General features: G+C 44.1%; 2 protein-coding genes across 4 annotated transcripts; one reads left to right on the top strand and one right to left on the bottom strand.

Annotated features, from left to right (window-relative positions):
• Nucleotides 1-10641: 10641 nt before the first annotated feature.
• On the bottom strand, nucleotides 10642-40091 carry LOC133381821 (zinc finger protein 883-like). 2 transcript variants are annotated; one of them, XM_061621306.1, is made up of 6 exons: nucleotides 39582-40091; nucleotides 31573-31650; nucleotides 30451-30534; nucleotides 29791-29874; nucleotides 28272-28352; nucleotides 10642-17783 (listed from the first exon to the last, which is right to left on the bottom strand). In XM_061621306.1, the coding sequence occupies exons 1-6, from the start codon at nucleotides 39655-39657 to the stop codon at nucleotides 16111-16113; spliced, it is 2076 nt and encodes a 691-aa protein (XP_061477290.1). In that variant the 5' UTR covers nucleotides 39658-40091; the 3' UTR covers nucleotides 10642-16110. The 2 variants fall into 2 exon arrangements, with proteins under 2 accessions (XP_061477290.1, XP_061477291.1); XM_061621307.1 differs by lacking the exons at nucleotides 29791-29874; nucleotides 30451-30534; nucleotides 31573-31650; nucleotides 39582-40091 and adding an exon at nucleotides 23374-23485 and having other exon boundaries at nucleotides 28272-28296.
• On the top strand, nucleotides 40073-56298 carry LOC133381845 (zinc finger protein 664-like). Of its 2 annotated transcripts, XR_009761737.1 has the most exons (3): nucleotides 40073-40318; nucleotides 48422-53199; nucleotides 56012-56298. XR_009761737.1 is itself a non-coding variant. In XM_061621376.1 (2 exons), exons 1-2 carry the CDS (start codon nucleotides 40237-40239, stop codon nucleotides 49840-49842), a joined length of 1503 nt encoding a protein of 500 aa, XP_061477360.1. In that variant the 5' UTR covers nucleotides 40073-40236; the 3' UTR covers nucleotides 49843-56298. The 2 variants fall into 2 exon arrangements, 1 of the variants encoding a protein (XP_061477360.1); XM_061621376.1 differs by having other exon boundaries at nucleotides 48422-56298.
• The last annotated feature ends 15522 nt before the right edge of the window (nucleotides 56299-71820 follow it).

Genomic DNA, 71820 nt, shown 5'->3' on the forward strand with positions numbered 1-71820 from the left:
AGGGACTTCTTCCCGCCTGTTCTTTAAGAAGGAGCCAAACGGGCGTGCAATCTTTCGCTCCTCCTTAACTGCCCCTCAGGTACTGCCCGCCTTCCCCCCTTCTCTCCTGTCTTTTCAGCTGTCTGCGTGTGCGCGGTGAGGGGGGAAGCATCACCCCCTCCTCTTCTGAAGTTTCCGATTCCAGTATGGGGGATAGGGGAGGGGCTGATGGTAAACTGCCTCGCCGCTTTTCTGCTGTGGGCAGCCCTCCCTCTTCTCCCTCTTGCTCTGAGCTTCAAAGAAGGGGAGGCGTGAGAATATCCAGGGAGGATTCTGAAACTTCAAAGCTCTCAGGCTCCTCGTTGCTAGGTGACCCTATCACTGGCATTTCCTCTGTTTCGTCTTCACTCCAAAGGGGGGAAGTTCTTCCCCCTCCCCTCTGCCATCCATATGAATCCTCTTCTCCCAACTCCCCGGGACCCCAGCTCTGCCTCCCGACAGACTTACAAATTGGATACGAGGAGGTCCGTGCACTGCCCTGGTATCACATGAGTTAGTAACTGTGAGTTATGAGAGGATGCACTGGCCCTTCCCTGGAGGAGGGCACAAAGTGGGCAGGAGTGAGCTATTCAAAATGGCTTCATATTCCTTCAATGCTTGAGTTCTCTCTCTCATTCTAGCTTCATCCTTTCTTGAAAGAAGTCCATCTGTTTTCGAATACATCAGCTGATGGAGAGTACTTGGAAGAGAATGGGGTGCTGGCCATTGACTTTGATATCGTGAATTGGGTGCTGTTTCCCAATGGCTCTCGTGCTAGAGTGAAAATTGGGCGTGTAGAAAAACAGGAATCCTCAGATCCAAAGTTCACCATTGACCCAAAAGCAATTGAGTGGCCCTTGCCATTTAACAAGGTAGGGGAAATTATGTGTCTCGTTTTATCTACCCTTTCTGTGTAATAATTTGATGACATTGACTGCCATCCTATGCACACTTAAGTGGAGCAAAGTTCCACTGAGCAAAGTGGAGCCTGCTCTTGAGTAAATATGAAAAGGATTGCACTGTGAATAGGAGAGTTTAGCTACCCCCAACCTGTTCCGGGGTTATGGAGTAGAAAAATATTTGCCAACCTAGTGCCCTCCAGATGTTTTGGACTCCCATCTGCAACAGCCAGCATGGGGTGAAAATATCTGATGGGCACCATGTTGAGGAAGGTCTTCACTGACCAGTTCTGTAAAGCAAGAGGATAGCAGAAAAAACACTTTAGCTCAAACTTTGGATAAGAGCAGGGGCTGGCAAGACTTAATCACCCACCTAGTATTAATTAATTTATTAATCAATCAACAGTCCTTTACAAACGTCTCATAACAATTTTGCAAGCATCCCATCAAAAGAGATAAAAATAATTTTAAAAACTGTACAAAAACACCTTCAACTGACTGAAGGTTTGAAAACAATACAACTTAAACACCCAAGGCAGAGACCATCCAGCAGGATGAGCTTGTAGAAACAAAAAGTGTCTCCAGTTGTTTCCGGAAATTACAAATAGTGGGTGTCCATTCTTACCCTAAACTAGGGCTCTTGGGTTCACTTGGGGTCATGGGAAGTAAGGATCCCACTGACTCCTTCCCCAACTCTATGGTCCACTTCCATTGAAGCAAATACTTCTAACGCTCTCTCCTTCATGCTCCTTCTTCTCTTTCTGCTTAGACCGTGCCTCGTTCCAGGTGCACAGAGAGCTGCCGCCCTGGACACTCCAAGAAGATTCAGGAAGGGAAGCCGGTTTGTTGCTATGCGTGTGCTGCATGCGCGGAAGGGACCATCTCCACCCAGGAAGGTAGGCGACCTCAGAGAAGGGCCTTCTCTGGGAGGATGGGGCAAAACTTCAGGCCTGCTGAGCATGATATTTGTCATGAGAGGCTCTCTTGCAGCTCAAACAACCATCTTGATTAGTGGGGGTGATGCTTTTTTTGGTCATGGCACCCCATGAATGGAATGCCCTCCCCAGGGATGGCTCATCTGCTGCCAACTACAACATCCTTCCAGCACCAAGAGAAGACCTCTTTATTTGCCCACCTTCTCAAGCATGTAGATTTATTTATTTATTAGATTTATGTCCCATCCTTCCTCCCAGTAGGAGCTCAGGGCAGCAAACAAAAGCACTGAAAATGTTCTAAAACATCATAAAAACGGACTTTAAATTTTATTACAACAAAACATCCTTAAAAACATATTAAAACAAAACATCTTTAAAAACATATTTTTTAAACAAAGCTTTAGAAACATGTTAAAAAGCAATACCAACAGAGACGAAGACTGGGATAAGGTCTCCACTTAAAAGGCTTGTTGAAAGAGGAAGGTCTTCAATAGGCACCAAAAAGATAACAGAGATGGCACCTGTCTAATATTTAAAGCAGTCTTTCCCAACCAGTGTGCCTCCAGATGTTCTTGGACCACAATTCCCATCTTTGCTGACCATTGGCAATGCTGGCTGATGGGTGTTGTGGTCCCAACAACATCTGGAGGCACACTGGTTGGGAAAGGCTGATTTAAGGGGAGGGAATTCTAAAGGGTAGGTGCAACTACACTAAAGATCTGCTTTCTATGTTGTGTGGAACAGACCTCCTGATAAGATGGTATCTGCAGGAGGCCCTCACCTGCAAAGCGCCGTAAGCGGCTGGGTATGTAAGGAGTAAGATGGTCTTTCAGGCCTGGTCTCAAGTAGGATAGGGCTTTGTACACCAAAATTCAAACCGAACTGGCAGGTAACAGGTAGCCAGTGCAATTCTTTCAGCAGCAAGGTGACATGCAAGCTGCAGCAATGACAGCCCCTTATCCATCCCACCACCATGTCCAGGCAGTGGTCCAGGGCTTGTATGGCCTCTCCTGATGTTACAGAGATATAGAGCTGGGTATCATCAGCGTACTGCTGACACCTTGCACCAAATCTCCTGATGACCGCTCCCAAGGGCTTCATATAGATGTTGAATCTGCTTCTGATCCACTCTACAGAATTTTATTTTGTGATTCTTATATTGTTGTTTTATCAATTGGGCTTGTATATCACCTGGAGAGTTTCAGGCTAAACATCTTTCAAAGACTAATGATAAAGAAATAACTCATAAGAAAGATTAACATATCCAAGAGGATATAAGCAGGGCCCTCCTGGATGAGATCAAGCATCCTGTTCTTCAAATGGCCACCAGTGGGATGCCTATGGGAAGCCCACAAAGACATGAGCATGACATCAGTCTCCCCACTTGTGATCTGCAGCAAGGTTAGAGGCAGTATTGGAGGCAATCTTGGTGGGTCAGGAGACAGTGAATGAGATAAGTATTGATTAAACAAACCTGTGGCCTCCTTGAACAATGAATGAACAAGTTTTCCTATCACTGCTATTACTTAAAATGTAACAATGTTGGAGTTAACACATCTGTCACTCTTATTTATTAATGTACCACCTGTCATCCAAACGGAGCCCAGGGTGACAGATTTGAACATCACGGGAAGCTGCCTTTACACTAACCCATTGACCCATTTAACCAACCTCTGTCTGCTCTGACTGGAAGAGGCTCTCAAACCTCTTGGAGAGAAAGCTTTTCTAGCCCTGCTCCCCGCAATCCATTTTTGGAGATAAGGCCATGGACTGAAACTTGTTCTCAATCAGTGGATTCCTGCCTCTCTCCTTCCTAACAAACCATTGCCGTTTTTTGACCTCTCCCACTTTTAGCCCAAATGTAAAAGAATACAGACTCCTATAGGTTTAAGACTGATACTGAAGTCATTATCTTTATAGATGGAGACCATTGCACCAAATGTCTGGAAGATCAGCATCCAAACAAGGACCAAGATCAGTGTATCCCCAGGATTATCACCTTCCTATCGTATGAAGAATCTTTGGGGATCATCATGGCTTCCTTTGCTCTGTTCATGTCCTTAACCACAGGCTTTGTTTTAGGAATATTCATTAAATACCTAGAAACCCCAATAGTTAAAGCCAACAACCGGGACCTCTCCTACATCCTCCTCATCTCCCTCCTGTTCTCCTTTCTGTCTTCCTTCCTCTTCATTGGCCGGCCAAGGAAATTGACCTGCCTTGTCAGACAAACGGCCTTCAGCATCATCTTCTCAGTTGCCATCTCTTCTGTGTTGGCAAAAACCATCACTGTGGTGCTGGCCTTCCTGGCCACAAAACCAGGGAACAAAGTGAGGAAATGGCTGGGGAAGAGTCTGGCCAACTCCATTGTCATTTCCTGTTCCAGTCTCCAAGTTGTCATCTGCACCATCTGGCTGGGGACCTCTCCCCCATTCCCAGACTCTGACATGCACTCACAGCCTGGACATATCATCCTGCAATGCAATGAAGGTTCTGTCGCCATGTTTTATGGTGCCCTTGGCTACATGGGCTTCCTGGCTACCATCTGCTTCACGGTGGCTTTCCTAGCCAGGAAGCTGCCTGGGGCCTTCAATGAAGCCAAGCTGATCACCTTCAGCATGCTGGTCTTCTGCAGCGTTTGGGTCTCCTTTGTGCCCACCTACCTGAGCACGAAGGGGAAATACATGGTCGCCGTGCAGGTCTTCTCCATCTTGGCCTCCAGTGCTGGGCTTCTGGGCTGCATCTTCATTCCCAAGTGCTACATTATTCTCCTGAGGCCTGATCTGAACACAAAGGGGCACCTGACGAGAAAAACTAAAGATAGCATCTGATTCTTAAAATAACCTCTTGTATCTTGATCACAGATGTCTAGCATAATAATCATAAAACTAATGTTTTGGGGATGCTGTTCTTATGTATTGTAACACACTGTATTGTAAGCCCTCATCCCCTCACAGAGCTACAATTCCCAGAGTTTCCTGGAAGGAGGAATTGACTGGTAAATCTCTTTGCGAATGGTAGGTCTGCGAGGGAACAGGAAGTTCTCCTAAGAACTCTCACTACTCCTAGCAAACTATAGTTCTCAGGATTGTTTGATGGAAGTCATGTCCATTTAAAGTGGTATGATACTCCTATAAAGGTAAAGTGTAGATGAGGCTTTACAGGAACAAAATGAGCAGGAGTTTTGTTCCACCCCCTTGGAGAGATGTCCTGAGACCCTGTGTACAGCCAGAGCTTCAGGGCTGGGGTTGGAGGTTGGCAACCCAGAACAAAAAAGACATTGAAGAACACCATATAATAGACAATCTCTGAATTGGGTTCAAGATTGAAACATTGCCTGTTGAACTATTGTAATGGGATTTGTGTTCTCTGCACGCTAGTGGTGATGCGAACTGTTTAATTTTTATCATTATTATTCTGATAGCTTTCTGCAGTAAGCTTTTGATCTGGGAAGGAAGAATATGCCAATCTCTGTTCTCCCAATGTCTCACCAAAAGTTTGAGTTCTGCAAGAAGCATTTGCCACATTCCAAGCATTTATATGTTTTTTCTCCTGTGTAAATTCAGTGATGTGATGTTAGGGTTCCCCTCTCACTGAATCTTCTTCCACATTCTGAGCATTTATATGGTTTCTCCACTGTGCAAGTTCTCTGATGTAAAGTTAATAATTTGTTTTCAGTAAAGTTTATTCCACACTTTGAGCATTTCAATAGTTTGTCCCTAATGTGTGCTTTGTGATGTTGAGTAAGGCAGCTCCTTTCAGTGAAGCTCATTCCTCACTTTGAGCACTTCAACTGCTTCTCCCTGCTGTCCAGTCTTTGATGCTTAAGGTAGCTCCTCAGACTGAAACTCTTGGGCAGCTATAGTGAATGCACCAGGGGAGCAGGAGACCTGACCTCCTCTCTGAGATATTGGACTGTCCTATAAATCTGTCAACATGCAAACAATATTTGGGTTCGTCTTTCGCAGTCCAATCCACTCCCTGTGTACCTTGGAAGAATATGGTAACATGTGCCTCTGAGCATATGGGGAGTGGTGGCAACATTTTTGTATGTTTGTTGGTGTTCTTCTTACTTTGCTTCTTTCCTGTGTTACTAATGTTTCTACAGAGAATCCAACCTAGAAAATTATATTGCTGTTATTATTCATCTTAGAAATCTGTGTCAAATTTATTTTTATTAATTTCAAAGCCTTTTTATTGTTCAATGTTATATCATGATGAAGGCAGCCTTTTGTGTTTCAAACTGTTTTATTTCGATTTTGGTTCTATCTTTGTTGTATTTTTATTTTGGGTGGATCTGAAACTGAGGTTTGATGTAAAATCAGACTGATTACAATATGGTGCTACTTAAGCAAAGATTCTAGCTGTTGGAAAAAACGAACTTGGCCTGCCTAAGCTGGAATCATAGAATAGTATGGCGACCCTATGAATCAGCGACCCCCAACAGCATCTGTGGTGAACCACCTTTATCAGATCTTGCAAGTTCAGGTCTGTGGGTTCTAGTCATCTAGAATCTATCTATTATCTAGTCATAGAATCATAGAATAGTAGAGTTGTAAGAGGGCTATAAGGCCATTAAATCCACCCCCCTGCTCAATGCAGGAATCCAAATCAAAGCATTCCCGACAGATGGCTGTCCAGCTGCCTCTTGAATGCCTCCAGTGTCGGAGAGCCCACTACCTCTCATGGTAATTGGTTTCATTGTCGTATGGCTCTAACAGTTAGGAAGTTTTTCCTGATGTCCAGTCGAAATCTAGCTTCCTGAAACTTGAGCCTATTATTCCGTGTCCTGCATTCTGGGACAACCGAGAAGAGATCCCGGCCCTCCTCTGTGTGACAACCTTTCATGTACTTGAAGAGTGCTATCCTATCTCCCTTCAGTCTTCTCGTCCCCAGGCTAAACATGCCCAGTTCTTTCAGTCTCTCCTCATAGGGCTTTGTTTCCAGTCCCCTGATCATCTTTGTTGCCCTCCTCTGAACCTGTTCCAATTTGTCTGCATCTTTCTTGAAGTGCAGAGACCAGAACTGGACGCAGCACTCAAGATGAGGCCTAACCAGTGCTGAATAGAGGGGAACTAATACTTCATTCGATTTGGAAACTATACTTCTGTTAATGCAGCCTAATATAGCATTTGCCTTTTTTGCAGCCACATCACACTGTTGGCTCATATTCAGCTTGTGATCAATGACAATTCCAAGATCCTTCTCACATGCCGTATTGCTGAGCCAAGTATCCTCCGTGTTACAAATGTGCATTTGGTTTCTTTTTCCGAAGTGTAGAACTTTGCATTTATCCCTGTTGAATTTCATTCTATTGTTTTCAGCCCAATGCTCCAGCCTATCAAGGTCCCTTTGAATTTTGTTTCTGTCTTCCACGGTATTAGCTATGCCCCACAATTTTGTATCATCTGCAAATGTGATGGTTTTCAAAGTGTTCTAATTTGCTATACCTTCTGCAGTTGTTGCTTCTACACTATCATATTTTATTTCTGATATAACATTTTCTTTTTGTTCTTTTGCTATCATTATCTGTTGTTGTTGTTGTTACGTGCCTCCAAGTCGATCATGACTTATGGCGACCCTATGAATCAGCGACCTCCAAGAGCATCTGTCGTGAACCACCCTGCTCAGATCTTGTAAGTTCAGCTCTGTGGCTTCCTTGATGGAATCAATCCATCTCTTCTTTGACCTTCCTACTCTTACTTTCATTTCTTTCAGTAGAGATTGTTGCAATTTCTCCCATGGAACAGAGGGTTGTTCCTCTGCTTCTTCCTCCTTCATCTCTTGTGTTTTTACTTGTTTTCATGATCCCATTCTTTCCAAATGTCATGTAATTTTCACTTCCTCTCCTTCACACTCCATGCACTTTTAGATTAATTGCTTAATTGCACATATCTTTGTAATTTTAATTTTAAATTCATTACATTGCCAGAGTTCATTAAATTACCAAAGTTCTTAAGTGTTTGCATTCATTAATTATTAGTGGGAAATTAAGCTCATTCAGAGTTCAAATTCATATGATTAGTTTAACTTGAAATCAACAATACAAATTCATCAAGGTAATTTCATTCATTTAGTTAAAGTCTTTCCTGGAGTTACAGTATCTTGTTGTAGAATTACTTATACATTTGAACAGCATCTCCAGCAGCCTGCACGGATTGCCTAATGTTATTATATTATTTCAAACCATTCATTTCAGGGTAAAGGAAACATCAAAACAATGTAAAAGAATAAGTCAATTCTATCTCATCTGTAGACTTTAAAAAAAAAACAGAATTGATGTGAATGAATACTGATCATTTTCATTTGAGTGATTTCCGTTCCTGGACACAAACAAACATGTAAATTGCTGCAATTTTCATATCCACGTCTGCCAGGATCAGGCCTCTCTGTCATTCTGATTGGGGAAGGGGAGACTCTGTCATTGAGATTTTCCTTTGCATCTGAAGGCTTGGCTGGACTTCTGCCTGATGACTCCTGCCCCTGCAGTTGAGGACACATCCTCAAAATACCCAGCTGATCACTGCATTATGCTGGAGGGGTCGTTCTGCAGATAAAATCCTATTAGGGGGTCCATTCTGCACAATGCTGGAATTGAGGCTTCAGTGCTCAATCTCTTGCCTTTTGGAACTCCCTCCCACTGCATATCAGACAGGCAACTTCTCTGTTGTCTTTGGGGCATCTGCCTGGAAGACAGTCCTCTTTCAACAAACCATCTAAAGTATTTAAAATGGTACGACAAATTTTTGAAAATTATGTATGCAATTGTGTCAGCTGTTTTTATAGATGTAACTGTTTTATATATGTTTTATTTATTTATTATTTATTTTGTTTCATTTTTAAACCGCCCATAGCGAGTGGCTCTCTGGGCGGTGTACAAGAAGATTAACATTCAAAGTATCACAATAAAATCAACAATAAACAAAAACAGCAAACAGAAAAATTTAAAATTATAACATTAAACGCTAAAATGCTTAAAATGCCTGGGAGCATAGCCAGGTCTTAACCTGGCGCCAAAAAGATAGAAGCGTCGGCGCCAGGCGTACTTCTACGGGGAGGCTGTTCCACAGTTCGGGGGCCACTACAGAAAATGTTAGTTTCAGGATGTCTCATGGGAAGAAATTAGAAGAAGACTGAAGTTACTTGCTTGCTTCCAAAAGTTACAGTGAGGGGCAGCAACTTGGATGGCTTTAAAAGACGATTAAATCAATTTGTGGTGACAAGGCTATCAGATGGCTACCTTCTCCCTCCCCAGCTGAGGGCAAGATGCCCCTCGATACCAGTTGCTGGGAATCACATGCCAGCTTTTCCACCTACTTTGCCCCCCTCACCTCTGCTCTAAGTGACATTTTTGGGGGGACTCCCTTTACCCGGAATATGAATGCTTTTTAGTTTGCTGTTCTTGTTAGTTTGATTTTTTTTGGTAAATTGTATTGTTTTTATTTGCATTTTGTATTTGTGTGTAAGCCTCCTTGGGGGCCTGTTTGGGCGAAAGGCAGCCTAGAAATAAAACTTCAGTAACTAAGTAAGGACAGTGCTTTTGCGCTCAGGTCCTGCTTGTGTGGGCCTCCCATCATGGGCACCTGGTTGGCCACTGTGAGAACAGGATGCTGGACTAGATGACCCCTCTTGGCCTGGTCCAATTCCATCAGGGCTCTTCTGATGCCAATAAAGATCAGGCAAACTCACCTTTTCCCCTCCCTGAATCATGTCAGACTATTGAGTAAACACGTTTTTTCTCCTGCTCTGCACCTGTGCCCATAAAGTTTCAAGGAACTCGCTTCCCTTTATAATTATCAGAATCATAGTGATTTATTCTCATTCTCCCCAAAGTTCAAGGGATCTCCCATATTGCCTCTGAGAGCAATTACCTAAACATCGCAATCGAGGGCAGCATGATGTTATTTGCAAAGTTTGGGGTATAAATATCTCAAGTGCCACAGAGTCCTTGGGCAGGTGAAGGGGGCAGGAATATGCATGTGTACAGCTTAATTAATACACTTTTAATAAGAACAGAGGAAACTGTCTTTCACTGAGTCAGGCCATTGGGCCATCAAGCTGAGTCCTGTCTGCTGCTGCTCTCCAGCCAGGGGACCTTCCCAGACTCACCTGAGAAGCCAACAGGGACTGAACCTGGGACCTTCTGCATGCAAAGCAGGCATTCTCTCCTGAACGACAGCCCTTCCCCTCAGTCCCCCTTTAGCCCTGAAGCCAGAGCTGGACCCCCCTTTATTTGTAAACTGCTGCAGCCTCTGCCTAGCAAGAGTTCTTTGCTGGCAAAGGAATTGAGAGGTGCAGCCACAAGGAGGCTGCAGCAGCAGACCCAGAATGATTGCTCTGCTCCTGTCGCTGCCTCTTGCAACCTATGGGATGCAGCAGAAGGCAAAATGCCCCTTGAATCTCATCAGGGATCGACATGGTGGTTTGCATTTTTATAGGCCGGGAGACCACCTCATTAGCAGACTCATCGCTCCAAAATTTGTTCTGTATCGACATCCCTTCAACTTTTCCAGCACTCCCTTAAACAGGCTTTATTTGTAAGTAATGATGTATGGAGGTATTTCTGCTTCCTGATGACATTTGCATCCTCCTAATTTACCTGGGTCAGCCTCTATTTCCTGGTATCCCTGTAAATAATTATACCCAGTTCACCAACTAAGGCAGCATTTAATTTAGTGGCATCAAATACAGCCAGATAATTTGGGTAGAAATATAATTTTAAGGGAAAGACACAAACATCTTCTTTGTTTTTAAACATTCTGATTTTATTTATTTATTTATTTAACTTGTATACTGCAAAAAAGGCAAATGGTATATTAGGCTGCATTAACAGAAATCACGTGAAGTACTAGTTCCCCTCTATTCAGCACTGGTTAGGTCTCATCTTGAATACTATGTCCAGTTCTGGTCTCCCCACTTCAAGAGGGATAATAATAATAGTAATAATAAACTTTATTTCTACCCCGCCCTTTTCCCAATAGGACTCAGAGCGGCTTACAACTAAAAACAACACCATTAAAACATACAGAAGTATACAATTAAAAAAGAATTAAACTATGAGAAAAATTAAAACCATAAAACATACATTAAAAACAGCAGACAATTTAAAATAATAAGACCATATAATGTAGTCACCAATCCTAGGACACTTAATCCTAGTCGTTCTCGATCCCAAATGCCCGTTGAAATAAAACAGCCTTTACTTGTTGCGCAAAGACGGCAAGGAGAGAGCTAATCGCACGTCACTCGGAAGGGAGTTCCATAGCCTTTGAATTGTGACCAGAAACAAATTGGCAGCCAGTGGAGCTGTTGTAACAGGGGGGTTGTATGATCCCTGTAACCAGCCCCGTTAGCACTCTGGCTGCAGCTCTTTGTACCAATTTAAGTTTCTGAACAGTCTTCAAAGACAGCCCCACGTACAGCGCGTTACAGTAGTCTAAGCGGGATGTAATCAAGGCATGCATCACCCTAGTCAGATCAAACAGGATGCAGACAAACTGGACCTGGTTCAGAGGAGGGCAACAAAGATGATCAGGGGACTGGAAGCAAAGCCCTATGAGGAGAGACTGAAAGAACTGGGCACGTTAAGCCTGGAGAAGAGAACACTGAGGAGAAATATGATAGCACTCTTCAAGTACCAGTACTTCCCGCAATTTGGAAACTAAAAATGACTAAAATACCGTTAGCCTTTTTTTGCAGCCACATAGCACGTTTAGCTAATATTCAGTTTGTGATCAACAACAATCCCATGGTCCTTCTTGCATGTAGTATTGCTGAGCCAAGTATCCCCCATCTTATCTGTGCATTTGGTTTCTTTTTCCTAAGTGTAGAACTTTGCATTTATCCCTGTTGAACGTCATTCTGTTGTTTTCAGCCCAATGCTCCAGCCCTTCAAGGTCCCTTTGAATTTCATTTGTTTTCCAAGGTATTGCCTTTCCATCCCAACTTTGTACCATCTGCAAATTTGATAAGCATTCCCTGTACCTCCTCATCCATGTCATTAATCCACAGTGTGGAAGAGCACTGGGCCCAGGACCGAGCCCTGCAGTAATTGATAAGCACTCTTTGAGTACAATTCTGTAGCCAACTGTGGATTCACCTGATAGCTGTTCCATCCAGCCCCATTTAGCTAGCTTGCTAATCAGAATATTATGCGGCACTTTGTCAAAAGCTTTGCAGAAGTCGAGAAGACTGAGCCAAAGTAGGAATTGAGACCCAACTCTTCTGTTTTGTTTAACCTAACCTAGGCTGCTCTGTTTTACGTTTCCATAGTTGTACAACCTGTTTTCAGTTGTTTCTGTCATTTTATATGATTATGTTGTTGCAACTTGCCGTGGGACCTTATGGTTAGTAATCTAACAAATAAATAAAAACCCAGGAACGGGCAGACTTCAGGCTTGTAGAATGTGCTGTGCTTTTTACTAGAACCCCAAGGTTCCCCAACACAGCCAGGTTCAAAATAATGGCTGGAGAGGTTGGGACACCATAGAAACATCAGAAGACCAGGCCGATCCACACAAAATTCCACCCCTAATTTAGCCGGTGGGGTAGAAGCTCACCTGGTTGTTGCTATTGTAGAAGAACCGGGATTCAGAAATCTTTAATGATCTACTGCAGATCACCCAGGAATCTACCAAGAGATCCTGATCTACCTGCTTCCCATAGCACCGGTGGCCAGCTGGAGACCCTTTTTGATATATCGAAAGAGAATTAGGTCATGTGAAGGAATTTGCTAAGGAAAAAACGTAAGAAGCTGCTGTACACCTGATTCAGCTCTCGGGCATTGGATCTGGAATCTGCATGCAAAGCAGAGCTATAGGCCTTCCCTCCACATATAATAAATACAGTATAATTGATTTTCTCACTCTAACCTTCCAGGACAGAGAGCCAGTGTGGTGTAGTGGATAGAGTGTTGGACGATGACCTGGGTTCAAATCCCCACCCAGCCATGAAGCTCACTGGGTGACCTTGGGCCAGTCACTGCCTCTCAGCCTCAGAGGATAGCAATGGTAAACCACCTCTGAATACCGCTTGCCATGGAAACCCTATTCGTAGGGTAGCCATAAGTTGGGACTGACTTGAAGGCAGTCCATTTCCATTTCATCAGCTGCTTTCCTGATCTCTCCCCACCCCAGGCCCAGTACCCCGCACCCTGAAAGACACTGTCCTGGGATCAGAAAGAAAATAATTATCTGGTCCTCTTCAAAGTACTGCTAAGTTTTTTTGTTTTAGCTAATGGGAGTTAATTATCTTGCATACACACACAGCAAATTTTCAGATACTGTAAATAAATAAAAATAAGCTTAAAAGGCTCACTCTATCCCAGTCCATTCTTGGGGCAGTTTGTCACCAAGAATCTCCTCTCCCTCCCACCCTGATAAAATAAAAGATCCAGTCCAGCCCATGAAGAAACTAGAAGATTTATGTAACTTTAAAGTTTGACAATGAGGACATTGAACTTGTCAAGGATTATCAATACCTCGGCACAGTCATTAACCAAAATGGAGACAACGGTCAAGAAATCAGAAGAAGGCTAGGACTGCGGAGGGCAGCTGTGAGAGAACTAGAAAAGGTCCTCAAATGCAAAGATGCATCACTGAACACTAAAGTCAGAATCATTCAGACCATGGTATTCCTGATCTCTATGTATGGATGTGAAAGTTGGACAGTGAAAAAAGCGGATAAGAAAAAAATCAACTCATTTGATATGTGGCATTGGTGGAGAGCATCGCATATACCATGGACTGTGAAAAAGACAAATTATTAAAATAGGGTTAATGTAGCTACAGAGACAGGAGCAACTGTTCATTTTTCCTTAGCATCCTGGTTTGAATGGTTTGCTCAGTGGCCAGTGGCTGACAAAGAGAATTTGACTAAAATTTTAGAATTAGGCCTTATACCAAAAAGGGAATAATGAACCGTTCTGGCTTGTCTCATTTAAATATAGAACCAATAACTAGGTATTGGTTTCTTTCCAAATTTGCCGTTGTGGCCATACAATATTTAAGGGTTTGTGAAATTTGTCAAGCTTATAAGGAAGGAAAGCCACTAAAAACTGGGTACTTGTTACATCCCTTGTGTGATCAAAACTCAACCTCTGTGTCATACCTTTTATGTCTCTGGGGTGAGTTATTTGGCATTATGCTTCTTCAGGGTTGCTATGTTTTGTGCCTTTAGAGATGCTTAAGGAGGACATTGGAAGATGAGACTGCCCATTCACAGGTTTGAAAAATTCCTGCAAATAAGGTAAGAACTTCTATTTGGACCATGCTCCTAAGAAAATATTAACCAATGTTGTCTCCCCTCTCCTATGACGTTATTAAGGGGGGGGGAGATTCTTTCGTTAAAGACATTCAGCCTGTAGACCACTTACAGTACCCAGTAAGCTGCATGCTGCAATTTTCCTGTAAAGGCCTTTCTTCACATTTGCCTTCGCTTTGTGCATCCATTTCACTTCATTGAGATGCAAGCTGCCCACACCTCTTCCAAGAGTAAAGCCGTCCACGTCTAGATGCAAGCCTGAGATGAGAGCTGTCGGATGCCCATTCCTTCCAGCGGACTGCAAGGTCTCCCCGTTCTTCATCCAAGGGGGTCTGTGTGGCCAGCTACAGAGATTCGTTGTCTGAGAGCTCATCTTTGATTGTGACCAGGCAACAAAGCCAATCCCTGAGACCAAGGATTAAGACCCTCAGGACCTGCACATGGGAGCACAGGAGCTCTACAGACAAAGCGTTGTCCTCGCCAACAATAAAAGGGTCATAATAAATCCTAAAATGCAAATCTGGCTGTACGCAGAATCACGGGCCAGTCTCTGGGGTTAGGCCTCCCAGGGTCCCATAATCTGTTGTTCTTTGAATCACCAAGAACATTGAAAAGCAGCGAAAGGAATTTTCCTCGAGGGACTAACAATCCTTGTGGTTTCCAGTCGTGTGGAGCAGGGGGTAGCCTTGGAAAGGGAAGATTCCAAGATTGAGAAGATTTGGACTCTGAAATGTTGTAATCCTTTGAAGTTGCAAGAGTAAAGTCTATGTTGTTTGGTTTGGGTAAGGGTTAATGACCCGACGATCCGAATGGAAGAGGGTATATAACCTGCAATGTTTACTAAGAACTTGCGTTTTGCTCTGAAGTTATAGATATGCCCGAGGTTAATTAATTTGGCCTTAGTCTAATAAAACCTCCCCCATCAAAAGAAATTATAGTCAGTTTGCATTAGAATGTGCTGTTGAGGCAGTAGACAAGAACACCATGAGCTTGTCCATGGCCTCACACTTTTGGGTACCACATTCAACCATATAGCACTAAGTTCACGAAGTCGAGAACGAGGAGCGGTTTAAGAAACCCACTGATAAATTGGCCAAAAGGTCAGGCCACTGCCCTGCTAATGAGGCATATTTCTGCACCTCTGGTAAGTTATAACCCCTGGTTGGAACTAAGTTTCAAACGGGGGGACTGAGAGCAGAAAATGTAACTTTTCAGAGCTCAGGATCTAAAAGCTCCTGTTTTATTATATTTACAACGTAAAAGTGAAAGCAGCTTTGAAATGCAGCAAAGAGATGGGAAAAGGGGAAGTCACAATGAGAGAATTTTACAGAGGAAGACTGTCTTTAAGATTGGGTTTTGAGAAGAAATATCAGGTCACGGGGATGTTAGGTACTTTCTGTAGCTGGCACATGGGTAGGCAGGGTCAAAATGTGGTAAAGAACCACCCAGAAGGTGTATGATTTTACTTTGTATGGAATTTAATATATGCCTTTGAAAGTGACAAATGTATGACGTGTAATCCCCTTTTAAAGCTCTGCTTGGCATATTTTAGAGAGCCAGTGTGGCGTAGTGGTTAAGGTGTTGGACTGCGACCTGGGAGAACAGGGTTCAAATCCCCACATAGCCATGAAGCTCACTGGGTGACCTTGTGCCAGTCACTGCCTCTCAGCCTCATGAAAACCCTGTTCATAGGGTCGCCATAAGTCAGAATCGACTTGAAGGCAGTACATTGACATTTGGCATATTTTGGGTAGAATTGGTATTTGGTGACCTCTCTCCCCATGCATTGGTCTTTGCTATCTCTCTCTCTCAATAAACTCTGTCCTTTGGAGCACAATAAATTGCAAAAAATTTCCTTCCACAATCCTTTGATGCACAGAAAGAGTTGAACTCTGCTTAAAGCTTTTTCCACATTCAAAGCATTGATAAATCTTTTCCCTTGAATGGATCCTTTGATGTGCCTGAAGTTAGCCATTCTGACGAAAAGTCTCTCAACACTACAAGCATGTATAAGGTTTGTTCCCTGTGTGAGTTCTTTGATGCAAAGTAAGGTGGCCACTCCGACTGAAGCTCTTTCCACACTCTAAACATTTATAAGGTCTGTCCCCTGTGTGAATTCTTTGATGCACCGTAAGGGTGCTACTTGACCTGAATGTCTTTCCACACTCGAAGCATTTATAAGGTTTGTCCCCTGTGTGACTTCTTTGATGCGAAGTAAGATTGCTATTGTTACTGAAGGTCTTTCCACACTCCAAGCATTTATAAGGTTTGTTTCCTCTGTGACTTCTTTGATGCGAAGTAACGTAACTACTCTGACTAAAGCTCTTTCCACACTCTAAGCACTGATAAGGTTTGTCCCCTGTGTGACTTCTTTGATGCACCGTAAGGGTGCTACTACACCTGAAGCTTTTTCCACACTCAAAGCATTTATAAGGTTTGTCTCCTTTGTGAGTTCTTTGATGCTTAGTAAGGTTGCTACTCTGACTGAAGCTCTTTCCACACTCCAAGCACTGATAAGGTTTGTCCCCTGTGTGAGTTCTTTCATGTCGAGTAAAGTCCGTACTCCACCTGAAGCTCTTTCCACACTCAAAGCATTTATAAGGTTTGTCCCCTGTGTGAATTGTTTGATGCGAAGTAAGGTGGCTACTCTGACTAAAGCTCTTTCCACACTCCAAGCATTTATAAGGTTTGTCCCCTGTATGAGTTCTGTGATGTGAAGTAAGGTGGCTACTCAGACTGAAGCTCTTTCCACACTCAAAGCATTTATAAGGTTTATCCCCTGTGTGACATTTTTGATGCGAAGTAAGGCTGCTACTCTGACTGAAGGTCTTTCCACACTCCAAGCATTTATAAGGTTTGTCCCCTGTATGAGTTCTGTGATGTGAAGTAAGGTGGCTACTCCGAATGAAGCTCTTTCCACACTCAAAGCATTTATAAGGTTTATCCCCTGTGTGACAACTTTGATGCGAAATAAGGCTGCTACTCTGACTAAAGCTCTTTCCACACTCCAAGCATTTATAAGGGTTGTCCCCTGTGTGACTTCTTTGATGCAAAGTAAGGTTGCTACTCCGACTGAAGCTCTTTCCACACTGGAAGCATTTATAAGGTTTGTCCCCTGTGTGACATCTTTGATGTGAAGTAAGGTTGCTACTCTGACTGAAGCTCTTTCCACACTCAAAGCATTTATAAGGTTTATCCCCTGTGTGACTTCTTTGATGTGAGGTAAGGTTGCTATTGTCACTGAAGCTCTTTCTACACTCAAAGCATTTATAAGGTTTGTCCCCTGTGTGAATTCTTTGATGCACCTTAAGGGCGCATCTCTCCCTGAAGCTCTTTCCACACTCGAAGCATTTATAAGGTTTGTCTTCTGTGTGAGTTCTTTGATGTGAAGTAAGGTGGCTACTGCAACTGAAGCTTTTTCCACACTCCAAGCATTTATAAGGTTTGTACCCTGTGTGAATATTTTGATGCAAAGTAAAGTGGCTACTCCACCTGAAGGTCTTTCCACACTCCAAGCATTTATAAGGTTTGTCCCCTGTGGGAGTCTCTCTCTCCTCTTGTCTCTTTGCTCCATCTTCACTCCTCAGTTTCTGCTCCTGCACCTGCTCCTCAGATTTTTCCAGTGATACTTCAGATGGTTCTCCCTCAGCCTTGGACCCCCAGATGTATCCTGATGGAATGAAAAGGAATGGTGATAAAATGCTGTGGAGAAATCTTGTGAATATATTATGATTTGTACTTTGAAACATATTTCTGGGAGCTCTGTTGATATCAGAGTTTAACTGTCAAAGCTCGAGGCCTTGTACGGAGTTAGTTTAGCAGTAGGTGCTGGTAATGGGGAATTTTATATATCCATACATGTATGATCATAACTATTAAGAAGGCATATTTCTTTTATAACCATAAGGAGTTGCATATCGAAGAGGCCTATTGATGACCTGAGATTCAGGCTAACAGGGAACCATGAATCTTAATATTTAATTCAGACTTGTACATAAAAATGTGTTGCTATTGGCAACAGGTCACAGCGATCTCCTGTTTCTTTGCCAAATTTGGCCAATGCCAAGACCCAGCTGATGCTTGATTCATTATCCTATTGTTTGGAATCAGGAAGCAAGAGAAAGTTGTGATTGATGAAATTGCTAAAGTTTGATTCCTATGTATAGCAATAATGCCATCTATAGAGGAAAAGTCTTACAGCATAATCAAGGGGTTTAATAAAGAGAAATAGAAAATTTTTACAATATTTTAAAACAATCCAGTGTATTAAATTTACAACTTTATAAGTGTTTTTTCATTAAGAAAAGGGTGCATCTGGGGTGGCCTGCTTGCCTGCCTCTATATTTCTGAGGCTGAAGGATGCTAGTTAATCAGTTAACCAGAGTTATCGAGTTTTCTCTTTTCCTGTATGGCTTCAAGATGGAGCTCAAGTTTCTTAAATAATACCCTCTCTTGAACTAAGTATTTTATAAGTAAGGAACTGGGAATCTGAGAAGGTATAAGGGCATAAGAACCCCTATGGCAAAGGAATAGAACTGGGGGTGCTCATACATTCACAAACACCCTAAGTTCCCAAACTTAACTAATGGAACTTGTCCAAGTATTTCCACATGTACCTGGGTCAGCCTAACTGATCAGAAAACAATGCAACAATGGCATACAGAATGTACTGGGTATGCTTAAAAGCCTATTCATAGTAGTAACTGTCCAACTAGTCCCAAAGAAATTCATTAGTCTTGAGAGACAGTAGGACAATGGAAATATTAAAGAGATGGACAGAATCTTGGAATCACCACTGGAATTAGCTAATGCTTTCTGATTGGTTTGGAATGATGTTGTGTGGGCAAGGACTCATGAGATTGGTGAAATCATTGTCACATGCTGTAACTGTACTCTATAAAACAACTTGCCCACAGTGCCTCAGTGCAGTCTCTCCTGGATGTTTCTGAGGGGCTGGCCCTGCATATGGCCCTGCATATGCTTGTAAAGAATAAAGGCCTACCTTTTTGCTTCAAGCCTGTCTCCTCAAATCTTTTCTTGAATGATCACCAGCAAAAGATCCCAATGGAGAAAGAATTCCCCTACACTAGGTAACAGGTTGGGAAAAGAGATGCAGAGAGAGACAATTGTAACAAAAATCTGCTCTCTTGTTCCTCCATTTAAGTTGGATAGCCCAGTACTTATGCACAGGTGGAATTTACAAACCTAGGATGGATCCTGTCTGACAGGAACCTGGCCCTTTCCACTGCCCAGAGGTCAGCTTGCATCCCCTCCCTCCCTCCCAAAATGTTACTTGCAACATGGAATAGTGCTGGAAGATGAGACACCCCCCCCAGGTCAGATGGCACTCTGTGAGCTACTGGGGAAGAACAATGGGTAAGTACAAGTAGCACTGTGAGGAGAGACTGAAAGAACTGGGCATGTTTAGCCTGGAGAAGACTAAGGGGAGATACGATAGCACTCTTCAAGTATATGAAAGGTTGTCACACAGAGGAGGGTTGGGATCTCTTCTCGATCGTCCCAGAGTGCAGGACATGGAATAATGGGCGCAAGTTGCGAGAAGCCAGATTTTGACTGAAGATCAGGAAAAACTTCCTAACTGTTAGAGCCATACGACAATGGAACCAATTACCAAGAGAGGTAGTGGGCTCTCCAACACTGGAGGCATTCAAGAGGCAGCTGGACAGCCATCTGTTGGGAATGCTTTGATTTGGATTCCTGCATGGAGCAGGGGGTTGGACTTGATGGCCTTATAGGACCCTTTCAACTCTACTATTCTATGATCTCTATAAAAGAGGGATGACAGAATGTCATCAAGGATGGCAGATTCATTCATGGAGGAACCATATAATGAAGAACCAGAAATTTTAGAATGTGAGGTGAAAAGTGTTCTTAAAATACTTAACAAAACTTTGTCAACAAATAGAAAATAAAACAATGGTCCACAGACTGGAAGCATTCAATATACATCCCAATTCCAAAGAAAGGGGATTCCAGGGAATGCAGCAATTTTCAAACTAGTGCCTTAATATCCCATACAAGTAAAGTCATGCTCAAGATTCTACAACAAAGGCTCTTACCATATATGGAGCGAAAAATGCTGGACGTCCAAGCTGGATTTAGAAAGGAAAGAGGCACCAGAGATCATATAGCAAACATAAGATGGATAATGGAACGGAGCAAGGAATTTCAGAAGGAAATCACACTGTGCTGTATAGATTATAGCAAAGCCTTCGACTGTATGGATTATGAAAAACTATGGAATGCTTTAAAAGAAATGGGGGTGCCACAGTATCTGATTGTCCTGATGCACAACCTATACTCTGAACTAGAGGCTACTGCAAGGATAGAATATGGAGAAACGGATTGGTTCCCCATCAGAAAGGGTGTGAGACAGGGGTATATATAATCACCCTATTTATTTAATCTATATGCAGAACATATCATATACAGAAAGCAGGATTGGACCAAGATGAAGGAGGTGTGAAAATTGAAGGGAGAAATATCAATAATTTAAGATATGCAGATGATACCATACTACTAGCAGAAACCTGTAATGATTTGAAAAGAATGCTGATGAAAGTTAAAGAGGAAAGCACAAAAGCAGGACTACAGCTGAACGTCAAAAAGACTAAAGTAATGACAACAGAAGATTTATTTAAAAAGAAAGTGGCACAGCTACTCAATGAGGATGGGAAAATGATAACAGATGACAAAGAAAAGGCAGAAGTGCTCAATTCCTGCTTTGGCTCAGTCTTCTCCCAAAAAAGGGTCTATGACCCTCCTGAGAAATGTGAAGGGGCAGGATTGGAGCTTGAGATTCATAGATAAATGGTCAAGGAATACCTAATCACTTTGAATGAGTTCAAATCGGCAGGGCGCAATAAACTGCATCCTAGAGTATTGAAGGAACTGGCTGAAGAACTCTCAGAACCGCTCTCTATTATCTTTGTGAAATCATGGAGGACCGGTGAAGTGCCGGATGACTTGAAGAGAGCTAATGTTGTCCCTATCTTCAAAAAGGGCAAGAAGGAGGAACTGGGGAACTACAGACCAGTCAGCCCAACTTCAATCCCTGGGAAAATTCTGGAGCAGATTATAAAGCAGTCAATCTGTAAGCACCTTGAAAACAATGCAGTGATTACTAGGAGCCAACATGGATTTATGAAGAACAAATCCTGCCGAACTAATCTCATCTCAGTTTTTGATCTGGTAACCTCCCTTGTAGACTGTGGGAATGCTGTGGACATAATATATCTCGACTTCTGCAAAGCTTTTGACAAAGTGCCCCATGATATTCTGATGAGCAAGCTAGCTAAATGTGGGCTGGATGGAACAACTATCAGATGGATCCACACTTGGCTCAAAGAGTGCTTATCAATGGTTCCTTCTCAAACTGGGCGGAAGTAACAACATGTGAGAAGGATCTTGGAATTGTCGTTGATCAGAAGGTGAATATGAGCCAACAGCGTGATGTGGCTGCAAAAAAGGCAAATGCTATATTAGGCTGCATTAACAGAAGTATAGTTTCCAAATCATGTGAAGTACTAGTTCCCCTTTATTCAGCACTGGTTAGGCCTCATCTTGAATACTGCATCCAGTTCTGGTCTCTGCGCTGTAAGAAGGATGCAGACAAACTGGAACAGGTTCAGAGGAGGGCAACAAAGATGATCAGGGAACTGGAAACAAAGCCTTATGAGAAGAGACTGAAAGAACTGGGCATGTTTAGCCTGGAGAAGAGAAGACTGAGGGGAGATATGACAGCACTCTTCAAATACATGAAAGGTTGTCACACAGAGGAGGGCTGGGATCTCTTCTCGATCGTCCCAGAGTGCAGGACATGGAATAATGGGCGCAAGTTGCAGGAAGCCAGATTTCGACTGGACATCAGGAAAAACTTCCTAACTGTTAGAGCCATACGACAATGGAACCAATGACCTAGAGAGGTAGTGGGCTCTCCAACACTGGAGGCATTCAAGAGACAGCTGGACAGCCATCTGTCGGGAATGCTTTAATTTGGATTCCTGCATTGAGCAGGAGGTTGGACTCGATAGCCTTATAGGACCCTTCCAACTCTACTATTCTATGATTCTATGAAATAAAACAATATCCATATCTTGACGGTTTGGTACATTTTCCCTTTGGAAACCAAAAGACACGAGCTCTAAAACGCCCAGGGGACCTCCCTGAGTACTCTTCTATGATTCTATGATTCTCAATACCTTGGCACAGTCATTAACCAAACTGGAAACAACAGTCAAGAAATCAGAAGTCTTGGACTGGGGAGGGTAGCTATGAGAAAAGATCCTCAAATGCAAAGAAGCATTACGCACACCAAAGTCAGGATCGTTCAGACCATGGTATTCCCAATCTCTATGTATGGATGTGAAAGTTGGACAGTGAAAAAAGGCGGAGAAGAGAAAAATCAACTCATTTCAAATGTGGTGCTGGAGGAGAGCTTTGCAGATACTATGGACCGCAAAAAAAGACAGATAATTGGGTGTTTAGAACAAATGAAACCAGAACTATCAGTAGAAGCTAAAACGATGAAACTGAGGTTATCATACTTTGTGTGATGGAGGGGGGCTGTCCCAGGACACCCTCCACCGTCCCAAAAGCCAATTCCCCACCCAGGGCAATTGACTCTGGCAAAATATCCTTCTCTACCAAGGCTTTGCCCACTTACAACAGCCCCTGCAGGATAGTAGATTTTGGAAGTGGGGCAAGAGCAACTCCTGTTCTGTTCTTTTGTTTATGTTCCAGAAGAGAGATAGAGCGAGGGTCCTCCAGATGGACAGAGTTGTTTACCTTTATCTGTGATGCTCTGACTGACTTCCTTCTGTTGCTAGACTGTGACGTCTTTAGGGAAGCTTACCTGCCGCTCCTCCTTCTGCCCTCTCTCTTCCTTCTTCTCCAACTGTCTGGGAGAGAGGAGACTCCCTTTGTCTCTGCTCTCTCTCCAAGCATGGGGCTGACTCCTACACCTGAGTGTTATGCCTCCAACTTAGCTAGTTAGTAAGAACTAGATATGCCTTTCTATCTACTATGTATTTCTATAAATAAACTTGCTTTTCTTATTTTACTAAATCTCAAGTCTCAGTGATCCTGATGCAGGGTAAAACTCCAGAGTTTTCTGGAGCTGACGGATTACTTTGACTCATCTCAATCTGGTTTTAGGCCAGGTCATGGAACTGAGACTGTATTGGTGGCGTTAGTAGACGATCTTCGGAGAGAGTTAGACAAGGGGAATGTGTCCTTACTAGTTCTCCTCGATCTTTCTGCAGCGTTCGATACGATCGACCATAACATCCTCCTAGACCGCCTCTTCGAGATGGGCTTGCAAGGCACTGTTTTTCAGTGGCTCCGCTCGTTCTTGGAGGGCAGATCACAGAGAGTATTGCTTGGGAATTTTAGTTCTGATCCCTGGCCGTTATCATGTGGAGTTCCACAAGGCTCGGTGCTTTCACCGATGCTATTCAACATTTACATGAAACCGCTAGGAGAGATCATCTGGAGGTTTGGAATTCGATTTCACCAATATGCTGATGATACCCAGCTTTATTTTTCCTTTCCTCCGGATACGAAAGATGCCATCCTCCCATTAAACAATTGTCTAACAGCAGTAAAGACCTGGATGACGCAGAATAAACTTAAACTAAACCCAGATAAAACAGAGGTGCTGGTGGTTGGACATCGAACTGAGTTGGAAACAGGGAATGTTCCGATATTAGACGGAGTTGTACTCCCTTTAAAGACTCAAGTCCGTAGTCTCGGTGTTCTCCTAGACTCGGCCTTGACTCTAGAGGCTCATGTTCTTGCAATCTCTAGAAGCACTTCCACCTGCCTGAAGCTAGTTCGCCAATTGCGCCCTTTTTTGGAGCTTTCTGACTTGACCATGGTTGCCCATGCCTTGGTCACGTCTAAACCAGATTATTGTAACTCACTTTATTTAGGTCTTCCCCTTAGAATACTCCGCCAATTGAAATTGGTTCAGAGAGCAGCTGTTAGGATGCTAACTGGGGCGGACGTCCGAGCTCACACTACTCCGCTTTTAAAACAACTACACTGGCTTCCAATCTCCTATCAAGTTCAGTTTAAAATCCTGGTTTTAACGTTTAAAGCTCTATCGGGCTCAGGTCCTAGTTATCTATCAAATCATTTGTCATTTTATGAACCGGCCCATCCTTTAAGATCTTCTTTAGACCCTGGTCTTAATATTCCCTCCTTTTCCCAAATTCACCAGACGGGCATTAGGAATAAATTGTTCTCAGTGGGGGCACCAACTCTTTGGAATGCTCTTCCGCAGGAAATTCGTTCTTCCCCTTCTCTGTTTAGCTTCTGTCGCCATGTTAAGACCTTTTTATTTCGGTTAGCTTTTGAATTGTAATGTGTGATATACTGTATATTTCTTATAATGTTTTATAACTTGTTTGGTATGTTATACTGTACTATGTTGTTTTATTATGCTATTGTTTGCCGCTTAGAATTCCTTGGAACTGAAGCGGGATATAAACTTTTTAAATAAATAAAAGCCTGCTTTGTTAGGTAAATGCACACACACGCTGGCACACTCGCATTTCAACATCTGCTGTTACTCTGCTGCTGTGCTGCTGCTTTAAACTAAATTACCACACAAACACACAGCAACAAGGGTTATGGGACCCGGCAACTAAATTGAATGCAAGTTGTGGCTGAAACTAAAGGTGCTTGTGTGTAATTTACAAGCAAGACTTTAAGTTAGAAAGGAAAAGCAGTACAAAAAGATAAGAAAGGATGGCTGAAATATCAATACTTGAGAGACGTGTTCCAAGGTTTGAAAAGGATAACTACGAATTGTGGGATTTAAGATTCACTGCACTTCTTGACGGAGAAGATTTGAAAGGAATTCTGACTGATCCAGAACCCTCGGCGGATGATGAGACTGCCACAGCATCATGGAGATGTAAGCATGCAAGAGTAAAGTCTCTGCTTATTTCTGCTCTATCAGATGAGGCACTAAATGTTTGCATAGGATGAACAATGTAAAGGAAATGTGGGACAGACTAGAAGGAGTTTATAACAAGAAGACTAAAAGCCACATAATGTACTTTTACAAGGAATTATTTTCTCTGAAGGAGAATGCTGAGAGAGGCAACCTGAGTAAACCTTGGATTTTACAAGCCTCTGTGCTTAGCTTGAAAGATGTGGGAGGGTTCTAGATGATGAAATGAAGAAGGCACTGCTTTTGAGTTCCCTCAATGATTATCATAAATTAATTTGCTGTGTATTAGAGAATTCTGAACAAGGCCTGAGTCAGATTATATCATATTTAAAAGACCAAGTTTTTAAAGAAAGGCGGGAACTGAAGGCTATGTAGGAGCAAGAGGTAAACCTTACTAGAGGCAGACATGAAAGGGACAAAAGGATGAGTCAGCGCCCGAATCCACAAACAGGCATAGACAAACACAGCAACACGGGTTTCATATGCAAAACTCCAAAGCAGACAGGAGTGAGGTCTGACTTCAAACGGCCAGCTGAAGGAAGAGAAGCCCCTACGCAAACTGACTTTAAGCCAAAGACAAAAGCTTCTAGCTACTCTGTGTCTCATGAAGGCAAGAATGATTGCAAAAGCAGATTTTTTATTGATTCAGGATCCACCTCGCATCTTGTAATTGATAGAAACCTGTTTAAAAGTTTTAAAAGTCGCAAGCAAAAGATACAGCGTCTGGACAAGAATTCTTTTGTGAAGGAATTGGTATACTGCAATTACTGTGCAGAACACCAGATGGTGATAGGGAGCTTGAACTTAAGATAATGAAATTTGGAGGTGAACTTTATATGAGTGGAGAATTTTGCCATGTTCTAGATGAAGGAGAAATAAGTTACTCTGCAAAACTGAAAAATGGACTTTTACTTTTAAAATACATTGAAACTATGCATGCAAATGCGGTCAAGGAAACCAGTAATTCTGAATGCTTGCATATCTGGCATAGAAGGATGGGGCATGCCAGCTTAGCTAGAGTAAAAACAGAATTTGGCAAGAGGCATTAAACTGAGACAGTGCAAAACCAAAAGTGTGAAAACAAAATTTCCCAAGAAAAGTGAGAGGAAAACCAAAAGGCCTCTAGAATGAATTCACGCCAGGGAAGTAATATTCATTGAATATTCTCCAGCACAGAATGGATACAGAGTAATAGATCTCAAAACTGGCAAAGTTGAAGCATGCAGAGCTGTTTATTTTGATGAAAGAAAGAGCGCACACCGGCCAGAAGGGGCGCCACACCAAACAGATGACAGCGAAAAGGAAGAAGAAGCTCAGTTATTCTTCCACCACAGAAGGTATAACAATATACCTGCAGAGGAAGATGAGGAGTCTGAGCCAGAAGAGGCAACAGAGCCAGAAGGGGCAGCCGCAGGGCCAGCACCCAGATGCTCTGAACGCACCAACAGAGGTGTACCACCAGAGAGACTTGTTTACCTCATAAGAGATGAACTTCCAGAACCAGAGACCTGGAAAGAGATTGAAGCCTTACTCAAAGCTGAGAGGTGGAGGTAGCCAGCCAAGCAAGACCTGGAATCTCTACACCAAAATAAAACTTGGGCACTGACCAAGCTTCCTCAAGGAAGGAAAGCTGTAGGCTGCAACTTCTTCAAAAAGAAGTCAGACGCTGAAGGAAATATTGAGAGATACAAGGCAGGACTAGTAGCCAAAGGATACTCTCAAAAATATGGAGAAGACTACCATGAAACATTTGCTCCTGTAGTCAAATACTCAACCATCAGAACTCTTCTGAGTGATGCTGCCAACAGGAAAATGCAGGTGGAACACATGGATATAAAAACAGCATTCTTGCATGGAGAAATAGAAGAGGAAATCTACATGAAGCAACCACCAGGGTTTGAGGTTCCAGGGAAAGAAACCCTAGTGTGTAAAAGTCAAAAATCCATCTATGGACTTAAACAGGCTGCCAAAGTCTGGAATGAGAAACTGAGCAAAATGCTCTTGAAGGAAGGCTTTGTACAAGGCAGAGCAGAACCATGATTGTACAGCAGATTCAAGAACAATAGATGGACTTACTTACTGATTTATGTTGATGATCTACTGTTGGCTTATCAAGATCAAATGGATAAGCAACAGCTAGTAAATCATCTCAACAAGGAGGTTGAAGTGAAGTGCCTGGGTGATGTCACTCACTACCTTGGAATACAAATTGAAAGAGAAGGTGATGGATCTTTTGTTTTTGATTCAGCAAGAAGGATCCAAGACCTTCTTGAGAGTCTAGGACTGAAGGATGCACATCCAGCACCTACTCCAATGGAAGTAGGGTACCTGAAACCAGACCAGAACAAACAACCATGGGAAGACCATGAGAGCTACAGACAAGCACTGTTTGCAGGCCAGATATGGTGGCAAAAGTGGGATACTTATTATTATTATTATTATTATTATTATTTATTGCATTTATATACCGCCCCATAGCTGAAGCTCTCTGGTGCAGAAAAACCAGCTCTCCAACCAAAAAGGACTGGGAAGCAATAGATCATTTATTCTGTATTTTCCTTTTTAAATAAACTTTTTGGGCTCTTGGGTGTGTTAAATTCTGGCAACCAATGTAAACAGCATTGGCAGCCGGCCAATTTTCTCACTAGTCCTTACAGAGAAAAAGGGATTCCATTTCTCACGGAGGCTTTTGAAGGAGGAAACAAATCCCCGTCCTCTGAACAAAGGACCTGCTGCCCCTTCCAAGAGTTCGGTTTCCATTGTGAAATCTGATTAAAAATAAAGCAAAGTCCCATTTTGCTTTTCTGAACCCCAAGGACAGACAGCTAGAGTGATCTGACCCATAACAGTGCCTCAAGCCCACCCTCCTGCCCCACATCCTGTGGGGGTAGGGGCGGGGACCATTTCAGCCTTCACAACCAAAGGTCTGCTGCTGTAGAGAAACTCCAAGGAGGGAAATATTGTGAGATGTTGGATGAAGAGGAGAAGGGAGGGCAAAGCGGCCAGGAGAAATTGTACCCTGATGGGTCAGTCTGTTCCGGATGATATTACACAGAAACGGGGCGAGCAAGAATCTTCAGCTCCTCAAACGGCCCCATAACACAGCTAAGCATGTGGGCTCCTGCTGGGAGAAATGGCAGGATATAAATTAAATAATAAATAAATAAATAAATCTACCTGCTGAGGTCTCCTCCTCTTCTTTGGGTTCCTGCGTCACCAGATCTTCTCCTTCTTCCCAACAGGAAAGGAGGTCTGGTTCTTTAAAAAAAAAAAAGGGAAATCAGGCAAGATTAGTTATTTTTGACCACAAAGTATTTGGGCATTCCAAATCAAATCTGAACGCTCAAAACATTTTGAATGAGAGCAAAGGGATGAAGCCTTGCCAACAGCACGCGACTCGGGCCACGTGGTTTGAGCACTGTGGAGCCAGTTCTTTGGAGTTCTCTTCCCTTTCAAGTGAAACAAGCCCAGACGTTGTTACGCTTTCCAAGTTTGTTGAAAGGTTTTTGTCCCCCCCCCCAAAGAATTCTTAATTACTGTTTTTATGATCCTTATTAGGTCTTATATTCTGTTTTTTATACATATATATTATTTTTCCGGTGAAGTTTGGCTTTTATTGGAAATGGTAAGCTGCTGTGTGGAAGAATTTCCTCGAAAAGAAAATGGAAATGGACTGCCTTCAAATAGATCCCGACTTATGGCGACCCTATGAATACGGTTTTCATGTTAATCAGTATTCAGAGTTGGTTTACCATTGCCTTCCTCGAAAAGTGAGGTATAATTTTTTAAATAAACCAGTAAATACGCTGTAGAATGTGTCTTGGGTTTAAAAAGGGTTCATATAAAAACCTGTGCAAAACCTGAGCTGTGTGGCTTTGCCAGATAATATCTGTGCTGAGAAGCTTCTAGCTCCCTTTGATGCAGGGCTTAATGAGAAGCAAGACCCACTTTTGTTCAGAGGGGCTCATTTTTACAACTAATGCTGAATTTGGCTTCAGGCAAGTGCAGCCTTGCAAAACCTCAGCTGCATGACTGCGAGATGGGGACCCTCTTGCAGAGCATGCATGGCCTCACTTTTACTTTGGGCTTCAAGGAAGTAAAATCCAAGCGCTGGAAAAGGAGGCATGAAGAAGCCCTCTTCGACTGTCTGCCCCCTTTCTTAAAGGAAGGACCAGCCATCAAGTAGTCTGCAGGATCCACAAACAGAAAAAGGAGTCTGTGGTACAAATAGTCCCTGACAACAAAAGTGAGTAACCCAAACTGCACACACCACAGAGAATGGGAAGAATCCGGTGCTGCTGCAACTATTACCTATTCAGATTTTAATAGTCTTTAACTTGGAAATTAAGTGCCAGATATACAAGTTTGGGACAGAAGCTTTAGGTTTGAATGTTTGGGGCTCCTGCGTTCCAAAATTTACCACGGTGCCTCTTCTTAAGATCAATGGTCCACAGTCCTGCCCAGAATCCTGGCTGGGATGGGACCATTTCATCCTTCGCAACCCAAGGTCTGTGGATGAAGAGAAACTCAGAGGAATGAGATGTTGTGAGATTTTTAGGTAGCAGAGGAATAGAGAGGGAAAAACCATGAGAAAAACTGGTAGCCTAATGGGTCAGTCTGCCCTGGATGACATTATTCAGGAACAAGAGGGGTGGGTGGGGAATCTTCAGTTACACAAAGGGCCCCACAACACTACCTGCTGATGTCTCCGCCTCCTCTTCTTTGAGACCCTGGATAAGTGGATCTTCTTCTCCTTCCCAACAGGAAATGAGGCCTAGCTCTTTCAAGGAAACAGACAAGTTACTTTCGGTACAAAACTAGCTGGGTCTCCTTCAGACTGTCAGGATCTGGAAGCCAAGCAGATATTTTAATTTGGGGAATCTCTCAGGGGACGGAAGGAGAACTTCCACCTGACGGCCAACCTTCCTCTTTATAGCATGAGATGAGCTCGATCAAACCAAAGGCCTATCTAGTCCAGCATCTCCACAGGGCCTGAATCGATGTGTATGGGAATCCCACAATCAGTCCTAATAATACTAATACAATTTATATCCTGCCCTTCCTTCCAAAGGGAATCCAGGGGGGCAAATAAATGATGAAGCACCAAAATCACCTTTGAAACAAAACATCTTTTTTAAAAAAACAAGGACAGAAGCCTACAGCCATCATGACTTGTAGCCCTTGAGAGCCTTCTCTTCCATGCATTTCTCCAGCTCCCCTTCAAGCCATCCAAGATGTCCACCAGGAGAACTCACCGCCTGATGGGTGACTCTCCTCTCGATGACATTACTAAGGAACAGAAAAATGCTTCCATTCCCAGACCAAAAGAGACTCCACAGCACAGCTAAGCACCAACCTGCTGAGGTCTCCTCCTCCTCTTCTTTGCGGACCTGGATAAACAGACTTTCTTCTTCTTCCTTACAGAAAGCGAGGTCTCGTTCTTTCAAGGAAACAGACAAGATGAGTTACTTTTAACCACAACATAAAAAGTCAGGGATTCCATATCAAACAATTTCTACAACCTCAAACCTAGGAGGAGGAGGAATTTTGATTTTTAATTCTGGGAGCAGGACAGGAAGAACCACATTTAGAATCGAGGTAAAAGGATGAGAACCCTTGCCACTGTGGATGTAAATAACCCCAATAAATGTCGCACCAATTCAGAAGTAAGCCCCACCCAGTCCAATGGGACACCTTCCCAGGTAAGTGCATTTGGGTCTGCAGATTAAATTATACCAGGTGTGGGGATCCTGCGGCTCTCCAGATGTTGCTGAACTCCCATCACCTCTAATCATTGGCCACCCTTGCAGGAGCTGATGGAATTTGCAGTTCACCAACATCTGGAGGGCCAAAGGTTCTCTTCTTCTTTATAGCGGGTCACCATATTATCTTATATTAAAGGGCTGGGGCCAAGGGGGAGGAGGGGTGCGGTCTGAGGAGGAAAGGGAGGGAATAAGGGCCTCATTGATACCCTGTCCCCAAGATCCCCCCAAAAAAGCCTGGAGCCAGCCTGGCCCACAGGCGCCAACTAGACACACATGGGAGGCCCACAAGCCAGAGAGAAAGGCAAGAGAGCATCTCCTGCTGCTGCTCCTGATTCCGGAGTTGGCCCATAAACATCAGGACTGGTGGCCCTTGAGAGCCTTCTTTTCTATTTATTTATTTAGATTTATATCCCACCCTTCTTCCCAGTGGGAGCCCAGGGTGGCAAACAAAAACACTAAAAACACTCTCAAACACATCATTAAAAACAGGCTTTAAAATATATTAAAACAAAAACATCTTAAAAAGTAATTCCAACAGACACAGACTGGGCATGAAGCCATTTTTCTTAGCCCCTTTTAAAACCATCCGAGATGTCCACCAGGAGAACTCACAGCCTGATGGGTGACTCTCCCCTGGATGACATTACTCAGGAATGGAAAAATGCTTCAGTTCCCAGACGAAAAGGGCCCCCACAGCACAGCTAAGCACCAACCTGCTGAGGTCTCCTCCTCTTTGGGAACCTGAAGAAGAAGATCCTCTCCATCTTCCAAACAGGAATTGAGCTCCGATTCTTCCAAAGGAAACAGACAGGACAATTACTTTTGACCACAAAATATTCAGCCATTCCAAGTCAAGCCATTTGCAGCTAAGAGGAGGGATTGTTTGTTAACTCCTGCACCCCCTGAAGAGGACAGGGCCGTGTGGTCCCAGCAGGGTCAGCTTGGGAACATGCACTCACTGGATATGACGCCCAACCTGAACTGCCTGTTGGGGAGGTCACGGTGGAACTCAGCCAACCCAGCTGTTTTCATTTGGACAACATCATCTCATCACAAAGAGAGTGAAAACCATTTTTCATGAGGCTTTTTAAAAGAAATTGCAAATTCCTGCATAAATATGGAGAACTGAATTTAAGATTGGAAAAAGTGAGAAACGGAACCAACATTGAGAGATTTTCCCATCCCTCGCTATGTCCCTCTGTCTCTCTTGTGTGAGTGAGCTGAGGAGCATAGAGGACAAGTGGGGAGCTCTTAGGGATGCAGGATCAGGGCTGGGGGGCTGGAGAAGAAATCCCCAGGGCCAAATGTAGTCCCAAGCTGCCTTGACCTCACCTAAGTATGGTATAGTTCCCCAGTTCCCATACAATCCTTAGAAGCTGGAGGGGGCATTTTGCAGCATAAATGTCCTCTCCAACAGTCATTGCCCCCAGCTATGAAGGAAGGTCCTGCCTCTCACTACAGAAGGAGAGTTGCCCTGCCATTCATTCTTCTCCCTGATAGCACCGTTCCCTCCTTTATCTCAAGGCAAGGGTTCTGAGTCAGACTTGGGACACTGATTCCACCTTCCAGGAGGTGGTTCTCCAACATAAGAAACCTACTTTCTTTTTGCCATAAAGAACTGATGGGAAAATGCACTCAAAAGTTTGGGATAACAATTGCTTGATGCAATGTCTAATAACATTCCCACAAACAAATCAGAAGGACTCCCTGTGATGATCCTGTATTAATGTATATATGGTAAGTGCTGTTTGTATAGAAGATACATGGTAAGTGGAATGAAAGAGGAGGGGGGAGTAGATGAGCAGTAGAATGCTGGATGATTGGCTGAGCATTTGAATGGCTGAGAGTATAAATGGAAGAATGACAGTTGAATCTGTGTGGACATTGGTGGACGGGTGTGGGTTGTTTTGGTGGTATTTGGAGGTGGGTGTGAGTTGGTGTATGTCAGGAGAGTGTGGAGAAAGAGGGAGGTGGAGTTCGGATTAATAATAAGTCAAGTATCACAGTAATAGATGAAACCATAAGCTTGTAGATCATTATCAAAGTTATCTTGTTAATTCTGTTATTTAATAAAGACTATTTTGGTTTACCGAAGGCCTGATCCTTGGCTGGGGTTTCACAGACCAGAAGGGAGGGTAAGGTAATGACCAAGGCTGAAGGGAAACAGTAACAAATGGTGGCAGCGGTGAAGAGGAGAATATAACATTATAAGTATCCAGAGCAACCCCGAGTTATGAGTTATCTGCATTGATACAAGGGGGTTGGGAACAGCATAGGCACGCAGTCACGAATGTAACCGGATAGACTCAGGCAAGGTCTCTGGGAACATTGGTTGTAGAACGTGACTGGTGGTGCTGCCTAGCAGGGGGATCTATTGAGATCTGTGCTAGAGCGGAGAGAGAAACCATAAAAAAGGACAGTCCGGACTGGTGGAGTCCCTGGTGGTGCCTAGTGAAAGGCAGTAGCCACAAGCAGGTGGGAACCTGACAGGGAGAGCCAGGGAAGGGCGTCACATCCCCATTGTCAACTTTAAAGTTACATGAATCTTCTGTTGTCATTACTTTAGTCTTCTTGACATTCAGCTGTAGTCCTGCTTTTGTGCTTTCCTCTTTAACTTTCATCAGCATTCGTTTCAAATCATTACTGGATTCTGCTAAGAGTATTATATCGTATGCATATCTTAAATTATTGATATTTCTCCCTTCAATTTTCACACCTTCTTCTTGGTCCAATCCTGCTTTCCGTATGATATATTCTGCATATGGATTAAACAAACAGGGTGATGAAATACACCCTTGTCTCACACCGTTTCCAATGGGGAACCAATTGGTTTCTCCATATTCTGTCCTTACAGTAGCCTCTTGTCCAGAGTATAGGTTGCGCATCACAACAATCAGATGCTGTGGCACCCCCATTTCTTTTAAAGCATCCCATCGTTTTTCATGATCTACACAATCTAAAGTTTTGCTGTAATCTATAACGCGCAGGGTGATTTCTTTCTGAAATTCCTTGGTCTGTTCCATTATCCAACATATGTTTGCTATATGATCTGTGGTGTCTCTTCCCTTTCTAAATCCAGCTTGGACGTCTGGCATTTCTCTCTCCATGTATATATATATATACATGTATATATATATACATGCATATATATATATATACATGCATATATATATATATACATATATATATATGTATATATATGTATATGTATATATATATGTATATGTATATGTATATATATATATGTATATATGGCCTTTGTTGTAGAATATTGAGCAATAGTTTGATAATTACTGCATTCTCTGGGATCCCCTTTCTTTGGAATTGGGATGTATATTGAACGCTTCCAGTCGGTGGGCCATTGTTTAGTTTTCCATATTTCTTGAGACATTTTTGTCAAACTTTGGACAGATTCAGTCTCAGTAGCTTGTAGCAACTCTATTGGTATGCCATCCGTTCCTGGTGATTTGTTTCTTCCAAGTATTTTAAGAGCAGCTTTCACCTCGCATTCTAAAATTTCTGGTTCTTCATCATACGGTTCCTCCATGAATGAATCTGTCATCCTTACATCTCTTTTACAGAGTTCTTCAGTGTATTGCTTCCATCTTTTGTTTTGTCTTGGTCAGTCAGCTTGTTCCCCTGTTGATTATTCAACAACCCTGAATGTAAATGTACTGACTTGAAGTCAATTCCGACGTGCGGCGACCCTATGAAGATGATTTTCATGAGGCTGAGAGGCAGTGACTGGCCCAAGGTCACCCAGCCAGCTTCATGGCTATGTGGGGGTACTCTTGGTTTAAACTTCCCTTTCATTTCTCTAATCTTTTGGAATAGGGCTCTTGTTCTGCCTTTTTTGTTGTCCTATTTCTTTACAATAACTATTGTAATAGTTCTCTTTGTCCCTATGTACTAGTCGCTGTATTGTTGCATTTAGGGTTGTGATCGTGTTTCTGTCTCCTTTTGCTTTCTTTTTATCTTTAACCATTTAAAGAGTTTTGTCAGTCCTCCCTTGAGGTCTTCCTCTCTTTTTAACTAGAAGTATTGTCTTTTTGCATTCTTACCTGATTATCTCTCGGACTTCAATCCATAGCTTTTCTTCTTGTTCTCTATCAACTAAGTTTAAAGCCTCAAATCTGTTCCTTATTTGATCTTTCTATTCTTCTGTGATATTATTTAAATTGTACAGGCAGGCCCCGCTTATATGGCAGGTTCTGTTCTGGACCCGCGCCGTAAAGCGGAAATCACCGTAAAGCGGAACCCCATTGAGTATAATGGGGCACGTCGTGCGAAAATGCCGCAAAAGTGGCAAAACCGGCTTTAAAACAGGGAATGAAAGCCACCCATTAGCGAAGCGCCGGGAAGCGGGGCCCTACTGTATTTTGGCATTATGATTGCTTTCTTCTTCTTGAGCTGTACTTCGATTATCGATATTAGCAGTTCAATTATAAAAGGTAAGGGTGCCGATTTATAATTTGCAGGGGGGCACTGAACACGCCAGGACCGGCCCTGCTGGGTTGGCCAGGAAGGGGAGACAAGAGGGGAGGGGCAGAGTGAGGGCTGGATTGGAGGGGGTGCCAGAGGGGGCAAGAAGGGGCCGGAAAACCGTCTGGCAGAAATGGGGAGGGGTCTGACGTAGAGTTAGGGCCTACATTGTTTAATATGTGTGGTTTTTTAACAATGTTTTTAACCCTTTTTTAAGGTTTTCTTTTTTTAAAATGTTTTCAATGCTGTTTTGTTTTGGTGTGTTTTAAGATCTGTTTTTATGATGTTTTAAAGTGTTTTTAGTGCTTTACTTGCCGCCGTGGGCTCCCTCTGGGAAGAAGGGCGGGATACAAATTAAATAAATAAAAATAAATAAATAAAACGTAAGGCCTTTTCGAGGTCAAGTATCCCGAGGGAAACTCAGCAGAGAGGAAATGAACAGAGGAAAGAAATATGCCATTTATGTATGTATTTACCTGCCTACTTACCTACCTCTCCGCAGAAGCTTTAAAAGCCCCTCAAACCCCAATCTGCACAAAGGATGAAATCCCTCCCGTCCCTCGTCTGTCCCCTCCAGGCACCTGGGAGCTGCTCCCTTCTGCGAAGTGCATTGTGGCAACAGCTGGGACAGGCCAAGAGGCAGCCGAGTTTGCGCGCCCTCCTCCTCCTCCTGCGTCTCCCCTGCGGGCAGCGCCATGGCCTCAGAGGCACCTCCTGGGCCACCCCTTGTTTGGGGTGGAGTGGCAGGAGCTGCCGGGCTGCCCCCTCAGGTAAGAGAAAGATCATCGCGGAGAGGCGGAGGGGGTGGGCAGGGTGCCTGCAGGAGAGGAGCCTGGTGGATCAGGCCAATGGCCCATCTAGGCCACCGTCCTGTCCTCTGAGTGGCCGACCAGATGCCCCAATGGAAGGCTTGAGAGCAGGACCTGAAGTGTGGTTCCCAGCAACTGGTATTCAGGGGAAAGGGGGCAGATAAATGCCCACATGCGAGTGCCCTCTTACTCCTTCGCCTTTCAGACGGAGGAAATGGTGCACGTCCAAGAAATGACACCTCCTCCTTCTTCATCTCCCAGATTCTGGTGACCTTTGAGGAGGTGGCCGTGGACTTCACAGAGGAGGAATGGGCTCTGCTGGATCCGGACCAAAGAGCTCTGCACAGGGAAGTCATGGAGGAGAATTTTGAGATGGTGGCCTCTCTAGGTAAGGGCACTTACTGTCCTTATGTCCTTACTGCTAAATGTTGAAAGTAGGAATTTAGTATTTGTGCCGTTCAACCCTGTGCTGCAGGGATGCTGTTTTGGCAATGGACCTCTGGGCTCTCCTGACTTGGGGGGGGCTGCAGCTCAAGGGGGAGGGCCTGCTTTGCACACAGAGGATCCTTGGCCCAGTCCGTGCCATCTCCAGGAGGGGGAAAGGATCATTGCCATGTTCCACACATTGCTTTGCATTTGCACTGTGGAAGATTCTCTGGTTGTTCCTGATGCCAGTTCATTATTTCTGGAGCCAGGCGGCAATTGAGAAAGGGGGGGGCGACACTCTCCCCAACACATTTCTGCCTTCACTGCTGGGCCCCTTTGCATATACAAATCATAACCGAGTCTTAAACCGGAATTTAAAGCAAGGCTGCAATCCCTGCTATGCTTACTTGAAAAGGTGACCTTACACTTTAAAATTATTTATCTTATTTGAAATTCTGATTTCCTGCGTTTTCTCCAGTTTGCAGCTCAGGGGGTTTAGAGCAAGGTGTCTCCAGCGTGCCCTCAGCTCCATCGCTCTATTCTGTCAGTACAGGAAAGGCAGGGCAAGTCCTGAACCCGGTTCTGGAGGCGGTCATGGGCTGGACATGGGCCAAAAATGCTGTTTTTCGCAGCATTATTTTCTTTTCTACTGAATTGTGTCTTCAACTTCACTATACAGCCACAAGAGTGGCTGTATACTATAGCCAGCGTGGATTTTTCACATTCCGCAATGTTCATTGGAAAATACCCCCCATGCCATTCTGATGCTTCCCATAAGCTCATTTCAAAACAACACCTTACAGAACTTATAGTCCTGAACTCAGAAACGCTTGCTTAACAACCTTCTGAATTTTCATGGTGATACACAAAACAGTTAGAGGGAATAGAAAGTTCAAAGCTGCTGAGCTTGGCTAATCAGGGAGCACAGTCATGGCTTCCCCCAGAGAATCCTGGGAAGTGTAGTTTGTGAAGGGTGCTGAGAGGAGACTCCTATTCCCCTGACAGAGCTTCAATGACCAGAGTGGTTTAACAGCCAGCCACTCTGATTGAAGGTCTTTGAGGGGAACAGGGCGTCTCCTAGCAACTCTCAGCACCCTTCACTAACTACACTTCCCAGGATTCTTTGGGAGAAGCCATGCCTGTCCAAAGTGAAATAAAGGCCTGGTGTGGATGTGGCCAGGGACAGCTTTGGTTGAAATTTGGGTGGGAGGCTACATGTGCCTGGTGTAGAATAAAAAGGTGGGGGAATTGCTGAAAAGCAATGATAATGTTCACAAGGTTTTCCTTTAGGAAAGGAAAGGGGCTTCCCCTCTGCCCAGTGCCCACCCAACTAATCTCCTCCCCCTCCCCTCCCCTCCCCTCCCCTCCCCGCCCCTCCCCCAGGTCAGTGTTGGACTACGACCTAGGAGACCAGGGTTCAAATCCCCACACAGCCATGAAGCTCACTGGGCGACCTTGCGCAGCCACTGCCTCTCAGCCTCAGAGGAAGGCAATGGTAAAACCACCTCTGAATACCACTTACCATGAAAACCCTATTCAGAGGGTCAACATAAGTCAGGATTGACTTGAAGGCAGTCCATTTCCATTTTCAAACATGATTGCACACAAATAAATCCCATTGAACTCAAAAGTATGCAAACAATCAAACCCACCCTCCCTTCTCCTCCCTCCTATTCCCTCCCTCTTGCCTCCCCCTTCCTTTGCCCCCTCCAATACAGTCCTTCCTCCTTCCCCTCCTCCTCCCCCATGGATCCTAACCATGATTTCATAGGAGTAAATCCCATTGACCTCAAATAATGTTGTGGTTTAAGAACGTACCTATAGCCCACAGCTATTTCTATCAAACTTTAAAAAGCAGGGAAATTGGGCAGCTATAGTGAATGCACCAGGGGAGCAGGACACCTGACCTCCTCTCTGAGATATTGTACTGCCTTACAGATTTATCAAAATGCAAACGCAATTTGGGTTAGTCTTTCACAGTCCAATCCACTTGCTGTGTAGCTTGGAAGAATTTGGTAACATGTGCCTATTCAGTTGCAAGGTTTTTTGCCTATTAGTGAATACACATCTAAGATGTGATCCTACTTGGAATGTTGTCTTCAGTTACGGTTGCCTTAGGACAAAAATTGCATTCTAGAAGTGGAAGAGGTAAAAGGGCAACCAAAATACTCAAGGGTTGCAACATTTGGGGAGTTTTGCTGTAGAAAAAACTCATAGATGAGACAAGATAGAAGTGTATCATCACACCAGACATTTAAAGCACACTCAGCATGAATGTAAAGCACATGGCTTCCCCCAACGAATCCTGGATAATAGTTCTTCCTCACTGCGCTACATTCCCAGCACCATTCATAAACTACAACTCCCTCTTTGGAGGAAGCCACATGCTCTCCATGTACACTGTGAATGGGCCATAAAGGTGCATGGTGAAGAGAAACTGGATAATACTCTCTGATTTAGTAGGGCACTTACACCTGGTGTAGGAAGAGGGAGCGGGAAGTGGCTCCCACCAATTTGCACCCATTGCAGGAAAAAAGTCACTCGCTAAACAGTTTGTCTGTCAGGCTACCCTAACAAAAGGAGGGCAGGGCCACGTTTCTGCTTTCCTGAATTAAACGGTGACCTTAATTCTTACAATAAAAAACTGGGGAGGGCTGGCAGAATGTAGGCATTGATAGAAGAGCCTCTCTACTAAACTATCACAGCTGAACCAAAGGACAAATGAGGACACATGAAGAAGCGGCCCATTTAGCGCACTGGTGTCTCCTTAGCTCTGTTCCGACTATGAGGCGCTTCCATCTCCAAGCTTATGGTCACGAAATTCATAATCGGAACCACAGATGTTCCGAAGGATGCTTCGATCAGGCCCCAACACAGCCAGCTCCGCTCAGGGGACAGGCAGACGGGGCAGAGGTGCAGCCTCCGATCTGGAGGGTCTTTTTGGGAGGGGGCACTTAAGGGGGTCCTTGCCCTCTTCCACCCTCCCTTCCACCCCCATTGCATACCTTCCTTTCGAGGCTCTCCCCGCGCAACCCCGCTTGCCAGCATCATTGCGCACGAAGAGGCGCTCTGCGCTTCCATCTTGCATTTCTCAGAGAGGCGAGGCGGGAAGGGGACGTCCCTCGGTTGCACTCTTTCCTTCCGCTCAGTCCTTGTTTGTTAACCCTTAAAGTGGCCGAAGCTCCTCGGCTGCTTCGCACGGAGAGCGAGGGAAGGCGGGAAGTCACTTCCTGGCCTGTGACCCTTCTCCATAGCAAAAATAAAAATGCAAAACATGTATAGGTCATGAAATTGGAGTTAAAGCACACTTAGGAAGCAGCAGAATTCAATTCTCTCATATCTTTATGGGATGTTTCTCCGTACAAGTCAGCACAAAAAGTCCCTGCACAGAGAAATCTAACAGGTAAAGGAAACAGGGTTTAGGCTACCCTAAGCTGTTCCCTCGAAGCCTTTCTTTAAAAATGTGCAATGCATTTTTATTTTTAATATGGAGAAGGGTCACCGGCCAGGAAAGGGCTTCCCGCCTTCCCTCGCTCTCTGAGCGAAGCAGCCGAGGAGCTTCAGCCACTCTGCTCTTAAAGGGTTAACAAATGACAACGGAGCCGAAGGGAAGAGCGCAAAGGCGGGACTTCCCTTCCCTGCCCCGCCTCCGTGCGAGAAATGCAGGCTGGAAGCGCGGAGCCCTCTTTGTGCGCAGCGATGATGGCGAGCGGGGTTGCAAGGGGGGAGCCTGGAGACAAAGGTAGGTAATTGGGGCGGAGGGGAGGGTAGGAGAGGGCGAGGAGCCCCCTTAAGTGCCCCCTCCCCACAGACCTCCAGATCGGAGGCTGCAGCTCTGCCCCGTCCCGTCTGCCTCTCCCCTGAGCTGGTCGCCATTTAATTTAGGAAAGCAGAAACGTGGCCCTGCTCTCTTTGTTTTAGGGTAGCCCGGCAGACAAACTGTTTAGGGAGTGATATTGTTCCTGAAATGGGTGCAAATTGGTGGGAGCCACTTCCCGCTCCCTCTTCCTACACCAGGTGTAAGTTCCCTACTAAATCAGAGGGTATTATCCAGTTTCTCCACACCACGCACCTTTATGGCCCATCCACAGTGTACATTGAAAGCATGTGGCTTTCTCTAAAGAGTCCTGGGAGTTGTAGTTTATGAAGGGTGCTGGGAATGTAGCTCAGTTTGGAAAGACTATTATCCAGGATTCATTGGGGGAAGCCATGTGCTTTACATTTATGTTGAATGTGCTTTAAATGTCTAGTGTGATCATACACTTCTATCATGACTCCTCTACGCTTATTTTCTACAGCAAATATCCCCAAATGTTGCCACACTTGAGTAGTTTGGTTGCCCATTTCTCTACCTCTTCCACCACTAGAATGCTATCTTTGTGGTCAGGCAACCAGAACTGTAGACAGTATTCACTAATAGGCCACCACTCACCATATGCCCAGAGGCACATGTTACCAAATTCTTCCAAGCTACACAAGAAGTGTGTTCGCATTTTGACCAATTTGTAGGGCAGTCCAATATCTCAGAGAGGAGATCGGGTCTCCTGCTCCCCTGGTTCATTCAGTATAGCCGCCCAATTTCCCTGCTTTTTAAAGTTTGATAGAAATATATCTTGGCTATAGGTACGGTGTTTTTTTTGCCTATTAGTGAATTTCTCTGCTTTTTAATCCGGGAGGTAAGAGATGGGATCCTGTGCAAGTTTGCTGAGAATGGATTGATCAGTTGCATGCTTATTGAGTTCAGTCAGATTTACTCACCTGCAATCATGCTTAGGATAGGTGAAACTGACAGGGGGGATGGAAGGAGGGCTGGAGTGGGCAGGGGAGGAGGAAGAAGGAAGGGGGGAGGGGAGGAGGAAGGGAGAGGGGAGGGTAAGGAGGGGAAAGGCAGGTCTGATCATTTGCATGCTTATTGAATTCAATGGGATTTATTCCTATGCAGTCATGGTTAGGATAGTTAGAACTGACCATGGGGATGGAGGAGGGGGAGGGGAAAGGAAGGGGGAAGATCAGGTTTGATCATATACTTGCTGATTGAGTTCAGTGGTATTTACTCCCATGCAATCCTGCTTAAGATAGGTAAAACTGATGAGAGGGAGGGGAGTGGGTGGGTGGTCACTGGGCAGAGGGGAAGCCCCTTTCCTTTCCAAAAGGAAAACATTGTGAACAGTATTGTTGTGAGTTAGGGTTGATCGCCAATTCAAAATGCAATGTGAGTTTGGGGGGTTGAGATGGATAATTCCTATGAGTCCCCTTCCAGCCTCTGATTTGGAGACTTACACCTTGGGGGTGAGAAACTTGCTCTGCTGGTTAGATGAGTTCCTTTTGTTAAGTTAATAGAGTGGCTAGGTGGGTTAATGTGTCTATCAGGTGCCCATGAACAGGTGAATGGGCCAGGGAGACCCTTTTGTCACTGAAACTCTTGGAAGAGTGCCCCCCCCTCCTGGCACTGAGGAGAGGCTTGTGTTTTTAGTGTGTGTCAGAGAAAGGCTGGGGACTGGAGGCAGGCAGAGAGTCTGGCTCTCTGCACCATGGCTTAGGATGCCTCCTGTAACCCAGATGGAAAAGCTGGAGATTGGACTGCTGATGCCTTGAACCCCTCCATTCTGAAGCTCAGGTTGGAATGTGTGTAAATAAATAAACCATATTCCATAGACACCACAGTCTCCGCTGACCTTCTTCCCAAGGAAACCAAACCCTGGGAGAGTGCAGGGACCCCTGGAAATCACACCGCTTGGAGACTGGGGTGGCGTGCAACAGTAAAATTGCTTTTCAGCATTTCCCCCACTTTTTTATTTATAGTTAGTGAAGGGTGCTGAGAGTTGCTAGGAGATGCCCTGTTCCCCTCACCGACCTTCAATCAGAGCGGCTGACTGTTAAACCACTTTGGCCACTGGAGCTCTGTCAGGGGAACAGGAGTCTCCTCTCAGCACCCTTCACAAACTACACTTCCCAGAATTCTCTGAGGGAAGTCATGACTGTCTCAGGTGAATTCAAAGTCTGGTGTGGATGTGGCCCCCTGATTAGGCAAGCCCAGCTGACAGTTGGTCCTTACTGAGCATGCCCGACTTTATGATTGGGTTCCAGCCAAAATTTCTTAAATTAATTAAAGATCAGCCAGGCATTTTTTTAACTTTTAAACTGCAGCAGATGAAGGTCAGAGTATGGGGCAAGGTCAGTATTAGCATTACAGGTACTCTGTGAACATGGCTGATTTTTAATGAATTTCAACAGATTATGAGAACTTGCAGAAAAAAAATCCAAAAGGGCTCGTGAGTTTTTTTCTCTTTTTAGACTTTGAACTCTCAATTCTCTCTGACTGTTTTGTGTATCGCCATGAAAATTTACACGGTGGTTAAGCAAGCGTTTCTGAGTTCAGGACTGTAAGTTTTGTAAGGTTTTGTTTTGACATGAGCTTGTGGGAAGGATCAGAATGGCATGGGGGTATTTTCAATTTAACATAGCAGGATGCAAAAAATCCATGCTGGCTGTATAATTCCAAGTAGGATCACATTTTAGATTTGTATAAAGGCATTATGATATTGGCAGTTTTATTTTCAATCTGTGTCTTAATGATCCCTCACATGGAATTCACCAATTTCATAGCCATAACTGTGTTCATGTTGCATTTTGGATACTCTGTTCATGGAATGCTCTTTTCATGGAAACTATGGAATGGTTTAAAAGAAATGGAGGTCCCACAGCATCTGACTGTTCTATGTGCAACCTATACTCTGGACAAGGGGCTGAATTTGGAAAAAATGATTGGTTCCCCATCAGAAAGGGTGTGAAACAGGGGTGTGTTTTATCACCCTATTTATTTAATCTGTATGCAGAAGATATCATAGGGAAAGCAGGATTGGACCAAGATAAAGGAAGTGTGAAAAACGGAGGGAGAAATATCAATAATTTTAGATATGCTGATGATACCATACTATTAGCAGAAACCAGTAATGATTTGAAAAGAATGCTGATGAAAGTTAAAGAGGAAAGCACAAAAGCAGGACTACAGCTGAACGTCAAAAAGACTGAAGTAATGACAACAGAAGGTTTATGTAACTTTACAGTTGACAATGAGGACATTGAACTTGTCAAGGATTATCAATACCTCGGCACAGTCATTAACCAAAATGGAGACAATAGTCAAGAAATCAGAAGAAGGCTAGGACTGGGGAGGGCAGCTATGAGAGAAGTAGAAAAGGTCCTCAAATGCAAAGATGTATCACTGCACACTAAAGTCAGGATCATTCAGACCATGGTATTCCTGATCTCTATGTATGGATGAGAAAGTTGGACAGTGAAAAAAGCGGGTAAGAGAAAAATAAACTCATTTGAAATGTGGTGTTGGCACATAACAACTACAAAGGAAAATATCCCGCTTGTCGCATCTCTCTCCTGAGAGCGTGAGTGGAGGTCAGATGATGTCCACACCTTGCCTGGGAGTATGAATGAGGAAGGCAATGGTTTTTTTCTTCCAGGGACTGGTGACCTTTGAGGAAGGGTCCTTGCACTTCACCCAGGAGGAATGGGCTCAGCTGGATCCAGCCTAGAGAGCTCTGTACAAGGAGATCATGCGGGAGATTCATGAGATGGCGACTTGTTCTGTTAGAATTAGGAGAGGTTACGGATAGCCTTCTTACTCCCTTCCTGGCACCCCTGCTTTGCAAATCTGACCCACTATGCATTTCTGATTATCCGGTAGAGCTGCCATCATTTCCTGTAACCCGTTTTCCCAGACAGGAAGACTCTGGGGGCCAATTTGGTACTGATAATTCTGGGATCATAGGGACAGCACCCCCTGCGCTTCCCAGCCAGAGCCCTCTTTAACTTACTGTAAGGCCTAAAACCAACACTCCCCTCTATTGCTGCCACCAATCTGAAGAGTCAGCTTTTCTTTAGCACCTCAAAATCCTTGTACTTGGTAGTGGGGAACCCACGTTTTACCTCAAGTACCTACCTGATCCTAAGTCACTACTTACCTCCAGGATATTGGTCCTCTCAGGTGTAAAGCTGTTTGGCTGGTCCACTGCAGGCTTTTTCCTGATGGTGGATGAAGCACAAAGGCACAAATATCTCAGCCCACCCTTTAAGGATATTTCCTCCCACATAGGTTTGCAGCGCACTGGGCTCTCTTGGATCAATTAAAGCTGAACTCACATAGTGCAGGTGTGTGTGTGTTATGTGAGTGGAAAAAAAAGGGGAGGGGAACCCCAAAATGTTTTTGGGGAAAAGTTTTATTGAAATAAAAGCCGAAATGGGTTTTTTAATATGAAAGCCCAATGTGTTTCAGCCACTCAGTGACTTGGCCTTCATCAGGGGCTGTGAATAAAATCATGAGAGCACACCATGTTATTATGTATTAGTATCTTACAGCATAAAACCATATGATGCAATGAGAAAAAGTTGTTTTTTCTAGTGAATCATGTCTTCTCATTATGTGTCTGTCATGCCCTGCACCCCCCACAAGGGTCAGGGTACATGCTTCGAACCTAATCTCCCCACCTTGGGCAATTGATCCAGAACCCTACTCCCCTTGCTAAGGCTGTGCAACCCAACACCAACCCTGCAAGGTAGAGGATAGACTGCCACCACCCCTTCACTGGTTGACACTCAGAGTCAGGGGAATCCCAGAGCCCAGACTTAGATACACCAGGGATTTCTAAGGACAAGAACCCAACAGGCAGTCCTTGTGCAGAAGCCCTTAGGTAATCTTAACACACTATTTTGGTAGTTGGGGTCAGTGATCAAGGTGCCAGATTCAGAACCAACGTTATCTCACTCAATGAACACACAAAGGTAAATAGAAGTAGCTTTATTAATAAAAATATAAGTGCACAATTAATAGCAGCAAGACAATTCTTCAAACCCACACCCAACCAGGGGTTTAGGTAAAACATATGAGAGAGTTCAAACACAACAGATCTCATTCTGTCCTCAGAGAGACGTAACTAGGGTAGTGAAGATAATGGAAAGCCACATAGGTAACCACCTATCAAGATGGACCCAGGGGAACAAAGACTACAGATTTCACCCCCTATGTTGTTGTTGTTATGTGTCGTCAAGTTGATTACGACTTATGGCGACGATCTGTGGTACCTCTTCCCTTTCTAAAACCAGCTTGGGCATCTGGCATTTCTCGCTCCATACATGGTAAGAGCCTTTACTTTACTTGCATGGGATACTAAGGCAATAGTTAGGTAATTACTGCATTCCCAGGGATCTTTCTTTGGAATTGGGATATATATTGAACACTTCCAGTCTGTGGGCCATTGTTTAGTTTTCCATATTTCTTGACAGATTTTTCTCAACATTTGGACAGATTCAGTCTCAGTAGCTTGTAGCAACTCTATTGATATGCCATCTCTTCCTGGTGATTGTTTCTTCCAAGTATTTTAAGAGCAGCTTTCACCTCACATTCTAAAATTTCTGGTTTTTAATCATATGGTTCCTCCATGAATGAATCTGTTATCCTTGCTTCTCTTTTACAGAGTTCTTCAGTGTATTGCTTCCATCTTCCATTTATTTTATCTCATTCAGTCAGTGTGTTCCCCTGTTGATTATTCAACATCCCTACTCTTGGTCTAAATTTCCCCTTAATGTCTTCCTGTACATCTGTGTAAAATCTCTCCATTTCCTCTTCTTCTGTGATTGCCGTTGGAGCATAGACTTGGTTGATGGTTATATTGAAAGGTTTCCCATTAAATCTCATTGATATCACTTATTCAGATTTTGCATAATAGCTCCTAGTAGCTTTTTGCTACATCATTTCTCACTATTAAAGCAACCCCTTCTTAAATTCCTGCATAAAATATTTTGTAGTTGCCTGATTGAAAATGTTCCATTCCCGTCCATTTTAGTTCGCTCACACCAAGTATTGTAATGTTGATGCATTTTGTTCCTTGCTTGACAACTTCTAACTTTCCCTGGTTCATGCTTCTCACATTCCATGTTCCTATTGTGTGTGTCGTGCAACTCTGGACTCTCCTTTCGCATCTGTGCGCATTAGCCTCTGGGCTTCCGTTTGGCTTTGACCCAGCTGTGTCATTAGTCACAGTGCTACTCGTACTTGTCCTTTGTTCTTCCCCAGTAGCTCACAGAGTGCCATCTGTCCTGGGGGTCTCATCTTCCAGCACTGTCTCGTGTTGCAGGAAACAGGGAGCTAACATTTTGGGAGGGAGGGGATGCAAGCTGCCCTCTGGCAGTGGAAAGGGCCATGTTCCATGTTGCATATTGGAGCAAAAAATCTGAATTTCACATATATGCTCATGGGGTCTGAACTGGCGGTGACCGACCAGGAGAGAGACCTCGGGGTTGTAGTGGACAGCACAATAAAAATGTCAACCCAGTGTGCAGCAGCTGTGAAAAAGGCACCTGGTTGGCCACTGTGAGAACAGGATGCTGGACTAGATGGGCCACTGGCCTGATCCAGCAGGCTCTTCTTATGTTCTTATGTTCTTATGTTCATGTCAGACAGGATCCATCCTAGGTTTATAAATTCCAGCTGTGCATAAGTACTGGGCTGTCCACCTTAAATGGAGAAACAAGAGAGCAGATTTTTGTTACAATTTCTCTCTGTGTCTCTTTTCACAACCTGTTACCAAGCACCTACTGCTAAACTAACTCCGTATAAGGCCTCGAGCTTTGACAGTTAAACTCCTTTTGGCTTTTCTAGGTCATTAATGACCTAGAATTAGGAGTGAGCAGTGAAGTGGCCAAGTTTGCTGATGACACTAAATTGTTCAGGGTTGTTAAAACAAAAAGGGATTACAAAGAGCTCCAAAAAGACCTCTCCAAACTGAGTGAATGGGCGGAAAAATGGCAAATGCAATTTAATATAAACAAGTGTAAAATTATGCATATTGGAGCAAAAAATCTGAATTTCACATATATGCTCATGGGGTCTGAACTGGTGGTGACCGACCAGGAGAGAGACCTCGGGGTTGTAGTGGACAGCACGATGAAAATGTCGACTCAGTGTGCAGCAGCTGTGAAAAAGGCAAATTCCATGCTAGGGATAATTAGGAAAGGTATTGAAAATAAAACAGCCGATATCATAATGCCGTTGTATAAATCTATGGTGCGGCCGCATTTGGAATACTGTGTACAGTTCTGGTCGCCTCATCTCAAAAAGGATATTATAGAGTTGGAAAAGGTTCAGAAGAAGGCAACCAGAATGATCAAGGGGATGGAGCGACTCCCTTATGAGGAAAGGTTGCAGCATTTGGGGCTTTTTAGTGTTGAGAAAAGGCGGGTCAGAGGAGACATGATAGAAGTGTATAAAATTATGCATGGCCTTGAGAAAGTGGATAGAGAAAAGTTCTTCTCCCTCTCTCATAATACAAGAACTCATGGACATTCAAAGAAGCTGAATGTTGGAAGATTCAGGACAGACAAAAGGAAGTACTTCTTTACTCAGTGCATAGTTAAACTATGGAATTTGCTCCCACAAGATGTAGTAATGTCCACCAGCTTGGATGGCTTTAAAAGAAGATTAGACAAATTCATGGAAGACAGGGCTATCAATGGCTACTAGCCGTGATGGCTGTGCTCTGCAACCCTAGTCAGAGGCAGCATGCTTCTGAAAACCAGTTGCCGGAAGCCTCAGTTGGGGAGTGTGTTCTTGCACTCGGGTCCTGCTTGCAGGCTTCCCCCAGGCACCTGTTTGGCCACTGTGAGAACAGGATGCTGGACTAGATGGGCCACTGGCCTGATCAAGCAGGCTCTTCTTATGTTCTTAACTCTGATATCAACAGAGCTCCCAGAAATATGTTTTCCAGTACAAATCGTAATATATTCACAGGATGTCTACATAGCATTTTATCACCTTTCCTTTTCATTCCATTAGGATACATCTGGGGGGTCAAAGCTGAGAGAGAACCATCTGAAGTATCACTGGAAAAAGCTGAGGAGCAGGTGCTGGAGCAGGAACTGAGGAGTCAAGATGGAGCAAAGAGAGAAGAGGAGAGACAGATTCACACAGGGTACAAACCTCATACATGCTTGGAGTGTGGAAAGAGCTTCAGTCAGAGTATCGCCTTTACTCAATATCAAAGAATTCACACAATGGACAAACTTCATACATGCTTTGAGTGTGGAAGCAGCTTCAGGTGGAGTAGCACCCTTATGGTGCATCACAAAACTCATGTAGGGGACAAACCATATCAATGCTTGGAGTGTGGAAAGAGCTTCAGTTACAGTAGCACCCTTATGGTGCATCAAAGAACTCACACAGGGGACAAACCTTATAAATGTTGCGAGTGTGGAAAGAGCTTCAGTCAGAGTAGCACCCTTACTTTGCATCAGAGAACTCACACAGGGGACAAACCTTATAAATGCTTTGAGTGTGGAAAGAGCTTCAGTCAGAGTGGCCACCTTACTTCGCATCAGAGAACTCACACAGGAGACAAACCTTATAAATGCTTGGAGTGTGGAAAAAGCTTCAGTCGGAGTAGCCACCTTACTTCACATCAAAGAACTCACACAGGGGACAAACCTTATAAATGCTTCGAGTGTGGAAAGAGCTTTAGTCAGAGTAGCAACCTTTCTTCTCATCAAAGAACTCACACAGGGGACAAACCGTATAAATGCTTTGAGTGTGGAAAAAGCTACAGGTGGAGTAGTGACTTTTCTCAACATCAAAGAACTCACACGGGGGACAAATGTTATCAATGCTTGGAGTGTGGAAAGAGCTTCAGTTACAGTAGCAACCTTATGGTGCACCAAAGAACTCACACAGGGAACAAACCTTATAAATGCTTAGAGTGTGGAAAGAGCTTCAGGCAGAGTAGCACGCTTACTTTGCATCAAAGAACTCACACAGGAGACAAACCTTATAAATGCTTGGAGTGTGGAAAGAGCTTCAGTCGGAGTGGCCACCTTACTTTGCATCAGAGAACTCACACAGGAGACAAACCTTATAAATGCTTGGAGTGTGGAAAGAGCTTCAGTCGGAGTGGCCACCTTACTGTGCATCAAAGAACTCACACAGGGGACAAACCTTATAAATGCTTCGAGTGTGGAAAGAGCTTTAGTCAAAGTATCAACCTTTCTTCGCATCAAAGAACTCACACAGGAGACAAACCTTATAAATGCTTCGAGTGTGGAAAAAGCTACAGGTGGAGTAGTGACTTTTCTCAACATCAAAGAACTCACACAGGGGACAAACCTTATAAATGCTTGGAGTGTGGAAAGAGCTTCAATTGGAGTAGCCACCTTACTTCGCATCAAAGAACTCACACAGGAGACAAACCTTATAAATGCTTGTAGTGTTGAAAGACCTTTCATTAGAATGGCTACCTTCAGGCACATCAAAGAATCTGTTTAAGGGAAGAGAAGTATAAATGCTTTGAATGTGGAAAAAGCTATAAGCAGAGTTCAACTCTTTCTGTGCATCAAAGGATCCATACGGGGAAGCCAGAGTACCAACAGGATTTTTATGGGAGGTTCAGACCCCCGACATTCTTCTTCTTTCAACTTAACCACAGACTGTTCCACTTCCCTTCACCTGCGAGGTTTTGGCTTTTCCAGAGATGGGTGAGCATCCAAAAGGGATGCTGAGACCAAGGTGGCTGCAGCAGCCAAAATGGCCTATCCGTTGTCCACTTTTTCCCCATCATATTCCCCCTTTCTGGCAGTTTCTAGCTGCCAAATTCAATATTCAATTAATGACATTTCATGTATTTCTTTATCTACTTCCTCTAGATCCTCCCCCTCTGTCATTGTTACCTCCATGTGCATCATTTGAACATCAGTTTTTGTGATGGACTTAGTTGTCTTTGTCACACAGTGTCTAATGCAACATAAATATGAGCACGAACAAGCATAATCCCATTCAAACATATTTTAGCAGATTTTTTACTAGGCCTCCTAGCCATCCCCCTGGATTCGGTAGCCATCCCCACCCATCAAAATCGCTACTCTGGACATCATAATCTACTTCTGCTATTTTCTCAGCATGATCTATTATGGAGTTGGCATAGGATTCAATCTCTCCAGCTGAACTGTTTATGTAGGAACATTCGCTCCCAATGATGGCGCAAGTCCCTCCATCCATAGCGAGCAAATTGTCCAGCGCCATCCACCTTTGATAATAGCTGACCTCCAATTGGGACACTTATGGGCCAAAGCTTCCCAGTTCTCGATGCTCATGTTACATTTTTCTAGATTAGCTTTAAGAGCATTTTTAAACCTTTACTACTACTACGGATGCAAGAGAGCTTCGGCTATGGGGCGGTATATAAATTGAATTAATAAATAAAATAAATAAAATAAGGTGCATCAGCCTGAACCTGGTGCAAAATAATAGCTAGGGGACCATCATAAGAAGAGTCCTGCAGTGGCTGGATCAGACCAAAGGAGGCCCATCTAGGTCCAGCATTCGGTTCTGACAGTGGCCAGCCAGATGCCCCAATGGAAAGCCCACAAAAGGGCCTGAGGGCAACTGCAGCACTCTCTGCCCACTTGTGATTCCCAGCAACTGATAGTATTCAGAATGGAGGAATAGGTGGCCTCTGAGCACACACTCAACTCAGAAATTTGTTTTTAAGCACCAGGATTTGGGCTTTAATTCCACTCCTGGTTCTCCCCTCAAGCTTTTCTTAACCACAGCAGCCTAATTTTGGTGAGGCTGGAGTAGGAGGCTTTTACCCCATAGGCATCTGGTTGGTCACTGTGAGGACACGATGCTGGACTAGATAGGCCCCCTGTGGCCTGATCCAGCAGTTGGGCTCTTCTTAAGTCCTTACACTAATTTTATTTATTTATTATTTGATTTATATCCTGCCCTTCCAGCAGGAGCCCAGGGCGGCAAACAAAAGCACTAAAAACACTTCAACAATCATAAAAAAGACTTTAAAATATATTAAAACAAAACATCTTTAAAAACATTTTTAAAAGTTTTAAAAATATATTAAAAAGCAGCTCCAACACAGACGTCCTGAGCAGGAACACTAGAGGCAGACATCAGAATAACAGGGTCGCACTCCCAGTCACCTTCTCCTGATAGAGGCGATCCATCAGAGTGACCAAGGCTGATTCAAGACCCTGATGCTCCTCACAGTTCCACAGGGTGACAAGGGCTTCAACAGGGTCACCTGCTCTATCTACTGGGAACTCCCCCAGAGCATGTCCAGGGATGAACCATCTTGATCTGTCCACCAACCCTGCAGGGGAGGATTAGAGCCATAAATCTAAACTTCAACAGGAAGTGGTCTGACCATGACAATGGAGTGACATCTCCCCCCCATCTTTAGACCACCAAGTTGAGGGTGTGCCCTGCCCTATGTATCAGTGACAACTTGAGACAGCCCCATGGTCGCCATGGAGGCCATGAAGTCCTGAGCAGGAGCACTAGAGGCATCCTCAGCATGGACACTGAAACCACCCAGGACTATCTTTCTGGGCTCCTCCAACACCACAGCCAAGACAGCCTCTGCCAGGTCAGTCAGAGAAGCTGCTGGGCAGCAGGGTAGACAGTATACCAGCAGCAACCCTAGTTTCCTGTCTCCTTGGCCTGACACCAGGTGCAGGCCCTCAGAGCCAGCTCTAAGACAAAGTAGTTTCCTGGTGACAGAGCTGGAAGTTCTGCAACTCCCCCCCCCCATCCCTGCAGCCTGTGCTGGTGTTGCAGCAAGTATCCAGGTGGGCAAAGCTGGGTCAGATCAACTCCCAGCTCACCCAGCCAGGTCTCAGTAATGCACACCAAATCGGCACCTTCATCCACAATCAAATCATGGATGAGAGTGGTCTGGTTGTTTTCCGATCTGGCATTAAACAACAACACACACAGGCCAGTGAGCACAGCAGATTTATTTATTTAATTTGTTCAGATGCACAACGAGGGACCCATCCATGAGAGGAGTGGGAGGGAGGAACAAGGCGTAGATAGCCTTGCCCTCTTCTATGGTAATTCACCACCTACCCATAGCTATACTTCTCTCTACTCGTGATCACTGAAATTGGGGTGGCATCACCCATGTTCCTCCTTACCAACACAGCAATGGCCCACCACCGAAGCCTACCTGAGCCAGTTATCCCAGTACACATCTGAGAGAATTGGGAACAACCAGACCCGCTCAATATATTTCACACAGGCCACATCATCTCTCCTCACCCCTATTCTCACACCTGGGAAGGACCAGCCTTCTGCCCATTGCAGACTCTCACTCTGAAGTCATCTGGCAACTTTCCCCCTTCACATGGTTCACTGCACAGGCACAGCAACTCCTATTTCTGAAGAGCTGAGGATCAGGCGCCCTTAGTGATCTACTGAAAATCACCCAGAGTTCCACCAGTAGAACCTTGTCTATCTTCTGCCCACTACAGTAGTACTCAAGATGAAGCCGCTTTTTGTTCTAATCATTTGAAGGAGTTTGCCAGAAAATAATAAATAATGTATATTTGATTTTCTATCCGTAGCCTTTCTGGTGGGCTGCTATCTATCTATATCTACAGGTGACAGACAGACACAGACACACACACATATGAAAATAAAATTTGCTACATCAAAATTTTTTTGATATAACATTGATTATATTGCCATTGTGTATAGCAGCTTGAAAATGGAAGTGGACTGCCTTCAAGGTGATCCCGACTTATGGCGACCCTACGAAGAGGGTTTTCATGGTAAGCGGTATTCCGAGGTGGTTTACCATTGCCTTCCTCTGAGGCTGAGGCAGTGACTGGCCCAAGGTCACCCAGTGAGCTTCATGGTGCTGTGGGGATTCGAACCCTGGTCTCCCAGGTAGTAGTCCAACACCTTTACCACTACACCTAGTACATGTAAAAATAGATCTATAACCCAAAAATATTGGATATCTCAAAGGAAGGTAGGGGGGAATCAATGTGCGCTGTATCTTGCAAACCAAACACATTTCAAATAAACTCATCTGGGATCTACAAAACATTCCTCAAAGCCCTACAATGCAACTCTCTCCAAGCTGGTGCCCTCCAGATGTTGCCTGACCACACCTCCCATCATTCCTGACTCTTGGTCATGTGTGTTGGCTGGGGCTGATGGGAACTGGAATACAACAAATGCTGAATGCACCAGGTTGACGAAGGTGGATTCAGATGGTTCCTTAATGTTTGTCATTTTGATATAGCAATAAATGTGACGTCTTTATTTCCAGCAAGGGTAGAAGTAAGCCAAATGAAGTTTCCTCTTGGAAAATTTGATGTGAAGTTCTCCCCAACATGCTTGGAGGGAAGGGCTGGTGGTCTTGAGGCCAAAGGCTCATCCCTCACCTTGCTTGAAAAGAAGGTTCAGGTACTCAGTGTGCATAGGTTGCCCAAGCTGAAGAGCTGGACCAGAGTTAGCAGCTTTAGAAGGCCAGATGGAGACGTTGGAAGTCCTAACAGTCGGTATGCCACCTGTCAAATTGTATTCTGAAAGACAGCAGAATGTCCCAAACAAAGCTGTGTGTTGTGTCAAAAGAGCACTTTAAATTCCTTCTCTGGGTCAGCTTTTATATAAAGTAAAAAGGTGATCACCACTTTTATGATTTTTGTTTCATTTTGTAAGCATTGTCATTACAACTGTGGCTCAGCTACAAACATCTTGGCTCTTCTCAGTTTAGTTCTTCCTTGTAACAGCCTCATAACGGAGGTTACTGAAATGAAAAACGAGCATTTTATAGCTGAATAGCTTAGGATGAGAGTTGATTCAACACTACATAGTTATGGGACAATGATCCATAGGCTGAACCTATATGGCCAAGGAGTCACATGATGAATATTTCTTTTATACCCTTGTAAAACTTCAAATGATTTAAAGACGGAGAAAAACTTGGACAAATGCCTCTAATAATATTTTTATATTTAATTAAAATACTTGGAACAGCCAATAGGTTTTTATTTGGTGCTGAGATTCAAAACAAGCGGTTTTACACAACCAAGAGTCTTGTGGCACCTTAAAGACTTAAAATTAATGATGGCATCAAACAAAACCTTTTAAAATAACCTTATTCTATCAAATCCATACAGCATGTTTTTCTATTGTTATAGACGGAACGTTGCTTTGTACAATGTTTTGAAATTATTTTTATTGCATTGTGGTTTTTTTATTCTTTGACAATTAAGTGATTAGGAAATTTTCTAAATAACATAAACAAGTATTGCTGGAAACCGCCCTGAGATCATGCTGAAATGATGAAGGGTGGCTTTACAATTTAGAAATAAATAAAATACTTCATTGCTATGCTTGACTCTGGATGAAGGATGATGGGGAAAGAGGAAGGGGGCAGAGCACCTGCTTTGAATGCAGAAGGTCCCAGGTTCAGTTCCCCAAGGACATTTCCAGGTAGGACTGTTCACACGCCTTGTCTGAAACCCCAGACAGTTGCCGTCTGTCAGTGTAGACAGTACCAAGCTAGATGGACCAATAGTCTGACCTGATGTAATTAACAAAGCTTCCTATAATGATGATCCCAGAGCCAGGATAATGAATTGCAAAAGGTCATACCTGCCATGGCTGTAGCCTTTGAAGTTCTAGCCTGTCTCCTCCACCCACCATCAACACCCGCTTTGATCTGGATGAATATGCTGCATTTAAGGCCTGTGCCACAGTCAGGACACTGAAGTAATTAATGTAGCTGTCTTGGGACTGGATTCTTTCAGTCTCCACCTGAGGCAGAGTCTTCAATTTCTCCTTCTCTATGCATCTTGTCCAATCTCTCACAGACAAGACATGCTTTGAATATGAACAATCAAACACTTTCTCCCAATATTGTTCAATAGCAGAGGACACTGGTTTATAGTTGTCATATTTTGTCCTCTTTTTGGTCTTCATTACAAAGGACAAAGAACCATGGGCATACCGAAATAGTTCATCATAGAACAAGATAATATTTGGAAGAGCTGTGGTAATCCAGACTTTCCCCTCAGTTTGTATCTTTTCAAGCAGAGTTTGTACTAAATAGATTGGACCGAGTGCATACTGAGTGTTTGCATAGTAAACAAATGCATTGACTTGTCTCCACGTGACGTGGTTCTGTAGGTAACCACAAACGCACTTCTCGTACTACTTTTACTGAGAAAGCAACACAAATTTCTCTCCTGATCATCAGAGGCACCAAGATGCTTATGAACTTTTCTCCATTGTCATTGTCTGGAGCAAAGGTGCCAACCCACGTCCATCCAAAATGCAGGAGGAGTTGGACGATCCCCAGGTATTGAATTTCCTCCTTTGGAGCCATCCAGTAGACAAAAGGGAGCTGGGATTTATCCTTAAGAACAAAGCCATAACTGAGCTTGTAAAGAAGGGAAAAGAGACTGAGTTTTGCTTTCAGGACAAAGATTTTTATGTAAATGATGTTTACAAATTTATTAGTGCCAACCTCAAAGATTTTTTAAAATAAAATAATATACAGTAAAAATTGTATTATATCCCAGATAATCTAGCTAAAACATTTCCAACGTTATCCAACATTTGTTGCAGATGTAGAAACGGGATGACTCTATTGTACTTTTGGTATCTGCTGGAGATCTTCCTCTTTCAACAAGCCCAACAAGCCTTTTATATTAAGATCTTTATACCAGTTTGTATCTGTATTGGCATTGCTTTTTAATTTTAACATATTCATCTGTACTATATTAATACAAGATTGTCATCACACTGTAGTTCACATGGCTGCCACCAGATGGTACTAAATCTTTGGGTTGTACACTTTCTGTTATTTCTTTTCCTTCTACATTAAATTCCACTAAAACAAATCTTTAAAATCATTTGAATTTGCCTGATATATCACTGATTTGTTCAGAAGATGAGCACGCTGCAATAAGCACCAGGTTTGTATCTTCAAGCAAGGTAGCCAGGTCCTTATTGGAGAATGATGGGGTCACAACATAAAAATCTCAAAATAGAACATTCTTACAGCCTCATCTTCTTGATGCACTTTTTAGACTTCCCCAGGGAAACCAAATTATGGAATTATATGGAGCTGTCCCCTTCCCAATTCTTACCTGTGGGATTTTGTGGATGCCCAACATGCTTGCAATATGGATAGAGATGTCAGATTCAGCCCCTTCAATAATAGCCAACAAGTTGTTGCGCCTTCCACAGTTGTAGTTTGGAATATTGACTTTCCCACCTGCAAGCACATCTGTCAGGGCATCAGAAGTCGTTCTTCCATCAGAATGGGTCTCATAGACGCTGTAGCCCAGGGTGATGTTGGGTAAGAGTTTGGGATCCTGATTGATCTCCTGAATGGTGAGCAGGAGGAAAGCAGGTACCAGTACCTCCCATATATCCAACTGCAAAAAAGGTGTCATTCAATGTCACCCTCCATTCAGTAAAAGCAAAAGTTCCACACTTTGTGTTATGAATCTAAGCAAACATGTGAGGCACTTAATATAGGGCAAAGTGGGGTGGAGCCCTACCAGCAGAGCTTGGAAGATTACTTTTAAAAAGTAATAAATTACAGTTACATGGCCCAAAAAAGTAGTAATTACTGTTACAATTACAATTGCTCTGAAAGTAACTGATTACTTTACTTTTCCTCCAAACTAATCACTACAATTACATTTCAGTTACTTTTAAAAAAACTTCTACAAGGTGCTGGCCTTGGCTGCTGCACATCTAAGAAGCCTAAAACAACATTAAAAATAAACACACACATACAGAGGTAGTAGAATAATTATTTTTATTCATAAGATAGCAATGGTGGTCTCTGTGCTGGTAAGGTGGTGGGGAGGGAGGCTGAGGCCACTACTCAGATCTTTGCATGTCAAACCAAGTGCAACCCCCCCACTCAGCCAGCAAGCACAATCTCTCTCGCTTAACCACCTCCCAGACCCTGCCCTGCCACCAACTAAGGGACACTCACTCAAGCAAACATTTTCCCCTGAGATGCAAACAAGTTGAAATACTGCAAATGCATCACAGTAGCCAGAGAGTATGGGGGTGGCCACTTTGTGTACCAAGTGCAAACACAGTGCAAACACAGTACTCACTCTCACACACACACACACACACACTCACATACACACACTCACACTCTCACACACTCACACACACTCACACTCACACACTCACACACACACACTCACATTCTCACACACTCTCACACTCTCACACTCTCTCTCACACTCTTACACTCTCTCTCTCACACACACACACACTCTCTCACACACACACTCTCACTCTCTCACTCTCTCTCTCTCTCACACACACACACACACTGTCATCTTTCACTTCCACAGTTTATCTTTTCTGCTGCTGCCTCTTTCTCCTCCTTTATCCATGTTCTTGACCTCCGGATCCTTTTTCCCTCCACTCCATTCTTCACCACCACTACCCATTTTTTAAAATAATTGTTTTCTCTACTGCACCCCATCTCACTCTCCGCCTCCTCCCTCGTCGCCTCCTACCCATCCACAGAGCATGAGGAAAGACCAACACTGCACAGACGCCCAGTTTGAGGCACATGACTTTCATCCACAAATCAAAGGAGCAGAAGACGTCCCCTGCTCCCCGCCCAAGTAATGCCCAAAAGTAATTCTGGAAACGTTACAATTACTCCACAAAAGTAGTAAAATTACTCCTAGTTCTATTACAATCCAAATGTAAAGGAATTACCCCCTAGTTACTCAAAAAAGTAATGAATTACAAGTAATTCGTTACTTGTAACTAGTTACTTCCAGGCTCTGCCTACCAGTATTTTTACTACTGCACCACTTACATGTCCACAGGACCTTGACAGCCAGTGTGGTGCAGTGCTTAGGAATGCTGGACTGGAACCTGGGAGACGAGGGTTCAAATCCCCATTCTGCCATGAAGCTCATTGGGTCACCTTAGGCCAGCCACTATTTCATGCCCACAGTATCTTTGCTAGGGAGGAGAATGGAGAGGAAACCAGAACAACTTGGTCCTGCCTCCAGTAACCTCCTTGGCCCCCCAATAGGACTAGGGGTTACCAGCCACCACTGAATCTACGGGACTCTCCAGGCTTTCATTATCTCACAACAGCTGTTCCCCAAATAATGGTTTGTGTGTTTATAGTGGGCAATGGGAAGAGCAGCCCCTCACAGCAGTGGGGAAGGCTTAGGGATGTTGGGCCATGCTGCAAACCAGATAAAAATTCTCTGAAGCCAGGTACTTATTTATTTAAGTCATTTATATGAAATGGAAATGGACTGCCTTCAAGTCGATCCCAACATATGGTGACCCTATGAATAGGGTTTTCACGGTAAGTGGTATTCAAAGGTGGTTTACCATTGCCTTCCTCTGTGCCTGGATGCATCTTAGTTTGGTGTCTCAGCTTTGACCATTCCGCCTTGGGTGCCCCTGCTAGGAGTCTAGCCTCTTCATCTATACTCCTGATGGCATTGCTGTTAGCTTCTTCAACACTCTCAATCCCCCTTACCACATTAGGATTGAGTCCCTGGCTGCACTGCACCTGAAAGAGCATAGCATACCTTTTCAGTTTGCAGTTGCATACATTTTGCTGAACCTGCTGGAAATGAATTGTGCAGTTCCAGATGAAAATTGCCCTCTCCAGCCATCTTTGCACCCAGCTCTAAAGGAGGGACCTGCCTTTCACAGCAGCAGGAAGGTTGCTTTCTCATTCCTTTTTCTCTGTGAGGGAGCCATTCTCTCTCCGTGTCAAGGCAAGAGGAATAGCTCAGCCCTGGGTCACAAATTCTACTGATAACCTTCCATAAGACTATTTCAGATTGAATATGAGCATGGAGAAACTCTCCAATGAGCATGGCCTGAGCATCCATCCATCCCCAATTCCACACAATGGGTGGTATTCAGTGCTAGTCGTATTTGATAGACCCGGCTAACTTAGGTTCATTAATTTCAGTGGGTCTACTCTGAGTAGGACTTAGTGGACTACAACCCAATTAATTTTGTTCTGCTTACTATAGAAAAGCTGGAACTCAAAGCACACACAACAACATTTGCAAGCTTTATACAAAGCAAGTCATGCTGAGGATAGTGTAACTGCTTCTATTTCTTAAACTACATTGTGGCCTGCTTTGAAACGCTGTCAGTAGATCTATTAATAAAGAAATAAAATGAATGCACTGGCAGCCTTGTTTAGACCACAACAAAAGACTCATCCTATCATCAGTCTGCGTCATATCAGAATGTTTAAAAGCAAAGAGGAAGTTTGTGTCTTTCCCTTATAATTATACTTCTACCCAAATTCTCCAGCTGTATTTGATGCCACTAAATTACATGGTGCCTTAGTGGGCGAACTGGGGATAGAGATTTACCAGGTATACCAAGAAATAGGGGCTGACCCAGGTAAATTAGGAGGATGCAAATGTCATCAGGAAGCAGAAATGCCTCCACACATCATTACTTACGAATAAAGGCTGTTTAAGGGAGTGCTGGAAAAGTTGAAGGGATGTCGATACAGAACAAATTTTGGAGCTATGAGTCCGCTAATGAGCTGCTCTCCTGGCCTGTAAAAATGGAAAGCACCATGTTCATCCCTGATGAGATTCAAGAGGCATTTTGCCTTCTGCTGCATCCCGTAGGTTGCAAGAGGCAGCGACAGAAGCAACGCTGTCATTCTGGGTCTGCCATTGTACCCTCCTTGTGGCTGCGCCTCTCAACTCCTTTGCCGGCAAAGAACTCTTGCTAGGCAGAGGCTGCAGCAGTTTACAAATAAAGGGGGGTCCAGCTCTGGCTTCAGGGCCAAAGGGGGACTGAGGGGAAGGGCCGTCGTTCAGGGGAGAACGCCTGCTTTGCATGCAGAAGGTTCCAGGTTCAGTCCCTGCTGGCTTCTGAGGTGAGTCTGGGAAGGTCCCCTGGCTGGAGAGAGCAGCAGACAGGACTCACCTTGATGGCCCAATGGCCTGACTCAATCGAAGGCAGTTTCCTCTGTTCTTATTAAAAGTGTATTAATTCAGCTATACACATGCATATTCCTCCCCCCTTCACCTGCCCCAAGGACTCTGTGGCACCTGAGATATTTCATACCCCAAACTTTGCAAATAACGGCATGCTGCCCTCGATTGTGGTGTTTAGGTAATTGCTCTCAGAGGCAATATTTGATTGCGGAGGGGAGATCCCTTGGACCTTGGGGAGAATGAGAATAAATCACTATGATTCTGATAATTATAAAGGGAAGCGAGTTCCTTGAAACTTTATGGGCGCAGGTGCAGAGCAGGAGAGAAAATGTGTTTACTCAATAGTCTGACATGGTTCAGGGAGGGGAAAAGGTGAGCTGGCTGATCTTCATTGGCATCAGAAGAGCCCTGAAGGAATTAGACCAGGCCAAGGGGGGCCATCTAGTCCAGCATCCTGTTCTCACAGTGGCCAACCAGGTGCCCATGATGGGAGGTCAGACAAGCAGGACCTGAGTGCAAAAGCACTGTCCTGGCATGTGGTTCCCAGCAACTGGTATCCAGGGCCTTACTTCCCAGCTGGGGAGGGAGAAGGTAGCCATCTGATAAGCTTTGTCATCAGAAATTGATTTAATCCTCTTTTAAAGCCAGCCAAGTTGCTGCCCGTCACTGCAACTTATGGGAGCAAGCAAGCAGCTAGTCTTTTCCTTATTATTACGTCATTTATTAATTTTTTTCCATGAGGGATCCTGAAACTAACATATATAAAACAATTACATCTATAAAAACAGCTGACACAATTGCATACATAATTTTCAAAAATTGGTCGTACCATTTTAAATACTTTAGATGCAGTGGCGTCACTAGGGTTGGTGTCACCTGGTGTGGTAACTCCTTGGCGAGCCCCCAAATGTCCTGCTGAGCATGCGTGCGCACAAGACCAGCCACCCATGCCCCTGGGAGGGCACGTACCGGAGGGGCACCCAGCTGGAGAAGCAGGCTTGGGAATGCCGGCGTGCCTCCCTAGCCCCGCCGACGATTATTATTAACTTGATTTATACCCCGCCGTTTATCCAAATTGGAACCCACGGCGGCTTCCAGATAAAAAACAGATACAATTAAAACCTACCAAAGTTAAAAGCATATAATACATAAATAAATAAATATAGACAGATGTAATTAGAAAATGACCTCTAATGTAAAAGAGCATTAAACTGTTTCTGATCATTAAAAACTATACTCATAAAATCAGAATAATTAAAAAATAAACAAGCCAGAACAATATAACCTCCTTTGGGGCCTATCCTTAGCCGCCTTTGGAATCAAAGGCTTGCTGAAATAAGAAAGTTTTTACCTGTCGACGAAAGGACTGCAGGGAAGAGGCCATTCTTATCTCCTTAGGGAGGGAATTCCAAAGCCTAGGGGCAGCCACCGAGAAGGCCCTCTCTCGTATTCTCACTAGTTTTACTTGTGCGGATGAAGGTATTGAAGGAAGGTCCTCTCCTGAGGATCTCAGGGCCCGGACAGGCACATAGAGGGCGATGCGGTCTGACAAATAGCCTGGACCCAAGCCATGTAGGGCTTTGTAGGTCAACACCAGCACTTTGAATTGTGTCCGGAAACAAACTGGCAGCCAGTGGAGCTTTTTTAACAGGGGAGTTGTATGGTCCCTGTAATCAGCCCTGTACCACCTTCTGGGTTCGCCCCTCCAGGAATAACCGGAGCCACTGCAAAACAGTGCTCCCCCAGTCCCATCCCAGCTAGGTGGTCCAGGAGGATACCATGGTCGATGGTATCGAAAGCCACTGAGAGGTCCAGCAGAACCAACAGGGACACACTCCCCCTGTCTCTGCGTAGGTCGTCCACCAAGGCGACCAAAGCCGTCTCCGTCCTATACCCAGGCCAGATTGAAATGGATCTAGATACTCTGTTTCATCCAGGAATCTCTGGTGCTAGGAGGCCACCACACGCTCTATTACCTTACCCAAGAATGGAATATTGGACACTGGCTGATGCTGCTCCCAGTCTCACCCGCCCACCTGCCTGCCTCCGAGGAGGAGTTGGCTGCTCCGACGCCGAGCTGGAGTGCTTCTCGGCTCCTTTGTCGGGCAACAGCGTGGGCACCCTGCCCCGTCATGGGGCGGCTCTGGGTGTCACCCCCCTCATGGTGTCACCCGGGTGCAGTCCACACTCCCCGCACCCTGCTAGTGATACCACTGTTTAGATGGTTTGTTGAAAGAGGACTGTCTTCCAGGCAGGTGCCCCAAAGACAACAGAGATGTTGCCTGTCTGTTATGCAGTGGGAGGGAGTTCCAAAAGGCAAGAGATTGAGCACTGAAGCCTCAATTCCAGCATTGTGCAGAATGGACCCCCTAATAGGATTTTATCTGCAGAATGACCCCTCCAGCATAATGCAGTGATCAGCTGGGTATTTTGAGGATGTGTCCTCAACTGCAGGGGCAGGAGTCATAAGGCAGGAGTCCAGCCAAGCCTTCAGATCCAAAGGAAAATCTCAATGACAGAGTCTCCCCTTCCCCAATCAGAATGACAGAGAGGCCTGATCCTGGCAGACGTGGATATGAAAATTGCAGCAATTTACATGTTTGTTTGTGTCCAGGAACGGAAATCACTCAAATGAAAATGATCAGTATTCATTCACATCAATTCTGTTTTTTTTTTGAAAGTCTACAAATGAGATAGAATTGACTTATTCTTTTACATTGTTTTGATGTTTCCTTTACCCTGAAATGAATGGTTTGAAATAATATAATAACATTAGGCAATCCGTGCAGGCTGCTGGAGATGCTGTTCAAATGTATAAGTAATTCTACAACAAGATACTGTAACTCCAGGAAAGACTTTAACTAAATGAATGAAATTACCTTGATGAATTTGTATTGTTGATTTTAAGTTAAACTAATCATATGAATTTGAACTCTGAATGAGCTTAATTTCCCACTAATAATTAATGAATGCAAACACTTAAGAACTTTGGTAATTTAATGAACTCTGGCAATGTAATGAATTTAAAATTAAAATTACAAAGATATGTGCAATTAAGCAATTAATCTAAAAGTGCATGGAGTGTGAAGGAGAGGAAGTGAAAATTACATGACATTTGGAAAGAATGGGATCATGAAAACAAGTAAAAACACAAGAGATGAAGGAGGAAGAAGCAGAGGAACAACCCTCTGTTCCATGGGAGAAATTGCAACAAGCTCTACTGAAAGAAATGAAAGTAAGAGTAGGAAGGTCAAAGAAGAGATGGATTGATTCCATCAAGGAAGCCACAGACCTGAACTTACAAGATCTGAACAGGGTGGTTCATGACAGATCCTCTTGGAGGTCGCTGGTTCATAGGGTCGCCATAAGTCGTGATCGACTTGGAAGGCACATAACAACAACAACAACAACAGATAATGATAGCAAAAGAACAAAAAGAAAATGTTATATCAGAAATAAAATATGATAGTGTAGAAGCAACAAGTGCAAAAGGTATAGCAAATAAAAACACTTTGTTGTTGTTATGTGCCTTCAAGTCTATTACAACTTACGGTGACCCTGTGATCCAGTGACCTCCAAGAGCATCTCTCATGAACCACCCTGTTCAGATCTTGTAAGTTCAGGTCTGTGGTTTCCTTTATGGAATCAATCCATCTCTTGTTTGGCCTTGTGCGTAGTACAACTCTGGACTCTCCTTTCGCATCTGTGCGCATCAGCCTCTGGGCTTCCTGTCAGCTTTGACCCAGCTGCGTCATTAGTCACACCACTACTCAGACTTGTCCTTTGTTCTTCCCCAGTAGCTTGGTGAGTGCCTTCTGACCTGGGAGTCTCATCTTCCAACACTATCTTGTGTTGCATTTTGGATACTATGTTCATAGGGTTTTCATGGTAAGAGATATTCAGAGGTGGTTTACCATTGCCTTCTTCTGAGTTTGGATGCCTCTTAGTCTGGTGTCTCAGCTTTGACCATTTCGACGTGGGTGCCCCTGCTAGGAGTCTAGCCTGACAGCATTGCTCTCAATTTCTTCAACACTTTCAAACGCACTCACCACGTTAAGGTTCCAGGTTCCCTCATTTTCTTGGCCCAACTTCCACCTTACTAAATGTGGACTGGATGGAATAACTATCAGGTGGAACCACAGTTGGCTACAGAATGGTTCCTTCTCAAACTGGGGAGAGAAAACAGGAGGGTACCACAGGGCTCAGTCCTGGGCCCAGTGCTCTTCAACATTGTTCTTAATGACTTGGATGAGGAAGTGCAGAGAATACTTATCAAATCTGCAGATGATACAAAATTGGGGGGGCATAGCTAAAACCGTGGAGGACAGAAACAAAATTGAATAGGACCTTGATAGGCTGGAGCATTGGGCTGAAAATAACAGAATGAAATTCAACAGGGCTAAATGAAAAGTTCTACACTAGGAAAAAGAAACCAAATGCAGCATCTGGGTAGATCCGAGGGTCGGGGAGGGGGAATCGCTGTGGTCTATAAAAGTTCCATTCCTCTCGTTAGGCACCCTATCCAGGTGGCTAATGGCCTGGAGTGTCTGCACATTGCGTTGGGTCAGCAAGAGAGACTGGGAATACTGTTGGTGTACCGTCCACCCTGCTGCCCAACAGCTTCCCTAACTGAGCTGACAGAGGTGGTCTCGGATTTGGTGTTGCGATCCCCCAAGCTTCTGGTATTGGGGGATCTCAACATCCATGCTGAGGCCGCCTTGTCTGGAGCGGCTCAGGACTTCATGACCTCCATGACAGCCATGGGGCTGTCTCAATTTGTTACTGGCCCTACGCATGTGTCAGGACATACTCTAGACTTGATTTTTGCCACTGGGTTAGGGGATGGTGATCTGGGAGTAAGGAATTTTACATCTATTCCTTTGTCATGGACAGATCACCGCCTATTGACATTTAGACTCACATTGTCTTCTCCCCTCTGCAAGGGTGGAGGACCGATTAAGATGGTCCGTCCCCGGAGACTAATGAATCCTGAGGGATTTCAAAGGGCTCTAGGGAATTTTCCGGCTGATAAAACTGACGATTCTGTCGAAACCCTGGTCACTCTGTGGAATACGGAAATGACCCGGGCAGTTGACACAATCGCCCCGATGCGCCCTCTCCGTTGCAGAGCTCAATTGGCTCCTTGGTTTACCTCGGAGCTAAGAGTGATGAAGCAAGAAAAGAGACGGCTGGAGTGCAAATGGAGGCGAACTCCCGACGGCTGTAATTATGCTCTTGTGAAGGCCTTTACCAAACGTTATGTGAAGGCAGTGAGGGCAGCGAAGAAGCAGTACTTTGCTGCCTCCATTCAGTCATCTTGTAATCGCCCAGCGGAACTTTATAAAGTTGTCCGGGGACTTCTACATTCTGGTTCTCCGGATGCAATACAACCATCAATAGCCTGCTGTAATGAGTTTGCGAGGCACTTCCAAGATAAGATCACTAACATCCACCGGGACCTTGACTCCAATATTGTAGCAGTTGAATCTAATGAGGTATCCAGAACACAGTCTTGTCCGGTTTTATTGGATGAGTTTCAGTTGGTACAGCTCGAGGATGTGGACAAGGTGCTCGGACAGGTGCGGGCGACCACTTCTGCTCTGGACCCTCTGGACCCTCATGGCTAATAAAAGCTAGCAGGAATGGAACAGCCGGTTGGGCCAAGGAGGTGATTAATGCCTCTTTACGAGAGGGAGTGGTCCCACTCTGCCTGAAACAGGCGGTGGTGAGACCGCTCCTAAAAAAGCCCTCCTTGGACCCTGATAATTTTAACAACTATAGACCAGTAGCAAATGTTCCATTTCTGGGCAAGGTTCTAGAGCGTGTGGTCGCTCACCAACTCCAGGATCTCTTGGATGAAACTGATTATCTGGACCCATTTCAATCGGGCTTTCGGCCGGGGTTTGGTACAGAATCGGCCTTGGTCGCCCTGTATGATGACCTCTGTCAGGAGAAAGACAGAGGGAGTGTAACTCTGTTGGTTCTCCTTGATCTCTCGGCGGCTTTTGATACCATCGACCATGGTATCCTTCTGGGGCGACTCACGGACTTAGGAATTGGAGGCACTGCTTGGCAGTGGCTGCACTCCTATCTTGGGAATCACCTCCAGAAGGTGATGCTTGGGGAGCATTACTCGAGTCCCTGGGTACTCCAATATGGGGTCCCACAGGGTTCAGTTCTGTCCCCCATGCTCTTTAATATCTATATGAAGCCGCTGGGTGAGGTCATCAGGAGTTTTGGAGTGCATTTTCAGCAATATGCTGATGATACGCAACTCTACTTCTCCTTTTCATCTTCCTCAGGTGAGGCTGTCAATGTACTGAACCGCTGCCTGGCCGCGATAATGGACTGGATGAGAGCTAATAAACTGAAACTCAATCCTGACAAGACTGAGATGCTGTTGGTGGGGGGGTACTCTGCCCAGGTGGTTGATGTCAGACCTGCTCTGGATGGGGTTACACTCCCCCTAAAGGAGCAGGTCCGTAGTTTGGGGGTCTTATTAGATCCGCTCCTGTCACTTGAGGCTCAGGTAGCCTCGGTGGCACGGAATGCGTTCTACCAGCTTTGGCTGGTAGCCCAACTATGGCCCTATCTGGACAGGGAGAACCTCGCCTCAGTTATTCACGCTCTGGTAACCTCTAGATTGGATTACTGTAATGCACTCTACGTAGGGTTACCTTTGAAGACGATTCGGAAACTTCAGCTAGTGCAGAATGCTGCGGCCAGAGTCCTTACTGGGATGAAGAAATTCGACCACATAACACCTATTCTGGCCCAACTGCACTGGCTACCTATATGTTTCCGGGCCAGATTCAAAGTGTTGGTTCTTACCTATAAAGCCCTTAATGGCATCGGACCGCAATATCTGATGGAACGCCTCTCTCGCTATGTACCTACCCGTTCACTGCGCTTGACATCTAAGGCCCTTCTCCGGGTCCCAACTCATAGGGAGGCCCGGAGAACAACAATTAGATCTAGGGCCTTTTCAGTGGCGGCCCCCGAATTATGGAATGCCCTCCCTCTTTGTCATCTTTTCGGCGCCAGGTAAAAACCTACCTCTTCGCCCAGGCATTTTATGTTTAAATTTAATTTTATTTTAAATTTAACTGTAATTGTATTTTTATTTTAATTTGTATTCTAGTTTTGTTTTTAAATATGTTTTATTGTATGCTGTAATCCACACTTGTTCATTTTTAAATGTGGTTTTATCTTGCTGTACACCGCCCTGAGAGCTCGTTGCTATAGGGCGGTTTAAAAGCGTAATTAAATAAATAAATAATAAATAAATTATAAGATGGGGGATACTTGGCTCAGCAGTATGACATGTGCAAAGGATCTTGGAATTGTTGTTGATCACAAGCAGAATATAAGCCAAAAGTGTGATGTGGCTGCAAAAAAGACAAATGCTATAATAGGCTGCATTAACAAAAGTATAGTTTCCAGATTGCATGAAGTATTAGTTCCCCTCTATTCAGCACTGGTTAGGCCTCATCTTGACTACTGCATCCAGTTCTGGTCTCCACACTTCAAGAAGGATGCAAGCATACAGGAACAGGTTCAGAGGAGGGCAACAAGGATGATCAGGGGACTGGAAACAAAGCCCTATGAGGAGAGTCTGAAAGAACTGGGCATGTTTAGCCTGGAGAAGAGAAGACTGAAGGGAGATATGATAGCACTCTTCAAGTACATGAAAGGTTGTCACACAGAGGAAGGCCAGGATCTCTTCTCGATCGTCCCAGAGTGCAGGACATGAAATAATGGGCTCAAGTTGCAGGAGGCCAGATTTCAACTGAACATCAGAAAAAATGTCCTAACTGTTCGAGCCATATGACAATGGAACCAATGACCTAGAGAGATAGTGGGCTCTCTGACACTGGAGGCATTCAAGAGACAGCTGGACAGCCACCTGTCGGTAGTGCTTTGATTTGGATTCCTGCATTGAGCAGGGGGTTGGATGTGATGGCCTTATAGGCCCCTTCCAACTCTACTGTTCTATGATGCTGTGATTCTATGACTAGATAATAGATAGATTCTAGATGACTAGAACCCACAGACCCGAACTTGCAAGATCTGATAAAGGTGGTTCACCACAGATGCTGTTGGGGGTCGCTGATTCATTGGGTCGCCATACTATTCTATGATTCCAGCTTAGGCAGGCCAAGTTTGTTTTTTCCAACAGCTAGAATCTTTGCTTAAGTAGCACCATATTGTAATCAGTCTGGTTTTACATCAAACCTCAGTTTCAGATCCACCCAAGATGAAAATACAACTTAGATAGAAACCAAAATCGAAATAAAACAGTTTGAAACACAAAAGGCTGCCTTCATCATGATATAACATTGAACAATAAAAAGGCTTTGAAATTAATAAAAATAAATTTGACACAGATTTCTAAGATGAATAATAAGAGCAATATAATTTTCTAGGTTGGATTCTCTGTAGAAACATTAGTAACACAGGAAAGAAGCAAAGTAAGAAGAACACCAACAAACAGACAAAAATGTAATTCTCCATCTTTGGAGATGGCAGGTGTTGCCACCACTCACCATATGCTCAGAGGCACATGTTACCAAATTCTTCCAAGCTCCACAGCAAGTGGATTGGACTGTGAAAGACCAACCCAAATGATGTTTGCATTTTGACAGATTTGTAGGGCAGTCCAATATCTCAGAGAGGAGGTCAGGTCTCCTGCTCCCCTGGTGCATTCATTATAGGTGCCCAATTTCCCTGCTTTGTGGAAATGCTCAGAGTGAGGAATGAGCTTCACTGAAAGGAGCTGCTTTAACATCAGAAAGCACACATTAGGGACATAGTATTGAAATGCTCAAAGTCTGGGATAAACTTTACTGAAAGCAAATTATTAACTTTACATCAGAGAATTCACACAGTGGAGAAACCATGTGGAAGAAGATTCAGAATGTGGAAGAAGATTCAGTGAGAGGGGAAACCTAACACCGCATCACAGAATTTACACAGGAGAAGAAACATATAAATGCTTGGAATGTGGCAAATGTTTCTGCCAGAACTCAAACTTTTGGTGAGACATTGGGAGAACAGAGATTGGCATATTCTTCCTTCCCAGATCAAAAGCTTACTGCAGAAAGCTATGAGAATAATAATGATAAAAATTAAACAGTTCCCATCACCACTAGCGTGCAGAGAACACAAATCCCATTACAATAGTTCAACAGGCAATGTTTCAATCTTCAACCTGATTCAGAGATTGTCTATTATATGGTGTTCTTCAATGTCTTTTTTGTTCTGGGTTGCCAACCTAAAACCCCAGCCCTGAAGCTCTGGCTGTACACAGGGTCTCAGGACACCTCTCCAAGGGGGTGGAACAAAACTCCTGCTCATTTTGTTCCTGTAAAGCCTCATCTACACTATAACTTTAAAGGAGTATCATACCACTTTAAATGGACATGACTTCCATCAAACAATCCTGAGAACTATAGTTTGCTAGGAGTAGTGAGAGTTCTTAGGAGACACTCCTGTTCCCTCGCAGTCCTACCATTCGCAAAGAGATTTACCAGTCAATTCCTCCTTCCAGGAAACTCTGGGAATTGTAGCTCTGTGAGGGGATGAGGGCTTACAATACAGTGTGTTACAATACATAAGAACAGCATCCCCAAAACATTAGTTTTATGATTATTATGCTAGACATCTGTGATCAAGATACAACAGATTATTTTAAGAATCAAATGCCATCTTTAGTTTTTCTCGTCAGGTGTCCCTTTGTATTTAGATCAGGCCTCAGGAGAATAATGTAGCACTTGGGAATGAAGATGCAGCCCAGAAGCCCAGCACTGGAGGCCAAGATGGAGAAGACCTGCACGGCGACCATGTATTTCCCCTTCGTGCTCAGGTAGGTGGGCACAAAGGAGACCCAAACGCTGCAGAAGACCAGCATGCTGAAGGTGATCAGCTTGGCTTCATTGAAGGCCCCAGGCAGCTTCCTGGCCAGGAAAGCCACCGTGAAGCAGATGGTAGCCAGGAAGCCCATGTAGCCAAGAGCACCATAAAACATGGTGACAGACCCTTCATTGCATTGCAGGATGATATGTCCAGGCTGTGAGTGCATGTCAGAGTCTGGGAATGGGGGAGAGGTCCCCAGCCAGATGGTGCAGATGACAACTTGGAGACTGGAACAGGAAATGACAATGGAGTTGGCCAGACTCTTCCCCAGCCATTTCCTCACTTTGTTCCCTGGTTTTGTGGCCAGGAAGGCCAGCACCACAGTGATGGTTTTTGCCAACACAGAAGAGATGGCAACTGAGAAGATGATGCTGAAGGCCGTTTGTCTGACAAGGCAGGTCAATTTCCTTGGCCGGCCAATGAAGAGGAAGGAAGACAGAAAGGAGAACAGGAGGGAGATGAGGAGGATGTAGGAGAGGTCCCGGTTGTTGGCTTTGACTATTGGGGTTTCTAGATATTTAATGAATATTCCTAAAACAAAGCCTGTGGTTAAGGACATGAACAGAGCAAAGGAAGCCATGATGATCCCCAAAGATTCTTCATACGATAGGAAGGTGATAATCCTGGGGATACATTGATCTTGGTCCTTGTTTGGATGCTGATCTTCCAGACATTTGGTGCAATGGTCTCCATCTATAAAGATAATGACTTCAGTATCAGTCTTAAACCTATAGGAGTCTGTATTCTTTTACATTTGGGCTAAAAGTGGGAGAGGTCAAAAAACGGCAATGGTTTGTTAGGAAGGAGAGAGGCAGGAATCCACTGATTGCGAACAAGTTTCAGTCCATGGCCTTATCTCCAAAAATGGATTGCGGGGAGCAGGGCTAGAAAAGCTTTCTCTCCAAGAGGTTTGAGAGCCTCTTCCAGTCAGAGCAGACAGAGGTTGGTTAAATGGGTCAATGGGTTAGTGTAAAGGCAGCTTCCCGTGATGTTCAAATCTGTCACCCTGGGCTCCGTTTGGATGACAGGTGGTACATTAATAAATAAGAGTGACAGATGTGTTAACTCCAACATTGTTACATTTTAAGTAATAGCAGTGATAGGAAAACTTGTTCATTCATTGTTCAAGGAGGCCACAGGTTTGTTTAATCAATACTTATCTCATTCACTGTCTCCTGACCCACCAAGATTGCCTCCAATACTGCCTCTAACCTTGCTGCAGATCACAAGTGGGGAGACTGATGTCATGCTCATGTCTTTGTGGGCTTCCCATAGGCATCCCACTGGTGGCCATTTTAAGAACAGGATGCTTGATCTCATCCAGGAGGGCCCTGCTTATATCCTCTTGGATATGTTAAGCTTTCTTATGAGTTATTATTCTATCATTATTCTTTGAAAGATGTTTAGCCTGAAACTCTCCAGGTGATATACAAGCCCAATTGATAAAGCAACAATATAAGAATCACAAAATAAAATTCTGTAGAGTGGATCAGAAGCAGATTCAACATCTATATGAAGCCCTTGGGA

Source organism: Rhineura floridana, chromosome 3 (genome assembly GCF_030035675.1).
Source record: "Rhineura floridana isolate rRhiFlo1 chromosome 3, rRhiFlo1.hap2, whole genome shotgun sequence".
Classification (NCBI taxonomy): Eukaryota; Metazoa; Chordata; class Lepidosauria; order Squamata; family Rhineuridae; genus Rhineura; species Rhineura floridana.

Coding starts and splice junctions, on each gene's coding strand:
- LOC133381821 (XM_061621306.1), bottom strand. CDS start 39,657: ATGGAAGCGCAGAGCGCCTCTTCGTGCGCAATGATGCTGGCAAGCGGG. Junction 31,651..39,581: donor GGGAGAGCCTCGAAAGGAAG/GTATGCAATGGG, acceptor TTCCTTTGGAAG/AATCGGAGCTCAATTCCTGT. Junction 30,535..31,572: donor AGAGGAGGAGACCTCAGCAG/GTTGGTGCTTAG, acceptor TTTCCTTGAAAG/AACGAGACCTCGCTTTCTGT.
- LOC133381845 (XM_061621376.1), top strand. CDS start 40,237: ATGCAGGCTGGAAGCGCGGAGCCCTCTTTGTGCGCAGCGATGATGGCG. Junction 40,319..48,421: donor GGGGGAGCCTGGAGACAAAG/GTAGGTAATTGG, acceptor TCATTCCATTAG/GATACATCTGGGGGGTCAAA.